The sequence below is a fragment of the Guyanagaster necrorhizus genome (genome assembly GCF_019112545.1).
Source record: "Guyanagaster necrorhizus MCA 3950 unplaced genomic scaffold BT62scaffold_52, whole genome shotgun sequence".
Taxonomy (NCBI): Eukaryota; Fungi; Basidiomycota; class Agaricomycetes; order Agaricales; family Physalacriaceae; genus Guyanagaster; species Guyanagaster necrorhizus.
This window is the reverse complement of record NW_025064931.1, coordinates 87,176-155,333: the sequence shown is the minus strand read 5'-3', so window position 1 is coordinate 155,333 and position 68,158 is coordinate 87,176. Positions and strand designations below refer to the sequence as shown.

The 68,158-nt window shown below is 44.2% G+C and overlaps 15 protein-coding genes and 2 non-coding genes across 17 annotated transcripts; 10 read left to right on the top strand and 7 right to left on the bottom strand.

Annotated features, from left to right (window-relative positions):
* Positions 1–1,987: 1,987 nt before the first annotated feature.
* BT62DRAFT_911028 (terpenoid synthase) lies at positions 1,988–3,061 on the top strand (the record flags this gene model as incomplete). Its single annotated transcript, XM_043183821.1, has 2 exons — positions 1,988–2,386; positions 2,486–3,061. The coding sequence occupies 2 exons, from the start codon at positions 1,988–1,990 to the stop codon at positions 3,059–3,061; spliced, it is 975 nt and encodes a 324-aa protein (XP_043033745.1).
* A 1,648-nt stretch (positions 3,062–4,709) lies between these two features.
* BT62DRAFT_t178 lies at positions 4,710–4,783 on the bottom strand. The gene has a single exon. It is a non-coding gene; the product is annotated as a tRNA-Val (tRNA).
* A 20,072-nt stretch (positions 4,784–24,855) lies between these two features.
* Positions 24,856–25,401, top strand: BT62DRAFT_911001 (uncharacterized protein; the record flags this gene model as incomplete). The annotated part of the gene is made up of 1 exon (XM_043183819.1): positions 24,856–25,401. The coding sequence occupies one exon, from the start codon at positions 24,856–24,858 to the stop codon at positions 25,399–25,401; it is 546 nt and encodes a 181-aa protein (XP_043033744.1).
* An 812-nt stretch (positions 25,402–26,213) lies between these two features.
* On the top strand, positions 26,214–27,762 carry BT62DRAFT_997850 (alpha/beta-hydrolase). The gene is made up of 9 exons (XM_043190686.1): positions 26,214–26,339; positions 26,394–26,457; positions 26,503–26,657; positions 26,709–26,827; positions 26,876–26,910; positions 26,960–27,030; positions 27,085–27,150; positions 27,200–27,464; positions 27,521–27,762. Exons 1-9 carry the CDS (start codon positions 26,313–26,315, stop codon positions 27,613–27,615), a joined length of 897 nt encoding a protein of 298 aa, XP_043033743.1. The 5' UTR covers positions 26,214–26,312; the 3' UTR covers positions 27,616–27,762.
* Positions 27,763–27,922: 160 nt separating this feature from the next.
* BT62DRAFT_1012894 (uncharacterized protein) lies at positions 27,923–29,431 on the bottom strand (the record flags this gene model as incomplete). Its single annotated transcript, XM_043177985.1, has 4 exons — positions 27,923–28,721; positions 28,765–28,924; positions 28,953–29,165; positions 29,224–29,431. 4 exons carry the CDS (start codon positions 29,429–29,431, stop codon positions 27,923–27,925), a joined length of 1,380 nt encoding a protein of 459 aa, XP_043033742.1.
* Positions 29,432–29,799: 368 nt separating this feature from the next.
* Positions 29,800–31,053, bottom strand: BT62DRAFT_1012893 (uncharacterized protein; the record flags this gene model as incomplete). Its single annotated transcript, XM_043177984.1, has 5 exons — positions 29,800–30,454; positions 30,507–30,605; positions 30,656–30,694; positions 30,748–30,972; positions 31,028–31,053. 5 exons carry the CDS (start codon positions 31,051–31,053, stop codon positions 29,800–29,802), a joined length of 1,044 nt encoding a protein of 347 aa, XP_043033741.1.
* Positions 31,054–31,210: 157 nt separating this feature from the next.
* Positions 31,211–32,536, top strand: BT62DRAFT_1012892 (uncharacterized protein; the record flags this gene model as incomplete). The annotated part of the gene is made up of 2 exons (XM_043177983.1): positions 31,211–31,325; positions 31,962–32,536. The coding sequence occupies 2 exons, from the start codon at positions 31,211–31,213 to the stop codon at positions 32,534–32,536; spliced, it is 690 nt and encodes a 229-aa protein (XP_043033740.1).
* Positions 32,537–32,585: 49 nt separating this feature from the next.
* On the bottom strand, positions 32,586–33,140 carry BT62DRAFT_632679 (uncharacterized protein). Its single transcript, XM_043181696.1, has 2 exons — positions 32,909–33,140; positions 32,586–32,853 (listed from the first exon to the last, which is right to left on the bottom strand). The coding sequence occupies exons 1-2, from the start codon at positions 32,969–32,971 to the stop codon at positions 32,635–32,637; spliced, it is 282 nt and encodes a 93-aa protein (XP_043033739.1). The 5' UTR covers positions 32,972–33,140; the 3' UTR covers positions 32,586–32,634.
* A 1,134-nt stretch (positions 33,141–34,274) lies between these two features.
* Positions 34,275–35,994, top strand: BT62DRAFT_1080983 (uncharacterized protein). The gene has a single exon (XM_043179627.1). The coding sequence runs from the start codon at positions 34,365–34,367 to the stop codon at positions 35,877–35,879; it is 1,515 nt and encodes a 504-aa protein (XP_043033738.1). The 5' UTR covers positions 34,275–34,364; the 3' UTR covers positions 35,880–35,994.
* Positions 35,995–36,119: 125 nt separating this feature from the next.
* BT62DRAFT_t177 lies at positions 36,120–36,202 on the bottom strand. Its single transcript has one exon. It is a non-coding gene; the product is annotated as a tRNA-Val (tRNA).
* Positions 36,203–36,273: 71 nt separating this feature from the next.
* On the top strand, positions 36,274–37,261 carry BT62DRAFT_938201 (peptide methionine sulfoxide reductase). Its single transcript, XM_043187484.1, has 3 exons — positions 36,274–36,598; positions 36,653–36,715; positions 36,772–37,261. The coding sequence occupies exons 1-3, from the start codon at positions 36,364–36,366 to the stop codon at positions 36,981–36,983; spliced, it is 510 nt and encodes a 169-aa protein (XP_043033737.1). The 5' UTR covers positions 36,274–36,363; the 3' UTR covers positions 36,984–37,261.
* Positions 37,262–37,730: 469 nt separating this feature from the next.
* On the bottom strand, positions 37,731–38,970 carry BT62DRAFT_1080981 (uncharacterized protein; the record flags this gene model as incomplete). The annotated part of the gene is made up of 9 exons (XM_043179626.1): positions 37,731–37,875; positions 37,925–37,968; positions 38,025–38,083; positions 38,133–38,152; positions 38,181–38,334; positions 38,362–38,538; positions 38,589–38,733; positions 38,791–38,832; positions 38,908–38,970. 9 exons carry the CDS (start codon positions 38,968–38,970, stop codon positions 37,785–37,787), a joined length of 795 nt encoding a protein of 264 aa, XP_043033736.1. The 3' UTR covers positions 37,731–37,784.
* Positions 38,872–39,547, bottom strand: BT62DRAFT_632559 (uncharacterized protein). Its single transcript, XM_043181694.1, has 2 exons — positions 39,463–39,547; positions 38,872–39,410 (listed from the first exon to the last, which is right to left on the bottom strand). The coding sequence occupies exon 2, from the start codon at positions 39,340–39,342 to the stop codon at positions 39,025–39,027; it is 318 nt and encodes a 105-aa protein (XP_043033735.1). The 5' UTR covers positions 39,343–39,410; positions 39,463–39,547; the 3' UTR covers positions 38,872–39,024.
* A 153-nt stretch (positions 39,548–39,700) lies between these two features.
* BT62DRAFT_997847 (uncharacterized protein) lies at positions 39,701–40,298 on the top strand (the record flags this gene model as incomplete). The annotated part of the gene is made up of 2 exons (XM_043190685.1): positions 39,701–40,145; positions 40,198–40,298. The coding sequence occupies 2 exons, from the start codon at positions 39,701–39,703 to the stop codon at positions 40,296–40,298; spliced, it is 546 nt and encodes a 181-aa protein (XP_043033734.1).
* Positions 40,299–41,392: 1,094 nt separating this feature from the next.
* Positions 41,393–42,172, top strand: BT62DRAFT_938200 (uncharacterized protein). Its single transcript, XM_043187483.1, has one exon. The coding sequence runs from the start codon at positions 41,493–41,495 to the stop codon at positions 42,090–42,092; it is 600 nt and encodes a 199-aa protein (XP_043033733.1). The 5' UTR covers positions 41,393–41,492; the 3' UTR covers positions 42,093–42,172.
* A 1,057-nt stretch (positions 42,173–43,229) lies between these two features.
* BT62DRAFT_632579 (uncharacterized protein) lies at positions 43,230–44,932 on the top strand. The gene is made up of 8 exons (XM_043181695.1): positions 43,230–43,393; positions 43,477–43,744; positions 43,797–43,955; positions 44,003–44,155; positions 44,204–44,242; positions 44,299–44,343; positions 44,400–44,689; positions 44,738–44,932. Exons 2-8 carry the CDS (start codon positions 43,565–43,567, stop codon positions 44,829–44,831), a joined length of 960 nt encoding a protein of 319 aa, XP_043033732.1. The 5' UTR covers positions 43,230–43,393; positions 43,477–43,564; the 3' UTR covers positions 44,832–44,932.
* A 499-nt stretch (positions 44,933–45,431) lies between these two features.
* Positions 45,432–46,604, top strand: BT62DRAFT_1012884 (uncharacterized protein; the record flags this gene model as incomplete). Its single annotated transcript, XM_043177982.1, has 4 exons — positions 45,432–45,816; positions 45,866–45,875; positions 45,927–46,182; positions 46,239–46,604. The coding sequence occupies 4 exons, from the start codon at positions 45,432–45,434 to the stop codon at positions 46,602–46,604; spliced, it is 1,017 nt and encodes a 338-aa protein (XP_043033731.1).
* Positions 46,605–68,158: the final 21,554 nt, after the last annotated feature.

Genomic DNA, 68,158 nt, shown 5'->3' with positions numbered 1-68,158 from the left:
AAGAATTTACTAACATGCTCTCCGACTCGATATGAACGGAACTTCCTCTATAACACCGAAGCCTGCGCATCTTATACTTTGTAAGCCGTACAAAATGTATTGACAACAGCCGGACATATCGCGAGCTATACAGTTAACTTTAGACCTTGGGAAGACTTGGTGCTGAACGGCGTGCCATTGTGGTTTTTTTGCAAAAACATGTAGAAGTCGGACTCCGAAAAGTTGGCTCGTAGACGAACACACCCATGAGAAAATCCTTTGTTCCCGACTGGAAAGGAGCATCGCCCATAAATTCGATTTGAAGGGCCTCTTTCATTGCAGAAATACTGGAAGATTGAGATCGATGACTCCGCACTGGCCGGACCAACGCATTGACACGTGACCTTATTCACGTAAGCGCCTTGAAATTCAAGTCAAATTCAAGCAAGACCTCTGCCCCTTGAATAAGACACTTGGAATTCGAAAAAACTGTCTTTGATTACGACCGTCACCAAAGGTACCGACTTGGCTAACGCGTGCAATTGGAAAATTTTCGCTACACGGCAGTTACTGAACTCCGAAAAAAAGCTGCTCGAGTCCAATACAGCTGACGCCAAGGTCAGGTTCTGCCCCGTCCGCAGGTTACCGGATGATATGCTGCGCGATGTACTAGGAAAGTAGGCAGGTCATTCACTACGTTTTTGATGAGGCCTAGCATAGCTGTGGAGCCAGATCAGTCACTTTGGATCTTTGCATGTGTATCCTAGCGTTGGCTTCATGTGTCCGTTCATACTGCAGTTATGGTCTCTCATTGAACTCCACTCCTGCTGCGAAGTGAGTGGGGATGATGCCAAAAATCGCTGGTCCAGACTCGAACTGTCTCCACGGACATGACTCATCAGGATTTCTACTGACGAAGGGATACCAGAATTTACCCTTTAGATGATGTTTCCGATAGCTCCGTATTGGAAGTGATTCTTCATTTAGCGAAGCCTTTCTCGGTCGTGAAATCCCTTCCCATTCTAGGCTATTAAAAAATGCTAGCCTCTGAAGTGAGGGGCGATGGACTGCATCATCGGCGTGAACATCAACGTGTCGGATGATCCTCACTCTGCTCTTCTGAAAATGGGTTCTTCTCCATAAGTCTCCGGCGTTCAATGGCGAGAAGCTCGCTGAAAAATGGAGCATGTTGCCTACTGGAGGCTTGGTCGTCAAACATAAGGTACGCGTCTCATTGGTAGCCCGTTTTTCGATCTAATTGGGTTTTTTCAGGTTAGCCACAGGGGGAAGACCTTAAAAGATGTTTTTCCTCATGCATCCCGACCCTTTCACCAGCCGTATGGCGGCCCGGTATGGCGGGTCGAATCGGTAGTTCAGTTTGGAACAGCAAAGTCGAAATAGCGATGAACGCAGACCAAACCAATTCTGTTATAGCTAATTACTTCCTTTGGACCAACTCCTCGTCATATACCATAAGCTAACCGAACTTAGTATTGCTCCCAGATTCAGGCGTCGGGTACCTCTCTACTATGCTAAAAGCATCCAAATTCTAATGGCAAAGTGGTGGAAGGTGACTTTGAAATAAACGTGGAACCAGGATGCGGATGCATTCACTCTGGACAACAACGTCACGTCGAATCTCACGCTGTTGGCGAACAGCTATCAATGGAAATCGGGTTATTTTAAGAATGCCGGAAATTCTAATCATCATTCTCCCTGTTCATGCAAATATTGACCTCCGGTGAGTTGGCGATTCCGCTCACATTAATTGACGACGAAACATGCGTGGAAACTCTTGTTTCGACTGAATGATGTCCTTTAAGGAAACCTTTGGGGGTATATATTAAATTATGACGCTTCAGAAGAGCTTCCTATCGTATTGGAACCCTACGTCGAAGCTAAGCAAGTCATATCCGACATAGTTACAATGACTGTTTTGCGCGAGAATCTCACTGTCCAACGTCGAGGAATCCAATCTTGGGCTTCTGTTCTGTTGACACCAGTCGGTATGCTGTCTTCATACCACAGTCTTCTCCGCACTAATACATTCCTTTTCGTGTTCTCCTCAGGACGATTACTTGGGTTTCCAAACCCCCTACCGAAGCAGACCACTGAAGATATAATACGATCTTTTCTGCACCACTTTGACACCACCAACTTGCCGTCCGTCGAGGATGCTGCACTCGAGGATCTTTGTTACAAAGAGGCCGTCCGTCGAGGATATGCCGTCGACGTGCTCAGGCCCTACCTAACGGTTGGGCTCAACATCACCGCTTCTGCGTACCACCACCTCGTCGATGACAACATCAAAGTATATATTGTCTTCTTCACCGCATTCGCGACATACTTCGACGACGTGTATCCTGATGACCCCGACGCCCTGATCGGTGTTCCTGCTTTTACAAAGGTAAATATTGTCTCCATCACCAAACTCCATTAATTTCTTCTGCACAGCACTTTGCTTCCTCGGAGAAACAGCCGACCAAAATGCTAGACGACTTTGAAGATCCTAGCAGGAACCTCTTATCTCTTTGGCGAAGTCGCTGCTGACTTTATCGTCCAAGCGGCACTCAGATTCATCACTTCTTTGATCCTCGAGATACGAAGTAAATCTGAACCGGTGAGTACCCTTATCTCTCTGACAAATGGCACACTTACTCATCGACCGAGACAGACACACAAAGTCGACAAATACGCCATATTTCTTCGCGAGCTAAGCGGGATCGCCGAAGCCTACGCCGTGTTCATGTTCCCCGCCGAGCTGCCGTATAACCTGTATGTCCAAGCTCTCCCTTTCCTACGCGAAGTCATCAATTTCACAAACGACATCACTTCGTTCTACAAAGAGGAATGTGAGGATGAGGAGCACAACCTCATATCGATTTTGGCGGAAGCCAACGGCGAACCAAAGAGCCAGGCTCTTCTTTCCGTGGTGAAAAGGTGTCTCCAATCACATGAGAGAGTTTTGGGTATCTTGTCACCGCACGAGGAAGTGCGTAGTAAATACGAAGAGTTCCTGAAAGGGTATTTGGCGTTCCATCTGGGCGCGAAGAGATATAGACTTTTTGAACTGAATTTGTAGCCTTTTCTTTTCGTTCCAGTTTTTACTTTATGTACGATATCATCTTGTAGCCTTGATCTGATTGTGTAAAGTATCGAATCTTAAGTTTAGTGCGATGAGACTGAGCAAGCTCTGATGATCACAGTCGATGGGTGGCTCCCGTTCGAAGGCCCATAAATGGTGATGGAGTCGTTTCTCTCAGAGTCTACCAGTGTGACGCAAATGATCAAAATGGCTATATATTCTCAGTGTGTCGGAAATCCACTTCCTCAGGAAACAGAATATGTAGGGCTTGTGTGGAAGGCATCTAATGGAAATCCACAGGTGGACAGGGGCAGGGATCTACGTGATGGGATCGGACCTCACAGTCTGCTTTGGTACCACAGGGTAGTAATGTATTTGTTAGACATTTAAATTTTATTCACGCGTTGCCATGGCGCATCCTCATCAACACCATCTCAAACATACCGGGAATATCAATTTCACATCGCCTCTGGCCGTCGAAATCGTGGCATCCTCCTACTATGATCATCTCCGGGCAGCAGATGATACCAGCGATTAACAAGCTCTGTCTGCAGTGACAGTGTCCAAATTATTTATCCAGAATATGATTCTAGGCCAATTCATTGAGGAGACTTAGTGCATTCCGTATGATACTAGTATAAGCTTGCAGTCCCATATTGTGTTCCTGAGAAAATATTGTGAATACGAAATGATTACCTGGAAGAAAGAGAATACTAGAAGATAGGTTCTGATGTGAACGACGTCTAGCTCTTGACCATTGTTGAGACAACTGTCTACTCTTGCTCAGCTACCGAGCATCTGGAAAGAGACCGTTTTCATGATATCAGAGGTTCGTGGTGTTATATACAATCCAGTGTCATTGCAGTCAACTCCAGCATCCAGATCTGAACATGGCAACGAATCTCCAACTTCAGTCCTATTCTATGAGTGCCGTTTCTTCAACTTTACTCTTTTGATGAGCAACGATGCTATCTTCCTCTTTACCTTTCAATTAGCGTCCTGGCCAACCTGCTACATAACGAAGGAGAGGTTCTTAGCCATCAGAGGAATAAGGCATGGTAGTCCTGAATCCTGTATGTCTTCTGCCTCATTCATTGACTCTTACTTGAGATTGACAACTGCCAATGTATAGATTCTAAAGGCAATGACCCAGCCATTTGGTAGTGATCTCATGTGTGGTTTATGATCGAATAAGTATAGGGATCACCGATCAATCTCAAGAAAAAATTGGACATAAACATTATTGGGAGAGATCTGTCATATCTTGGTTGAAGATCAGATCGCCTATGCAGATTCTCCCTGCAAAAAGTTTGATAAATATGCCTAAGAGCCAACTGGAACCATTGTAAAGCCTGGAATCCAACCAGGCACCATTATACTCAAATCTCTCACACTGTATCATAGACCTATAGAAATCTAGTATATGAAATTGGAGCACTCAGTGATTATGTATCATGGCTTTACATACCTGCAAGTAAAACTATCCATACAATGACTCGTCACTCGACTCTCAAGAACGAAGATTAGAATAAAAGTGATAGACCCAGGTCCACTGCCGTCAATGACCCAGATCCCATGCTGGGCCCCCAAATTATAGCCTCCACAAGCTGTATAATCTAGTATTCCCTCCAACAAAAAAAACTAGTGAGTTGACCCAGGTTCTAACTGAGGACCTTCTGTGTGTTAGACAGATGCGATAACCAGCTATGCCATGGGCCCCATAATATCAGAAACCAGTTTATGAATTAAATATTTAATTCGATTAAAGTCAAGAAGCTTGATGGATCTAGTGAAGCTTAGATTTCTGGTGCTTGAGATCATACAAAGTGTTAGGGTGTTCAAGATAGTAAGATGAAAGGCCATTACTAGAAGTTGCTGAAGGCTTCAGAAGGTTGTGAATTATAATAAGTATATTAAGTATGATATAGAAAAGAGTAGAAGAGAGAAGAAAATACTACAAACAACTAGAGACTTCCAGCAGTTTCTGCAGGCTTCTATCTGTAGGTAGTCAGTCACCATTGGCTGTAGAACAGGGAGTGGGATTACAAGGAAGAGAGAGATAGTCCAAATCTATGTATTATAGCTACTTATATACTAGTCATTCCAAGAGTGGCATAAAGTATATAAAACAAGTAATAATAGTAGTAAAAGTAAGACAACTAAAAACAATAAATGGTATAAATAATGTAACTGTAGGCCAAGATTCTTATATGAGATGGTTGTTGGAATCTGTGAGAGAATTCAAGCAATCTAGTATTTCAGCATGTTGAGTAAGGAAAGAATCTGAGGAAAATTAAAGGAATTAGATAGAAATTACTAGAAAAGAAGTAGTCTAGTATAAATATGAGAAGTCAATGGGAAAACTCCTCAGGAGTTTGTAATCCAAAGACTAAAGGTCTTATAAGCATGTACTCTGGATACAGTCCAAATCTCAACAATGGTGTGTGCATGCAGTGACATGAAATCCTCTACACATTAGTTTGGAAATCCATAATATCAGTGACAAGTCATTATTGGCATCAGAATCTTCTCTATTCATGTCCACCAGTTCTTCAGCTTTGGCAATCATTGGTGATACCATCATATGAGTTGGATTCTATAAGTGTGATGGTAACATTTTTTTGATAGCAGTAACAGCATAACTATTATCTGGCTGCTATTTATGATGTCATGGGTCATTTCTGTTAGTATGCTGATCAACTGAGTTATGAGTTATGGAGTATAAGTGGAGTATGTGTTTATAGTACTCATCTGCCTGCAAATGGAGTTGGTGGATTCCACTGGAATCTCAAAATCTATGTATTATCAAGGTTTATAGCTTAGAATGGCTTTGACTGTACTCGCTTCATGAGTGCTTGAGCATGTAAAGTGTTATTGATTTCTGTTGTAAAGGCAGATTCCAAAGATAGGAAGCATTTTTGCAGGTCTCTGTGTGACTCTTGAGATTGTCACAATCTCTGTAAATGCAGAGATACAGAGCTTTGCTTGTTCATAAAGAGGGATTGCCAGTGCCATCTCTATCTCAGTGCTGAGTCTCAGCTGATGTTGATTCATAAGAGACATCAGCATCAGGTATCTCTTTTTCATTCCCACTTTCATCCTGCATTCCTAGGTGAGATAAGCTCTGCTCTCTCACTATCAATCTTTCCTGACCACCAATCCCAGGCTTTGAGGCTTCACCTCCTTCTTCACTTGTCAGTAACTCCTATTGCCTGGTGAGGCTCCACCTCTTCCTCTATCTCACAATTGGCTCACTTGAGTAGTCTTAGCTTCACTGGATTTAATCAATCCTCATTTAGTATTACTAGACTATTATTGTACAAGTCATTGAGTTTTTTGTCCAGACATTTGTCCCTCAAATATATTGATCTCACTTATGACCTCCAATCCATCAATTGATGTTGAATGTGTCACTTCCTTGACTAAACCTTGTGAAGACCTTGTTGAGAAATGTATTAAAGGCACTATCAATGTTCTTGACTTTGTGGACAGACTTCACCAGTTTGACATTTCATCTGAGGCTGCCAGAGATTATATCAGACTTCTGCAGGAGTGGATTAAGCAAGCTGGCCCATAGAGCTTGACTGTTGCCCCCTCTAACACACAAGATGGTGACAATGAGGACATTGGTTTGACAGACCACAGACAGACCACACCATCAGACTTGTCTCAGGCTGAGGTTGAGGAGTTTCAATAAAAACAAGTCAAGAAATCCAAAGCTGCTGCTGAACAGTATCAAGAAGCCAGATCTTGAGCAGTTGAAGAAGCTGCTTGGGCAACACTCTATTCAAAGCTCTAATTCATTTATCAGGCATTTAGTACAAATGATCCTCAGAGCTCTATTGCTACAGTTCTCACTGGCATTTTAAGGCTCAGCAACACTGTCTCACCAAGAACAGCTTCTATTTCTCTGATGGTCCTTGCCCAAGCACCTCACCTTGCATCCATCATCACCACTGGCATCTCAGATCCTCATCTTGCTGAGTCATTCCAACTCAGACAAATTTATGTGACTGAAAAGTCACTTGACAATCTCATCATAGTTCTTCAAGCCCAGTCTCTGTCTGAACCTATTCCTTGGCCATTCTGGTGACTCATCATTCAGAACTAGTATGTTGACTTTTTGAAACTTTTTGCTTTGATGGACTGAGGATATAATCACAATGAGAAGGCAACAGAGCTTATAATAGGATATGCTATTATCAGGAAGGACATTTCATCTGCCAAAAAGTCTCTCAGGTCAGAATCTGACTAGTGCAGAGTGTACAATGCCTGGGCTAGAGGTGTTCAGGTTCTTTATCTGCACTATGAGGCTGAACTCAAAGTTTACTGGAAATATGTGGCCAAAGTTTTTTAGGCTGTGCCTCATAACTCTACAGTTGCCATTTATATTGATGAAGAGGTTCAGCTGTGATATGCTAAGTCCTCTTTTCATATGGATGTCCAGAGTGAACTACAAATCCCCATTCTTACTCAGGTCTTTCACTCTTCTTTGACTTCTTCAGGCACAAAATGACTTTCATCTGCTTTACTCTCTGCTGCAAAAAGGTCAATAGTTCCATGTAAAAACTGAAACCTGGGTTTCTGCCAAGATCCATATACTAATCACCATAGGTATAGTATCTGTAGCAAATGTGGATCAGGACATCAAGCTAGAGACACTGTTGAATGTGCCAATCTCCTCTAATCAAAAAGGAGACTTAGATTTGGAAGAGATAATGGCAAAGATAGTAGCAGCAGCAGCAGAGCCTAGATTTTTAAGACCTCAAAAGCATAAATGCAAGAACCAGAACATTAGTCTATATTTTAGATATGGCTATGTCTGGTTGAATACTTCCACACCATCCATATCTATATCTCCCACTGCTCAATCTACTGAGTCTGTTAGGAATGTGCCAATTGAGTGGGCTTGAGTGCATGCATAGAGTCCAGTGGAGTGCATGGGTGTTGATGAAGCTATTGGCAATGTCACCCTTGAGTCAGAGCCCAAGGTTCTGGATGGATAGAATGGAGTTCCATCAGAGAAGCAAACAGGAATATCCTTTAGAGCAGAATCTGATGGACAAGATAGGGAGAAGTTGAAGTGAGTGTGAAGTGTAGATAGCTTATCCAAGTTGATATTCAAACTGAGTAGTTACAGTGATATACATGGCTTTATATACTAATAGTAGCTAATTCTAAGTTGGGTTCCATTGGGTTCTGGTGTCAATATTCACTACTGAGTTTGGAGTCTAGATATTACAATGTGAAATATGGATGTGAAATGATAATGATGAAATGAAATTAGTAGGTAATAGGAAGTGGCCAGAGTCTGATGGGTAGTGTGATTGAATTCATAGTTGGTTGAGGTGACATGGAGGCCAGCAGCATGTGTGTAACAGAGTCAGCTGATCCTCTACTCTCTCCTTCTTTACATTTACTTAATGATCCATCCTTGCAGACTACACTACATGCTTTAAAGGATTTTATTGTAGTTGACACACCATTCAATTGTTAGACTCAAGTTGCATGTGATCAGAACATGTGATAAACTAGTGCTGTATTATATTCATACAGTCACACTAGAGTCCACTTGTTGTGCTCTGTTGACCAATGTGCTTCAAGGCTTTTGCAAGAAAGCTTGAGAGTGAAATGATATGAATAAACTTTAGCTTGAAGCTGGGGTTATACCAGCAAGAGCAGTCCTACTTATATACTTCTTGTCTATCAAGATAAATATACTACTGTCTATTATACTAGTCTAAGTCTTTGTGCCCATTGTCCTTAGGCATTATTACTATCTACAAAAAGATTGTTGTGCATCATTGAGGGTCATTGTTGTATTGGAAGACAATGATGGACATAGCTTGTTATAATGACTAAGCCTGTCCTATGGTCCTAAACACTGGCATAAGCACTCTGACTAAGCATGAATAGGGGTTAATCAAGAAAAGAAATAAAGAAATGGTAAAAATTGTAATATTATCCTCTCTTTAAGATCATCATTCCAATGGCTTAATTAAGAGATAATTCATATTTCTGTATAGTGTCTGCAGCATTCATTCATTTTTCATTGATCCATTGGTTGGATTTCAGGCCATAACTCTTTCAGCTGACTAAATAATTGATTATAGTTGTCATGCCACTATCTTGCATGTGAATTTTGTGGAGCTTATGATTAAAAATTTGATTGATTTCATAGTGTTTCTCATTATCAATCAGGTCAGGGGGTAGAGGCAGCAGTCATTTCTGATTGAGAAAGGCAGATGCAATGAATGAGATTAGGAGAGATTCATTGAAAATGTCATAAACCTTTCAGCTGGCTGGAAAGCACAGTTTGTATGCAGAATTGCTGACTTTTGCAACAATGAGAAATGGGCCAATACATTTGTCAGAGAGTTTTCATTTAGGTCAAGAGAGGTGTAGGTCAGAAATGTTCAGCCAGATCTTGTCATTAACATTATAAATGTGTGCAGAGTTGCAATGTTTATTATACTGCTTTTTCATGATGGTTGCTGCCTTTTTCAGAGTGGCTTGTATTTTGGTATGGATTTTGGACATCTCTCATGCAAAATCATGAGAGATGGGTGTGGAGGTGGCTGTTCATTGCATGCATGATATGTTGGGATATCATCCAAAGTTGATGAAAAATGGTATCTTCCCAGTGACAGAGTAGACTCTGTTGTTGTGCTGAAAGGTGGCAAGAGCCAGCCATTCAACCCAGTTATCCTGTCAGTAGTTGATAAACAGCCAAAGAAACTTCTTGATCTTCTGATTTGCTCTTTCCATTTATTTATCCATTTGTGGGTGATAGACTATTAAAGCATTTCATCAAATATTAAGAAGATAAGAGAGGTCATCCAGGAACTTGGATATGAATTATAGTCCTCAATCAGAGATTATGACTTGGAGCATGCTATATTTAGCATACACCTCATTGTAAAGGATCTTGGCCCAGCCCTCTGAGGTTAATTTGGTTGAGTAGGCAACTGGAATAATTGCCTTCAAGAAACAATCAATGATGATAAGTATTGCATCATATCTATTACATTCTAGCAGTCTAGTGATCATGTCCACTGAAATATGCATCTATAGTACTTGAGGGATCTCATTTGGATGGAGTGGTGCTGCATATGGTTGAGTCAATGATTTGCTCTGCTAGCAGATTTCACATTCTTTTATATATTGTTCAATATCTTATCTCAGCTTTGGCCACCAATATTCCTGTAGAACCAATTTCTTGGTTTTAACAATACTCAGATGCCCTGCAGTCATATGATCATGACATGTAGCAATGATCTCACTATAAAGCTCCTGGTCTTGTGGAATGTAGATCTATCTGTCATAGTGAATCAGCCCTTCTTTCTTTATCATGCCCCATTCATGATTGAGTGATGGGCTCACTTGCTGGTCCTATTTGCTGTTGTCTCTCATGGCACTTTTGATGCATTCATGAATCTCTTCTTCTGTTGGCATTATCATCATCTGAAAGTGCTTAGGCTTTAATAATACTATCCCTTTATTGTTGTTACTTCTCTGATCATGATCAGCTTGTTGACTGAGCAGATCTGCCTTTTTATTGGTGGTTCTGGCTTTGTGGTGGAGAGTGTACTCATACTGAGAGAGTTCAGTTACCCAGCATACTTGTTGTCAATTAAGCTTTTAGGAAAGTTGAATGTAGTGGAGGTTCTGGTGATCTGTCCAGACTTCAAAGATCTGGACTGCTCTGATTAAGTAATGCTGTCATTCTTCCAAGGCAAGTATTATGGCAAGCAATTCCTTGTCATAAATCTCATAGTTCTGCTTAGTTACTGTTAATGCCTTAAAAAGGAAGACTACTAGTCACTATTTTCTGTCCTGCTTCTGAGATAGCATGGCTCCAATAGCCTCTTCACTTGAGTCAGCCTTCACTCTGAACTTCCCTTTCTGTGTCAGGATGGCAAGAACAATATCTTTGGCAAGTCATCATTTTAGATCATTAAAAGCAGTTTGTTGCAAGTGTTTCCAGTTTCATGGAGTGTTTCCTGTCAATTGCATCATAAGGTGGACTATTTTGCTGTAGTCACAGATAAAGTATTTGTAAAAGTTGGTGAATCCCAAAAAGGATTAAAGTTTCTTCTTCTTAGTCAGTACCAGCCATTCAGTTACTCTGGCTATCTTAATAGGATTCATCCATATGCTTCTTTCACTGATTATTACCCTCAGGTACTCTGTCTCCAGTATTTCAAACTCACATTTCTCTGCTTTGAGAAAGAGTTTGTATTTTCTCATGAGCTTGAGTATCTGCCACACCAGTTTCTGATATTCTGACTAGTCCTTAGATATGATTAAGATATCATTCAAGTAGATGGTGACCTTCTCTGTGGTAATAAGATCTTTAAAATGTTGTTCATCATCTACTGAAAGATAGCAGACAAGTTGGTGAGTCTAAAGAACATCACCATGAGCTTGAATAGCCCTTGGTTAGTTCAGAATGCTGCCTTCCACTTATTGCTTTCTTTGATTTGTATATTGTTATATCTCCATCTGACATCCAGCTTGGTGTAATACTTGATGTCCCATAACTTGTCCATCAACTTGGAGATTAAAGAAAGTGAATAATGATTCTTGATCATCATTTTGTTTAGCTTTCAATAATCTTGGACCAGTTGGAGTTTGCTGTCCTTCTTCTTGATGAAGAAGAACAGTGATGCCATTAGCAATTTTGAGAGTTAGATTCATCTGCTGGAGAGATTCTCCTTCAGGAACTTGTCAAGTTCCTCCTGTTCATGGTTTCTAAAGAGATATGTTTTACAGTCAAGGTTTGCATTAGCATTAGGAATGAGTTTGATGGCATAATTTCAAGGTTTCAGTTCTAGCAGCTCATCAAAGCTCTTCTTGTTAAATAAGTCTCAGTAATCTTGGACTCAGTCTAGCACCATCTCTTTGAATATCTTCTCTCTTCTCTTTATTAGTTTTGGCAGCTAGCTCATTGGCATAGTGCACCACCCAAATGTGTAGTGCCTGCTGCATATTGATGGTAAGAATAGTCTCATCATCTTTCATCTCCTTACCCCATTGATTCTCAGAGTTTTCATCAGGCAGTTTAAAAGGAATCTTTCAGCATTTGCATTATGCAAAGGTGATTTGTCCAGTTTTCCAATTGACTAAAGGATTGAGTCAGATCAGCCAATCATGACCTAAGAACACCTCTTTCATTCTTAGATCAGTAACAGCCAAATTGATTTGTTTAGAATGATTCCTAATAGTAAGCTGAAGTTCAATGAACTCAATAATTGAGCCAGCTTGGTTTTTTGTGCTGTCAGCATTGTACACTGATATGAGAGTGGCTGTTGTCTGGATTGAAAGATTGTGCTTATTGATGAAAGCATAGTTTATCAAGCTACTAGTACAGCCACTGTCGATTAGGGCTGTGACAGCATGAGTTGACTGACTGGTGAGGGTTTCAATCTGAACTTTGATGGTCAAGTCTCATCCCAGCATTTTGGTCCTTCTGATGTATCTTCTGGGTCCTCAAAGTTTGTTGAGCCATTCCAGTGCTTGACATTATTCTGTCTTCTTCATGTCTTTGATCATCTCATCTATCATTTCTTCAGCTCTGGTCTTATGTACTCAATTCTTGAGTATAGCTTTAGCTTCTTCTTCAGTCCTGGCATCTTTGATGGCTCACTATGTCTATTTGATATTGAATGGCTTGAGCCACTTGGTGAGAGTCTCTCTTCCTGTTTAGCCTGTAGACAGTTGAGTTTGTGCTTTTGGCAATTCATGTGGGGTGTGTGTAGTGGTGAAGGGTTTGGGTATATTTGAATGTGCATATAAGTTAGGCATAGTAGTACCTACAGAAGTATGATTAGTCCATTCTATGGCTACTGGTGACACACTGTTTCATTTCTTGGCTAACCTAGTGGAATCACTCACTGGTTGGCCCTGTCTTTTACTTCTTCAATCTTTGTTTCCACACCAAGTTCTTCTTCTTCCTTTTGCAGCTCAGTGATCTGGGCCTGAATGTCTTCTCTCATGCATTTCTTCTTCAGGCAGTCCCATGACATATGGCTCTTCTGTCCACAATTGAAATATTTCCCCTTCTTCTTGAGGCAATCAATATCCATTGGCTTTCCAGCCCCAGTATATGTGGTTCCAGTGCCTGTCTTCTGAGTTCTATATGATGGAGTACTAGCTGTCAATATTATGTTGGTCTTGCTACTACTGGTTTGATTGCTGGGCTTCAAGGTTGTTAGTTGAGTTAGTTTGCAATATTCCTGTAGGTTTATTTATTCTGCCTTCTGCTGCTGTCATTCCTTGTACATCTCAACAACTCATTCCTTCCATGCATCATACCTCTTTGGGATGTTTATCCTGATATCCAATATCATTTTGATATAGAATGGTGGGGCACCTTGCTTGAGGGCCTCAACTATTCTCCCATCATTGTTGATGTCATCTCAGATCTCAACAAGCTTGGTGAGTTGTTCTAATTTGTCAAAGTATTTGGTGGCCAACTGGTTGCTCATCTTATACTTCTTGATCTTTGTCTTGTGAACTTCTTGCACTGCCAGGTCAATAAAATTGTCCATGAGCATCTGCTTAAAGACTGGCCAGGACAGCAGTCAATGGTGCTGTCTGATCATTGAATAAAAGTTTGGAGAGATTAGGATCCACCAGGTCTTGGCCTTTTCTTTGAGATATGATAAAGCAAAGATGACTTGGTTCATGTCAGTCCTGAGAAAGACAGCATAAACTTCAAAATACTGCTCACAGTCTATAAGGAAGCAATTAATGTCATCTGATGCACTCTTGAATGAGTGGAGTTTCCTAAGCAAGTCAGAGCAGCATTGTAAGACAGCAGCATTTTTAGGCAATGCCCCCATTGGATTGGGCCATTGATCAAAGAGTGGGTGATGCCACTTGGTTGGCAGTCTGAGGAATGAGTGCAGAGAGTTGTCATTGGTGACAGAGCTCCTCATTGGTCCAACTTATTTCCACAAAATTACTCTATTTTGCATAGTAAATTCCTAGGTGAATTGCCTTGGAATCATTCTTGATAGGTTTTTTGCTGCTCCCTTCAGCTTCATCTGGCAGCAGTTGTCCAGCAAGAAGTTGGCTATCTTTGTCTGTCTAGGGATTTCAGAATCTAGCAGATCTGGGAATCAGCTGCTGTTAGGATTGGGAGAGCCAGGTTGCCAAGATTCAGATGGATGGCATGGAGTACAAATATCAGCTACTCTTGGTTCAGATAGAAGAAGCCATATACATGGCTCATTTTGGGTTTGTGGATGGCATTCACAGCATCAGCTGGATGTCAAATTTTGATTTATATCTTGGCAGCTTGCTAAGCTGGTCTTCTGGGTGCCTTCTGTTGTAGAGATCAATAGCATATTTAGTGGCAGAATATTGTAAAATATCCTGCTGCTCATTATTGTCTGAATAAATATACTTCTGCCCCATGTCCAATGCCAATCACTGGGCATCTCTCCATAAGAAGGCTACCCCCCTTCTTGTATAGTTCCTCATACTCTGTTTTTCTACTTCATTGAATTTCTTTGACCAGTGCTTCTTTGTCAGTTTCTTCTTCAGGATATTCCTATTCCCTCCATCTAAGAGAGATATCCTGAATCCATTTCTCACCTTTATCTGCTCCTTTCTCCTCTTTCTCACTGTCCTCAGTGAGGTAACTGTCATGTGAGTTAGAGGTTGGAGAGTCCAGGGGTCAGATGGTTGCTGGGAAACTGGTCATTGTTGTTGTTGGTGATGCTGGGCTCAGGCCAAATAGGAGACTGCTTGATGGGTCCTGCTCCAATTTCAATATTGCCTCAGTGGCCACTCTGCATTCTGCACTCCTCCAACTCTCTGCAATATTGGCAGAAGTTTCAATAGAACCTAAGATTGAGGAATAGGGCTGTGATCCTTCTGTCCAGGAATCATCAGAGTCTATGATTGGAGACATGAGCATTGAGAGAGACTCTAAGCCTATAGGCATCAAGTATGGAGTTGGTGTGTGAGAGAATGGTATCTGTATCAGTGATGCTAGTTTCAGCTGTTCAGATAGAGGGATAAGTGTGCTGCCTGATAGCTTTTCTGAGAGTGACAGCCTTGGCTGATCCTGCCTATGGGTTGGTACTGGTGAGGGTACTAGGCTCTCTGAATGGAGAGGTGGTAGACTTGGTTTATAGCCCATACCAACTAGAACTCTCTGAGCCTCAGGTCACTGCTTTAAGTTCTTGCTGTTATCACTTAAACTGGCAGTTGTACTGCTCTTCATTATATAAGTTCTGTCATCAGGCTTGCTCAGCCTCAACCCACTCAAGATCAGCTTCTGCTGCCCAGATTTCCTCTGCTGTAAAGTCTGTCTTGTATCTTCTGATTTCATCTTTGACAGTCAATCCTCAGAACATATGTCTCTGCCCTGGCTCTATGTTCTGGATGTATAAGTCCTCATTCTTGGAAGGAGTTGGACTTGACTCTGATGTTGCATAGAGTGAGTTGTGTCTGGAGTCTGCAGATGAAACAGATCAGGGTCCTGGAGCCACCTGAGCAGCATCAATAGAGTCCTGAGCATAGTTTCTAATCCTATACTCTGATGGGGTGGTGAAAGGGTCAGAGAATGACTTATAGTCATTAAAGAAGTCATTGGAGAGGTTCTCATCTTTGTGATTCAGGACTGAAGGAAACTCCAGTGAGATCCACAGATTCCTGAAACCCATGAGTCAATCATTCTGGTTTCTGCTGCTGGGTTGGGTTGGTCTAGGAGGGTATCAGTGTCTCTCTTCTTCTTTTGGAGTGCTCTCTGAATGTGTTCTGCTAGATCTGGCTTGGAGTATGGGTCTGAGCAGAGGCTGGAAGGAGACTCAGATAGAGAAAGAAATGTCATAGAAGGGGAGGTCAGGTGTGACATTGCATAGAATTTGTTGAACCTGTTGAAAAGCTTGGTAGTGCCTGACTACCCATGCTGCTACTGATTGTCATCCATAGCAAAGCTGTATGATTGCCAATAAGCCTAGAAGCATTCTGATGATAGAAGCTAAAAGCTTAAAAAAGTTGTCAGTGAGATCAGGGGTTGTAGTAGATGCTGGTGGCATTTGGTTTTCTTTGCACTTGTTGTGCATAAGGAAAGAGAAGCAGAAGCTTCAAGCTAATTGTTAGACTCAAGTCACACATGATCAGAACATATGATAAACTAGCACTGTATTGTATTTGTACAGTCACACTAGAGTCCACTTGTTGTACTCTATTGACCAATGTGCTTCAAGGCCTTTGCAAGAAAGCTTGAGAGTGAAATGATATGAATAAACTTTAGCTCAAAGCTGGAGTTATACCAGTGAGAGCAGTTCTACTTATATACTTCTCATCTGTCAAGATAAATATACTACTGCCTATTGTACTAGTCCAAGTCTTTGTGCCCATTGTCCTTGGGCATTGTTACTATCTACAAAAAGGTTGTTGTGCATCATCAAAGGTTGTCATTGCATTGGAAGACAATGATGGACATAGCTTGTTATAATGACTAAGCCTGTTCTATGGTCCTAAACACTGGCATAAGCACTCTGACTAAGCATGAATAGGGGTTAATCAAGAAAAGAAATAAAGAAATGGTAAAAATTATAATATCAATGTCAATCACTTGGAGAATATCCTTTGGTTTCATCCAAATGAACCCTTCATCTCCTCAGTCATTCATGGTCTTCAGAATGGATTCTGGCCTCTCAATCTTGGTGAATGGGAAGACTCTCTATGATAAGACTGAGAATTATGCCACTGATTCTCAAGATATCAATGAAATACAAGCATTTCATGATCACAAAGTTGCAGCTGGTCATTAGTCACCATCTCTACTGGATGGGTTTACACTCCTGCCCAGTATGAAAGTATCATCTATAAATCTCTGCTAGTGAGGCAAAGGTCAAATATGATGATATGCATCCATTTGGTGAGACTCTTTTCAATGCCAAAATACAACATCTCAATGCTAATTTCACTCCATATAAAAGTGATGTCACTAAGACCTTTTTGAATTTACCAGCACATCCTCTATAGCAAATTCATCAAGTGGTCCTTATTGACAACTAATATCACATCATTAGGCAGCTTGTCTTTGGGAGCCAAGTTTCACCCAGGATTTGGTGCTCAGTCTCAGCCTTGTTGTGCTGGATTGAGATCCATCATCTTGATATCACTGACCTCCATGTTTATATGGATGACCTCTTTGGCTGGGATTTTGCCAATCACCAAGTTTTCTATCATGGTCAGTGGTGACTAGCATGGCAAGTACAACTTTTGATATTTTGGGAATATATCTCTTGTCTCTTTGATGATCCAAAACAGATGCATGGTTGGACTCTCAAAATCATCAGTTTCTACATTGATGTCAACCAAAGAAGTATCCCCCTTACACAGGAGTCTGTTATCAATGCCAAATCTGAGATTGACTCATTTCTTTCAACACCTGGAAGAGCATCTATTCTACAGAAATAGCAGCATTTAGGTGGATACCTGAACTGGGTATTGAATATTCTACTATGAGGCCATCCTGCTCTTCCTTCCTTGTATAGAAAGATGGCTGGAAAGACTCACTCTTTCACAAAGATCCTCATCAATGCTGCAGTTAGAGAGAATCTCTTCTGGTTTTCATCTATTCTGTTGGATTCTGTAGGTGTTCATTTTGTTGACTCAGCTTTTTGGGCTGACTCAGAAGCTGACATGATATTTTGGATGGATGCCAGCTTAAAAAATGCATTATCATTCATTTTTGCAGAAAATGGTTTTGTATATCAGCTCTATCCATCATCATCTAAAGATATGATTGACATCTTCTTTCTCAAACTTGTCACTATTCTTTTGGCCATCCATTATGCAGTATCTCTATCCAAACTCTCTCATCACCTTTTACTTTTTACCAATAGCCTTGATTCTGTTGCTGCATTTGATTCTCTATCAGTATCAGAACCTCTTCACAATAGACCCTTACTTAGAGCAGCAGGCCTGATACTGTTGTGGGATGACACAAGTATCTGATGTCAACCTTATATAAGCATAGACAGTTTTGTCCTGAGTCAACAGTCAATTGCCTTTAAGCAATTGACTATCATACTCAGATAAGTAGTAGTGATACATACCTCAGCCTTTAAGCAATTGACTGTCATACTCAGTCTGGCCTATTATCCACTGTGTGAAAGTAACCTGCCTGCAACAGGTTATGGGCCTCACACTTTAAGGCCTACTTTGTTTTTTTTTCTTTGCATATTGCTTGTGCTCTGCTATCTCTCCATCAGTCATTTCACTACTGAAACAATATCACCACATACATCATGCCATCCTTCAACACAATCAAAAAAGGCTTTGACAACCTAAATGCCTCTAATTATGGTGAGTGAGAAGAAAACATGTTGGCCCTACTCAAAACTTGCCATGAGTATCTTATCACCATTGGCTGTGACCCTGAACCAGAATTTGCAGAACCTAAGAAGCCAACATACCAGGAGAAGAAGGACTGGAAGGACTGGAAGGAGACTCAGGTATCAGCTGCTGGCACAATCTACCTCTGCCTTGATGATCCAGAGAGGATGTGGGACACATTAAAGACACATCATCAGCAAAGAAAACTAGTGACTCAATTTGTAGCCTACAACAGCTTCTTCAATCTCAAGAAGGAGACAGAAGAATCACTTCCAGACCTTGCCAGTCAGGGCACTCAAATCATGAGTTGTATCCATGCTCTGCATCCTGCTCATTTTGGCCTCCAGCAGTTAGAAGAAGAGCTTCTCATTATGGCCCTGATTTGTGCACTCTCTCAGTCTGAATTTGAAAACTTCATCACATTGCTATTCCTTCTCTCCAATAAACTCACTCTCAAAGGACTCCACACTGCATTTCACAATAAAGAAAACAATCAGAAGCTGCATGCTGGTGATCCAGCAGTCTCTATCACTCTCAAAGTCACATCTTTTTATTCAGCCATGAATCTGGCTACCAATGCTGCTGTAAAATGTGGATAGTGCCTTCACAAGAATCATGCAGAAGAAGAATGTATAACCAAGAAGCTCTCACTTAAATGAAACCATGAATGTGCTGCTGACCATACTGCTGAGAAGCATCATCACAAGAAAGCTGGAAAGAAGGATTCAGAAGCCACTAACTCTGCTGAGACAAAGGAGGAGACTGCTAGCCAAGCAAGTACTGATCTATCATCATCTGCTGTGTCTCATTGGAATACCAATACAGGTGCTTCTCATCATATGATCCCTCACCAACAATGGTTCCAACTCTATGCTCCATATATCATTCCTGTTTGTCTTGCAGACAATTCAGTCATCTATTCAGCAGGGATTGGATCAGTAGTATTGGAGCTAGAGATTCAGGGAGAGAAAGGCTCAGTGGTGGAACTTCTTGACACATTACATGTACCAGCATTGAAAAGTAATCTCTTGTCACTCTATCATCTTACACAGGAAAAGGGATTTAAGATTTCAATCGCTGGATCAGATGTCACTTTCAGCCAGGGTGAAAAGATTTGATTCACAGCAACTGTAAATGAGAGCAATATCAGCTATGTCAATGCTACCACATATTCATTCTCAAAATCAACCACTATTGTTGCAAACTCAAGCTCTACAAGTATCTGCCAGATGGACAACACACTTTGGCACAGATGTTGCTGTCATTGAAATATGAACACTATACAGCACATGCATACAAAGCAGCAAGTAACTGGAATGAAACAAGAGTCAGGTTCTCCAACTGATCCTATCTGCATACCATGCCTCACTGGCAAACAGCATCACTACAATGTTTCTTGTGGCCTCTCAGAGGAGAAGGAACATCTTCTTGAGTGAGTATACAGTGATATCAAAGGTTCAATGCATGTCACAACTCCAGAGGGCTATCATTACTGGATAACATTCATCTGCAGTGTATCTGACACTTGAGCTGTCACACCTTTGAAGTATAAAAGTGATGCTTTTAATGCCTTCAAGCAGTTCAAAGCATATGCAGAGAATATCCACCTAGGACTCAAAATCATTGAGTTTCAGAAAGACAAAGGTGGTGAATATATGGGAAAAGAGTTTGTCAACTTCTGTGCTGAGCATGAGATCAAAAGGTGACATACTGAACCCAATGAACCATACCAGAGTGGCACAGCAGAACAAGCCAACTGCACAATTGCAGAGGCCATCACTGCCATGCTAAATGAGTCACATCTTCCACTATCATTTTGGAACCTCACTCTCTGAGTATTCATTTATGTCCAAAATTGCATCCCCACAGATCCTCTTCCAAACACCACATCCTTCACAGAATGGGATCCAAATCACTGAAAACCAGATATATCCCATTTTCATGTGTTTGAATGCCTTGCATATGTGCTAATATGAAAAAAGAGATGTTGAGCATTAGAGTCACACACCCAAAAATATATCTTTGTTGGATATCCAGAGGGAGTAAAAGGTTGGCTATTCTGGAACCCCTCTATACAGCAGTTCATCACCTCCAGCCATGCTGTATTTAATGAGCATGTATTTCCTAGAAATCACAGAAATATTATAAATCCTCTTGGTGATGATACATCTCCTACAAACAGATATAACAGCATAGATACTGCTATACCCAATGCAACAATGTCTCATCAAGGGGGAGAGAACATACCTACTGATAAGCTATCTCTGCCATCTGAGCAACTCTCATCATCACCATCCTTGCCAGCTCCATCCACTCTATCAAATATGCAAACACCTCTAAGATCACCTCTTACTTCACTATCAAGTCTTCTGACATCTCCTACACCCTCTTCACCACCTTCATGTTGAAGAGGATCTGAGCATGTGCAATGTGAAAATAGATACAGCAGAGCATTATCCACTGACTGCACTCACACCAACACACACACAAAACTCTTAGTTCATAGGGGGATTATAATGTGATAAAAATAGTATTCAACAAATATAATTGTCTTCTTCAATGAGATCACAGTGCACAAATGGTAATAGCGCACTTACAACAGTCTGAGGTCTCTCTAAGCCTCAAAGCTTTTCATTTTATCAAAACAAGAGATGACAACTGGTGTTGCTGGGCCTCAAGGCAAAGGGTACTGCAGCTCAATACAATACATCGAAACACTCTCATAAAACTCTCCAAATCGTCCTAAGCACAGCTCAGATCACCCCAAAATCTCTAATACACACAATACATGACTCAAAGCTTCATGCTCTAAGCAAAAACTAAGCACAAACACATCCACAAGTGCCAAAGAGCACAGATCTCTGTTCACAAGCTTTTAAACTGATCATAGACCCACAGGATTCAAACCTATGTGATCCAGAGACACAAAACACAATAAAACCCCATCTGACAGACCAAAGGGTCTGAACCTCTGCCAATCTGTGGAAATAACACAAAAGCACACACTAATCAAGCCAAAGGGTTTGAACCTCTGCCACCTGTAGCACCATGCATCACAAATACCTCAAAAACTCAAGATGATGCCCTTCAGACACCACTCTTATTCTCAGATTAGAGCACAATCCAAAACCTCTTGTCAAACTGGGCTTAAGTTCTTTGTGAGCTTCAATGCCTTGCTTAGTTCTCACAGCTCTCTCAAGGATATTCAATAATAATTTTATTCTCTTGCCCAAAGTTACAAACACAAATCCAGAACTAGAGTGCAAGGCCTTCTGTGCCCAATACACCACAACTGTGGGGGTTGGAAACTTGTCCTCTACTCATACAATACCATATTTAAATACTCTACTAGGATACTTACTAATACAATCCTACTATGGTATCTTCAAAGTGTAGGACTCTATGTTGGATTCCATGGTTATTATGCATATGCATATTGCAGTCACCACACTTATTCTCTTCTGAGTGAGGACTGTGCCCACTGTTTCTTCACTAGCTGACATTGGCTAGCTGGCCTCATCAGGTCTGCTCACTTTCTTATTTATCTGGTGACATCTTTGACAGTAGTAAACTGTTTCAGACCCCTGAGGTTATCTCTTGTGCCAGGAGTCAGCCACAATGGCTATGTTTTGCTTCTCTATGTCCAGCCAGTCATTCCATCTGACTCACCAAAGGTGCCATTTCTCAGTATAATGTGGAGTCCCTCACTGTGTTATGTGTGCTAAGGCACCATAAGTATGCACACAAGGCTCAGGGTGATATGCATGCTATTCATTTCTGGGGTAATATTCCTCTACTTATTACTTTGTTATCATCATTCTATTTCTCTGTTCAATACCCATTTACTCAGATACTTTTCTTTGGTTTTTAGTTCTCTGTTCTAAAGCATGTCCCATCAGTGCATCAATGGCTGTGTATCTTTGATCAATGTGATCAGAATTGCTGATCATAGTCTTTTTATTTTTAGCATGTTCTTTCATAATAGTATTGGCACATTTAGGGCCAAGTGCTGGGACCTCACATGCAGCCTAACCCCTCTGGTATTAGTCTGTTACTAGGCCATGCACTCTGCTTATTGTTACTTCAGTTTAGCATTATGATAGCTAGGTTTCTGTGCACTCTAGTTCTATTTTCTGTTACATGCTTACTGGACTGGAATGCAGCCCATGTATTCACAATTTTCACAATTTTACATGCCTGAACATGGAGAGGGCATGTCAACATCTTCAGGCATGCTTTGAGCCACAATATGACTCCAAAGGTCTTGTAATTCCATCTCCAAACACTGGACATGGTTTTTGCTATAAACATTCTGACATCAATGCAATGAACTCACCAGACTCAGATGAACCCATTGATGAACCCATTGATGAAACCACTGTTGAGCCAGAGCTTACTGAGACAGATGTTGTCACAGGAATAACCTTTGTATTGTATGATAATAACTATATCACATATACAGAAGCTCTTGAGCTTGCATTTCAGACAGCAGTAGAGATGGCAAACCAAGCATCTGCACCCAATGATGAACCAAAGACACTTGCAGAGGCAATGACTCAGCCAGGAGAGGAAAGTGAAAAATGGTATGAGGCAGCTCAGCAGAAATTGAATACACTGCAGGAGAGTGGCACCTTTGAGCTTGTGAAGCTCTCCCCAGGGCAAAAGGCTATAGATGGAAAATGGGTCTTCAAAGTGAAGCATAACTCTGATGGATCCATTGAACACTACAAGGCATGCTATGTTGCAAAAAGGTACTCACAGTGGCCAGGTTTTGACTACACTGAAATCTTCTCTCCTACTCCAAAATAAGCAGCCATCCAAACAGTCCTCACTCTTGCTGCACTTGAGGACCTAGAGCTCTGGAGTGTGGACATCTCATCAGTGTTTCTGAATGGTGATCTAAAAGAGAAGGTATACCTTCAACAACTAGAGGGATTTGAGACAAAGGACAAGAGCTGAGTGCTTTGTCTCTTCAAGTCCATCTATGGACTGAAGCAGGCTGAGCATGAATGGCACAAAAAGCTCCACAGCACTATGACCAAGATAGGCTTTGGCAGAGTATGCTGTGAACACAGTGTATGAGTGTACAAGAGAGATGATGCTCAGATTATTGTTCCAGTGTTTGTTGATGATGTAACAATTGCTGCAAAGTCCATGGAGTCTGCATGACATATTGTTGATGATCTCAAGAAGCACTTCAAACTTCACAATCTAGATCCAACTTCATTCCTCCTTGATGTCAAAATACACAGAGACCATCTAAACTGAACACTCACACTCTCTCAATCACAGTACATCTAAAAAATCCTAAAACATACTGAAATGTCTGACTGTAACAGTGTCAGTACTCTTCTTGATCCACACACTAAGCTATCCAACTCAATGTCCCCTGCTACTCCAGAAGAATGGGAAACCATGTGGCACATCCCATATCTCCAGATCCTTGGCTCTGTAGCATACCTGGCCATCACCACTCATCCTGACATAGCTTTTGCAGTCAGTGTCCTATCATGTTTCAGCAAAAACCCTGGATTGAGACATTGGGAGGCCCTGAAATGCCTCCTCAGATACATAAAGGGAATAATCAACCTAAAATTGACATATTCACCTGATGCTACAAACCCAGACCTGTTCAAAACATACACAGATGCAGATCATGGTGGAAACCCAGACAATGGGCACTCAACCTCAGAATATGTTGTCAAGATGGGCACAGATGCAGTCAGCTGGATGAGCTGGCTAAAATCTATAGTAATCTTATCAACCACAGAGGCTGAATATGTGGCTGCAAAATCTGTTCACAGAATTTAACTTCCATCATCTATCACTATCTCCACTGCTGATTGACAACCAGTCTGCTCTCTCTGTCACTCTCAATCCTGATCATCATGATTGTGTCAAACATCTTGATCTCTGCTTCTACTGGTTATGAGATGAGGTTGAGTGGGAGCACATACATATTAAACATCTTCACAAAGGCTTTAGAAAAGGAGAAGATGACTCACATGATCAGGCTGTTGGGTCTTGAACTCTGAGAAGTATTGTGTCAAGGGGGAGTGTTGCAGGATGACACAAGTACCTGATGTCAACCTTATATAAGCATAGACAGTTTTGTCCTGAGTCAACAGTTAATTGCCTTTAAGCAATTGACTGTCATACTCAGGTAAGTAGTAGTCATATGTATCTCAGCCTTTAAGCAATTGACCATCATACTCAGTCTGGCCTATTATCCACTGCATGAAAGTAACCTGCCTGCAACAGATACTCCAATCAGGAATTGATGTTTGTGTTTGACATATTGATAGAAAAGATAATATTCAGACTGATATGCTTTTCCAACTCATATTGAATGAATATCATCATAAATTCCCTGCTGACCACATACACACTTTCACTCCACTAAGAGACCTACTGCCAGTGCTATGGAGACAATCCTTCTAACTGCACTGGACAAGCATGCCCCTTGCATTGCTTGCCCAGCTTTCTCTCTTTCTCTTCTCAATGAACATGTTCTGTTTCTCCAAGCCCATGCAATCAAGCTCAGAGCAGCAAAGAGTTATGCAACAGAAGTGCATGACTACATACAGTTTTGCATTACTCATGCATTGCTGCTTGAACCAACACCACTTACTCTCAGCAGGTATATCACCTATACATCTCAGTTCATCTCATCTGGCCCAAAATACTTGACTGGAGTCCATCACTTTCTAAAAGACCTCTATCCTGACTTTGATGCCAGTCAGAAACATCTTATGGTACAAGCTACTATCCATGGTTCAAGAAAGACAAGAGGTGATCCCACATCCCAAAAACTACCTCTTCAATTATCCCACTTGATCACCTTTTGTCTTCTTGCTAACATCTCAAATTCTTGTGATGACCTCTTATTTGCCACCATCCTTGCTTGCTGCTTTTATGGCTGCCACTGGTCAGATGAGCTCATTTGGAAAAATGACAAACAACTTTAAGACTTTCACAAAATAATCAAACATTCTTTCTTCATTCTCTGAAAGAATGATGTACAATACCATCTTCCTTACAATGAATCTGACCTCTTCTACCATGGCACCAACATCCTACTCACATGACAGGAGCTCACAGACCCTGTCATGCTCCTATCACAATATATAAAATGCCAAGATCTTCTTCCTGGCCCATGTGCTCCACTCTTTCTCCATGAAAATGGTGATATTCCATTGTGAAATTGGTTCAACAAGAAGTTTTTTGCAATTCTAGGCAGAGACTTTGGTGGTCACTCTGCTAGGGCTGGAGGAGCTATATTTTATGCATCACTCAGACTTTCAGAATCCATCATACAAGCTCTTGGTTGGTGATCATCTAAAACATAGACCACTTACATTTGGGAACACTCTGCCCTACAGGCACAGCTGCAGTTAGCATATTTATGCACTCATCATCCCCTCCCCTAACCATCTCTCCTGCAACCCATTCAACCTTCTCAAACCACCACCACCCCCACCTCTCACCAACCAAAAGCACATAATAGCCATTCACACATTGAAATTGATTTGAGGGCAGTTTCTGAGACCCTCAGTATAGCCGGTTACATCCCACTCCTCGAGCAAGCAGCAGAGGTTGAATAACACAGCCTGATGTATGACATAATTCAAATATCCAGATCACATCATAGCAACAAGCGGAATCCTACCTCGAGGCTGACGAGCTGTAGTAGCATGATAACGGCACTTTCGGAATATCCTTTCCAAATGGAGGCATGCCGGGCTTTAATCCTGTCCTCGTATTTAAAGGCACTGTTGTAAGGCCGTAGGATGATGCATTATCGTAAGCACGCCGAAAATGCGTGTCTATCATTCATGGTATATCTACCTGACCGTAGTCGACCCCTCGCCTACCGTCAATGTCTTTCCTTCATATCTTAAAAACCGTATGTCCTAACCTTCCCTTCCATCATCTCCCCATCTGCTAATCCGCGAACCAGATCCTCCTGCATGGCCAACACGCCTGCGTCTACCCAGCAGCTTTTGAACCCAAGCGCGATCGAAGTATGCTCTGTCCTCTTAGTATACCTCTCCTTACACTGTGGACAGGTCGACGCTACGACTTCTTCCGGACCTGGGTGGTGCGGAGCACGGACAGGCTAACGCTTGTGGAGGTGACAACTTCCGACAAGGTGGCTTTGAGATGTGCAATATATTTACATGGCTCGGATTCGGATTCGGAATCACACTCAGACTCGATTTTGGTGGGACATTCCTTCCATGTTCGGGAATCTTGCTTACCTTCAACTACTCAGCCTCCCCTCGCCACGCTCATTCTCTTTCATGGAAATGCCTGTCATTGGTGGGACATTACAGATCTTGCTGAGCAATTCTACGCAAGACGCTGTAACGTTCTTCTGGTTTCTTACCGAGGGTAAATATCATTCTCTTTTTCCAAGTGTCCCATCTTCATTCTTTAAAGATACGGAACTTCCGGTGGCTTTCCTTCTGAGAAAGGTGAAACTTTCCTTGTTTCCGTTTCCGTTGACTGAAGGTGATTATCTAGGTCTGAGGGAGGATGCGCAGGCTGTGCTTGAGTACGTGTTAGCTGATCAGCAGCTCTCCCAGGTGCCAATTGTATGTGTCTTTCACTTGCGAACATAGCACTCATACTTATAGCTTACTTTAAAGATTGTATACGGCCACTCATTAGGCGGGGCCGTAGCCATCGACCTCGTCAGCCGAAATCCCACCAAGGTACATGCCAAAAGTCCTGGCCCGCTCTCCAACTAAATTCGTACAACAGGTGTCCGCTCTCATAGTGGAGAACACGTTCCTTTCCATACGCAGCATCGTCCGAGGCTGGAGCGTCCTCCGCCTTTTTGCTTTCATCGTCCACCAGAAATGGGATTCCGAGTCCAAAATCTCGTCCATACCAGGGACGCTGCCGCTCCTCATGCTCAGCGGAGAGGCAGACCCCGTTGTTCCCGAAGCGCATATGAGGAAATTGTGGGAACTACGTTCGCCCGGCGATTTGGATATATTCAGGTCTTTCCCTCGCGGTGGACATGGTAGGAGATCTCTTTGCCTTTAACGTGCAGAGTATGCGCTGATGATCTGGATACAGAACCTAGCTTGACCAAACCGGAGTATTGGGACACGATAGATACATTCTTTAGTGCTGTCCTTCAGAGGCAGGAATCTGCTACCTCTTCTTCATGAGCAGGCCTTGTGAGAGAGCATATGATCTCAATATTTTTCCATTTTCTTTATATGTATAGTAACTGACGCTCCTGTTCCCTAATATTATGCGGAATACGCAGTACAGCATATGACGCATAATATGAATCCGTACGAAATTGCATTAACAACCTATGGTGTGCGCGAGAATACACCGAAACAGTCCCACTCTCTGTTGATCCCCTATCGCTGCTATGAATTGATAATGTCATTTCTAGTTCTTTGCCTTGAAAGCAGCACACCATTCAATCAGGGTTATCCGGGGTGATCTAGCAGTACAAGGCGAACCTCAAAAATCGACTGAAAAGTCATAGCGATCCGCAGGCGGCAAGGCCTCCAACACACAACCATCGGATTCATCCAATCCACCCTTCCTAATCTGGTCCAAATAGGATGACTGCTTACTTGAGATATGCACCATATCTAATTTTTTGACACCCAGAGCCACACTCGTTGCTTCATCCAACCTTCCCCTGATGAAATTAACGAGCGTCACGACATGGTCTTCATGGAGATGAACTTCATCTTGGTCCCAAAATCTGATCCGCAGTCTCCGCAAATTAGGAATGAATTCATACCTATTCCAAGGGTAGAAAACTGCGGCCAACCAGCAAGATAATTTGATAGTCACTGTAAAATCCTCAACCGTCTGCGCATAATATGAATGGATGAACTGCTTTAGGACCGCTATCTCGGTCATGGATAGGCTGCGCAGATGAGACGAGGATCTGTCCACGAAAGCCGACATCGCTTCGGTGCAGGCACTCATAGGTGCTCCCCATTGTTCGTCAATCTCTAGGTGCTCCAATGAGGGCAACGTTAGAACGTTCAAAATGCGTGTGATATTCACGACCAAATATTTGATGCGGTCGTTCTGGATGGGTGATAATGGAAAGACACTATCCTTGCCATTATACTGCAAGCGGCACTCGAAAAGAGCGGGAAACTCGAAGATAGTCTTGATATCGTCCAGATGATCGAGCTCTCCTGCAAAATGAGTGACATGGTTCCCAGTCAACATCGGTTCGGAAAACGTTAGTCCGTGAAGGCCTATTTTTCGTAGAGATGGGACATTGGAAAACAAGTCTCTGTACTCGTCATTGTCATCAGGGATAGATCGGTAATGGGTACACAGCTGGATTCGAGCCTCCTCCAAAAGGAGAATTTTTCCCACATTGAGCAGAAAGATGCGTGAGGAATTCCATTGGCATCACGAAATGCACAAATTTCCACCGTGGCGAGATCTTCATTAGCACCTCGAAGAACGGCTCGCGGAGATCGGGACTCCACTCTGCTCGTTGAGAAAACATTGCACTCACTGATATGCAGCGGACAATCTCGTGAACGGCGAAGATACTCGGCGAGGACTTGGAGCGACTGAGAGGTGTATACGCCCTTCAACGTGGGTCTGGACCATACCAAAGGCGTGTCAAGAACGAGGTCGCGCCATAGAGCACACACCTGTCCTAAAGTCCACGGGCCACTGCTGAGATCGAGACTATCATGATCAACAGTCACGTGGGAGAAGATCTCTATGAGGACATCCGGCGGGAGGTGCCACACAGGTACAGGAGCAGGTCTGCGCCTTACTGGGAAGAGTGCGAGTCGGGTCCCTCTGTGAGACTAAGAAAGCACTCTGCTCATCGAAGTATCTGACTTGACGCTCGAGGGGGGGAATCTCTTTGTCGAAGCGCGCCTTGTCGAGGTCGGTGAGAAGGATACCAGTAGGATGACGGAAAAAGGAGGATATGGGCGTGACATCGATCGAATTGTCGGAGATCTCGAATGAGGTCGACATGCTTTACGAGCTCTGCAAATATTTATCAGTCGATCAGAAAAGTTGGACTCGAACAAGTGACACCTCCCTCACCTGACAGAAATACGCGTATTTTGCAACTTTCAAATCAATAGCACTTTGACAAAGGAGCAGACAAGGGGTATTCTGTTTGTGTTTTGGAAGAGCCGAGAGATAAGGCAGGAGAGTCGTCGTAGAGTTTCAACCAAGTGGTATTGGTGGTACCGGCATAAGGACCCAATCTGGCTAGGCCGGAAAGACACCGAAAAAGCCCGAGCCTTGAATCATATTTTTGTTCACTTTATTATATGCAGAGTAACCAAAGTTCCTGTTCCCTAACACAATATATACACAGTATATATGAAAACCTATCACGAAATTACATTAGAAACCTGCGGCGCACGAGAATACACCGAAACAGTCCCACTCTCCGCTGACCTCCTACCAGACGACGGCGTAATCTGACCGAACCCCAACGCCCAGGTCAAGTCCAGCTCGGCCGTCAGATACGCAATCTCACTTCGCATCCCGGCAATCTGTTTTCGCAGACGCTCCTCGCCAGCACCCTGACCTTCCTCCAAGCTGATCTTTGCGGATCGCAACGAGACCTCGCGTCTCAGATGTGCAGCAAATTGCTGTAATTCCGACTGTCTAATGGTCGGTGGAAGAGGGAAGGAGAGGAAAGTCACATTTTCGCTGGTGGTTGCGGAATACAGAGACGGGTCGGATGTCCGCACACTCTGTACGGCAGCGGGAACGTCCGGCGTTCCTCTGGATACAAAGGAGAAATTCCCGACTCCTCTTGCTGGTTCCAACGATTTAGGCGACACGAGGGCGAGATGCTGATCAGAGGGTAATATGATTGCTGGTGATTCTGGATCAGCAATGGAAAGTGGTTTCCTACTTAGTCTATTCCGTCGCGGGACCCGCGTGCGCTGGAGGAATAGATATAGAATGATTCCTAGGACCCCGAGGAACGATGTTGCCCCCAAGGCGAGGTTGACCATCTGCACCATGAGCATCACGCTGCATTCTGGCCATTCAAATCAGGATCACCGGCTGGACTGAAAGGACTTACCGATCAGCAGGTGTACTGGTTGAAGAAGGCTGTGAATCGGAGTTATTTCCCAGAAGATCAAAAGGTTCGCTCTCAGTGACGAGGGTGTCTGCTTGAGACCTAAACACCGCTTCAGTGATATCGACAAAGAGTAGAAGCAAAGGGCATACTCAGAGTCGGAACGAAGGAGCGCATGAATGATACAGTTCCTATATCGGATTCTATGTCAGAGAAAGCAGGCACAAAAGATTCCGGGACTCACCCAAACGAAACAACAGATATATCTTCAGTCGTATCGGACGTAAAATTGGCGACGTTGGAAACAGAATCATCCGTCTGCCCCTCATTCGTGCAATACATGGATAGGTAGAAATTGGCTGGATCACCATCCGAGTAGGTCAGCACTACGGAGATGGTTTCGCCTATCCGCACATAGCCAGGCACAGAGACGGTGATATTGAGTCCGAATGACCTTTTTGCAATGGATCTGCATGGGAGTTACACGGTGGGAATGTCTTCTGTAACTATGCTGAACGACGCACAATATGAGCAAGAGCAAGCCATACATGAGCCTCCGATTAAAACGGAAAAGAACAGTGTGTCGAGCGGATGTGAGAGGGAACGACAGAATGGCGATCTATTGAAAGATGGTCGTGTCGTGCTTATGTATGGAAGCAGGATGGGAATATCAGAGAGATGGTTGAGAGGACAGTGATCATCTTGCCATGTTCCGTGTGACTGTCAGAATATTCCAGTCGCTCCGAACAGACATGTTCACCGTGTCTTCTCCAGGCAAGATCGCAAAAGAAGCCAGCCCGGTAGTAACTATGGGCAGCACAGGTAAAGGTCATGTAATAATTTAGACGCTGTCGTCGAGGCAGAAGAAATTGAGCTCTTTGATCATACAATTTAATCCAGTGTACAAGCATCAGTGATGAAATTCACTCACTAAACCATCGCTCGGGGAGCTATCATGTTCCCCTGATATATTCCCACACATCATCGCGGTTTATAATATTCAAACGTTTAAGTACGTGTGGCGAATCAGAGTGGTGCACATCCCTTTGAGGAGGCGCTCCCGCCAGGCAAAGATGACACTGTGATGATTGCACAAGTCTGATGGTTCAGAGTTGCCAACTAGAGAATGAGAGGGGGGAAATATTTATGTCTTCTTGTTGAGAGACCAGATTGAGAATGCTACAGTGTATTGGTGGATATCGCCGCGAACAAATTCATACACAGATACACCCCAGGATATTGCCCAAGTCCTCGCTCATTGGGCCTGACTATCAGTTGTTTGTTCTGATATCAAAGAGGTGTAGTTTGGATGAGGACAGGACCTGTGTCATCGACTCTGAGTCTGCTGTCAGGTCGATTCAAAGCTCCCGGGCCGGACTCTTCCGACTGCGTCCTCGGACTTAACTTTTAAGCGACCGTATCATTGAACCTCGCACTCTCGCCTCCTGCTCCCTCGAGACGACAAGGATGTGAGGATGATGAACAACCTCACCGATGACCTCGTACAGAAGACAGCGCGTGATAAAAAATGGGTAGCGCACGATCCTTCCCTGTCTACTATCCTTGCCCCGTTACTGAACCTAACATCTCTAGGCATATACACCCTCTGCTGGAGGAACCCTTCGCGCATACACCAGTGCATACTGTCATTCGAGCACACAATTACGCCTCAGATAACTTCTCCATATCTGGACTACGTGCACTTTGGCACCCTCCCAGGACTCTTGGGTATTTTGGTGATGCTTCGAGGGCTGAAGAGGTTGCCATTTGGTGTCATTATGGCACCGCCGTATCTAGCGGTACTTCTGAGGCAGATGATGGTCCGAGGAGCTAGGCATGGAGAGAAGCGCAAGAGTAGTAGAGCTGCTGATGGGGAGTCCGTGGGTAATGGCGTTTGGAAAGTTGAAGAAGCTGAGGGTGAAGAGGTGCTACAGGGTACAGACGAAGCCGGTCAGGTCGCTGGTAAATCTGTCGAAAGAGTCGCAGGAGGAGTTGGAGTTCGAAGGATGGAACATCGAAGATCCAGGATATGATGCTAAGAGTAGAACACCGTAGTGTCATCGACGTTTCCTGGATAGGGAGTCAATGGAGTGTTCTGAACCTGATGTTGCAGCGTAATGAAATGGGCACATTAAAGTGCATAGACGTCATAATGGAAGGATAGCAAAAGTCGGAGGAAGTCGCGAAGGATATTGGGAACACAGTTCAAGAATCGTGCGCCTCCTGAATGACCAGCGATATTATTCATGTCTTCGAAGGGGACATTTTGATATACCGGGACCAAGTCGCTCAATGTAGCGACACAGAGGTTACTCTTGCTAGTCTTCCCAGCGCTAGTGGTATCTGCAATCTATGGAACATGCATGGATCAGACCCTGTTTACACCCTGAGATATGACTACGCACCGAGGATCTTGGCAATGATGAGACCAAACACCAAGTTGTCCGAGAATTCGAGCAGGATCCCATAGTTCCAACATCGACGTTTGTGCTCGATCACGGCTGGTCGTACAAGGAGCGGCAAGCCTGCCGCACAGGGCGCACAAAGCCTCCTTCTACCATTCCCTTCATCCCCAATGCTGGCCAGGTATAAACACCAAAAGCATTCCTCTTCCTCGTTTCATGCAGCCCGTTCCCATACCCGACGGCATCGTCGCACGATGGAGTGGCAAACTGCAAGAACACGAAGCTGAGTTGATTGTCAGATTCCCACCTTCGTCAAGCCAAACTAACGTTGACGTGTACGAACTAATTGAAGGGCGGGAGAAGCCGTAGGTAGTTTCGAGGCGGTCACACTGACTATTGTCTTATTGGTCAGAGGATGGCGGGGAAGCAGAAGTACGATGGGTGGTGTTAGTGGATGGGGACCAGCTGATGGCTGTAGAGCACGATGTAAAGATTGAACAGTGGCTATTATTGTCGGATACGTATCGCAGATATTGAAGGAGCAAATCAAGCAAACGAATCTGAATATGAATGAGTACGAGACTCGGAAGGAGGTAAGAGATTAGCAGACCAAAATAACATGGTGTCCAGCCAACAATAAGTGATAAGCGTCGGATAATGGCCGCTATTTCGCGCACATACACATAGGAATGGGCGTACTCGAGAAAACTCGGGTCTTTCAACTTCAGCTTCAACCTCGCATCGTAGCGCACCGGGGAGATACCGGCGCTAATATGGCCAAAGTCAAGGTTCATGTCGTCCTACCAGACGGTGAGAATGGCGTCGGTAATGGACGGGAGGAAAGAAGAAGGATGACGTGGGAATCCATAACGCCCTTCCCAAATCTGATTCCGCGGCAGTACTGTAATGACGGGGCACATGGATTCGACCGTAGAGGCAGTCACACTGGCGACCGACTCATAGGCCAGAGGATGGCAAGGGAAGCAGAAGTACCATGGGCAGAGAAGAGCCATGGATAGTGAGGATATGTAGAGTGCGATATAAATAAGATTGAACTTTGTCTTTTCTTGTCGGATACATATCGTGGATCTTGAAGGAGCAAATCAAACGAACAAATCTAAATACGAATGAATACGAGACTCGGAAAGAGGTAAAAGATTAGCAGACCAAAATGATATTACTTCCAGCTAATAGGCCGCCATTTCTTCCATTCTTCCTATGCAGAGATATTGAACGTAGCAAATGAGAGTCGAGACGGACCCTACATAGCAAAGATGTGGCATCCAGGACTCGCTGCCGAAAAGCGACATTCAGACTCCGATCCGATTTAAACCTCCCGGGCCGGACATCCTACCACAACTCTTGGCTTATCAAAAACACAAATCAAACGCCTTTGTTAGTGTCCTCACCAAAGCCGGTATTAACCTGAGGAATAGAGACCTTGTTGTAAATCCCTATGTCAACTCCATCCGACAATTCCGTCGACGACACGCCCATATCCTCCTTCTTCCGTCATCCCACTGGTATCCTTCTCACCGACCTCGACAAGGCGCGCTTCGACAAAGAGATACCCCTTCTCGAGCATCAAGTCAGATACTTCGATGAGCAGAGTGCTCTCTTAGTCTCACGGAGGGACCAAGTCACACTCTCCCTAGCAATGCGCAGATCTGCTCTTGCACCTGTGTGGCACCTCCCGCCGGATGTCCTCAGAGAGATCTTCTCTCAAGTGGCTGCTGATCATGATAGTATCGATCTCAGCGGTGGCCCGTGGACTTTAGGACAAGTGTGTGCTCCATGGCGCGACCTCGTTCTTGACACGCCTTTGGTATGGTCCAGACCCACGTTGAAGGGCGTATATACCTCTCAGTCGCTCCATGTCCTCGCCGAGTATCTTCGCCGTTCACGAGATTGTCCGCTGCATATCAGAGCAATGTTTTTTGTACATCATCCACAGTCTGCCATTCTCGACCTCCACGAGGCGGTCTTCAAGGTGCTAATAACGAGCTCGTCACGGTGGAAATTTGTGTGTTTCGTGATACCAATGGAATTCCTTAAGCATATTTCTGCTCTATGTGGGAAAATGCCCCTTTTGGAGGAGGCTCGAATCCATTTGTGTACCTATTACCGCCATAACCCTGATGGTGTCGAGTGGAGACACTTGTTTTCCAATGTCCCATCTCTACGAAAAATATCCCTTGACGGACCATTGTTTTCCGAACACATGTTGACTGGGAACCATATCACTCATTTCGCGGGATATGTCGATCGCCCAGGCGCTCTGAGGACTATCTTTAAGTTTCCCGCCCTTGTCGAGTGCCACTTGTGGTATCGTGGCTCGGGTACTGGCTCTCTACAATCACCCATCCGGCACGACCGCATCAAATATTTGGCTGTGAATACCACGCGCGTGTTGGCCGTTCTCACGTTGCCCTCACTGAAGCACCTGGAAATTGACGAGCAATATGAACGAAACGAGTGTGTCTGTGCCGAAGCGATGTCGGCTTTCATGGACAGATCTTCGTTTCATCTGCGCAGCCTATCCATGACCTGCAGGTCATTCAGAACACAGCTCATACAACCCTATTATATGCAGATGGTTGAGGATTTTGCCATAACTATCCACACCTCTGCGACATTAGTCGCAATGTTCTCCCCGACTAGGTGTGACCTCTTTCCTAAATTGCGGAGACTCCATATCAGGCTTTCCAGCAAAGTTTATCTCTCGAAAGATCATGTTCTGCTGCTCGTTAATTTCATCAGGGAGAGGTTGGATGAAGCAAAGAGTGTGGCTCTGGATGTCGAAAAATTGGATAAGGTGCAGATCTCGAGCTCGGTGCCATCCTATTTAGATGAATTTAGGAAGTGTGGGTTCGATGAATTTGAGATTGGTGTGTTGACGGTCGACCCGCAACTCCACTACTTAGAACTTCGGAACCCGCCTTGGTTTGACCATGCAATAGTAGCAGATTGACCTGGATATGTACATGATAGATGCACGCTTCTCTGCCATCTGTCTGTCTCTAGACAGTATTCATGACTTAAGCCCCATATTCACTGTTCATAGTCAGATTTAGCTTTCCATCCAGTGCCTGCCATTTGGCATTAGCAACTTGGCAATGAACAACTTTTAAGTTTAGTGCTTCGCGACATTAGCAGCAAACGCCGAGGAAAGGAAAAACAAGAACTATAATCCAGCCAAGAGCTAATCCAGTGAGTCGACCCAGGATCGAACTGAGGACCTTCCGTGACAGAGAAATGTGAGACGGATGCGATAACCAGCTTCGCCACCGACTCGACATGCTCTCAAGCTGCCGTTGCATCCTCAATTTGGAAGACCGCAAACCTTGAAATGGGCACGTGGAAGTATTTCTCATTCCTGCCATACATGACGCGACCTTGCAGTGATTATTTACCCATCTCGTCTACGCTTGAGATGTATCTAGCGTCCACCAGCCATGCCCACCGAAATCGCCACCTTTGCTTCAGGATGCTTCTGGGGTGTCCAGCACATCTTCCTCAAGCACTACCCTGAGGGCAAAGGAATACTCAACACCACCGTGGGCTACACCGGCGGCAAGGAAGACTCGACGAACCCTAATTACGAGACTGTCTGTACAGGCTCGACGGACCACGCGGAGGCGATAAAGGTCGAGTTTGACCCAGCTGTGGTGGGGTACGATGAGCTCCTCGGCGCGTCACCTTCCTTCTTGATATCAACCATGAGCCTAATGCCAACCTCGATAGAGTTCTTCTACCGCACGCACGACCCAACGACTCTGAACAGCCAAGGTAAGGATACCGGCACACGTACGTCTCCCCCACCATTCACTTTATCCCCATTTCGTCTTCTCATATCCCAGCAGAATACCGCTCTGCGATATTCACCAACTCGCCTGAACAAGCGGTGGTTGCCCGACGCGTGACGGAGGAGGTGCAGGAGAAGCATTTCACAAGGAAGATCGTCACGGAGATCGTCGAGGCTGGGCCTTGGTGGGACGCGGAGGAGTACCACCAGCTGTATCTGTTCAAGAATCCGGATGGGTACCTGTGTCCGACTCATCGTTTACATTGGTAGAAAGTGCGAAGGATTTCTTTGCTCGAAGGTTTATATGACCGTCGTGTTTCTATGTCTCCATCTATGCTGCGCTTAGCCCTTACGCTAAGCCAAAGTGTGAAGCTAGGGCTTCAAGGTTCGTGACTTCAAGGCTTGGAGTCCAAGAAAAGTTAGTGCTAGATTCCCAGCACGAAGGAGGGTAATAACCCGCCCGAGGAGCTGTTCCAGGGTGCTCAGCCGGCAAGAGTTAGATTAGAATACAACGGAGGGCGCTAGCCCACACGTTCAGAGAGAAACGCGAGTCAGATAATGATAAACATGATTGATTGTTCGAAAGATGTAAAAACTAACTAATTACCTGAAACTTACTATAAGCTTACCGTAGCCTCGATATGCTCTTATCCTGTCACACAAAGACATCGTACCGCGGGTTACATCCTCAAAAAAAAAAATCTGCGATTATGTATGTCCATCTCGTAACTTGAAAGCCATACAAGATGATAGAACGGAGGCTCGCAGCGATGAGTGGTTACAGTACGAAACCGAGTTCGAGTCCCAATGCGCAAGATTCGTTGGAATGTTTTTTTCCCTTTCTTTATCGATTCGTCTCAGACGAGTCCTCGTGCATCATCAGCTCTCTCTTGAATATTACAGGTCTCGATTTGTATGCTTTCAATGCAGACGTAGGACAATGCACATAACGTGAGATCCACGTCGATCGAGGTTACAGCAAAAATGGCATTGATGGCCAGCATCAACTAGGTAATCCTCGTATCCAAAGAAGAAGGGAAGGTACACATGCAGAAGACATTTTCCATGCGGTTATTGACTAGTACACAGCGTCTCTCCGATGCTGCATCGGCTTCTAAAACCTTCATGATTGCATCCGAAGGCGTTCAAAACGCATTCCAAGCTATACACAATCGATTAGTGTAGGATGTGATAAGCAAGGGTTCACTCACCAAGTGGAATAGACGCGTCGCCTCGCCTCGCCTAATGGCGGCGACTACTTCACTTATAGGTGAGCCTACCCTATGCATAGTTGAAGGCCCATTGAGCCACCTCTTTGTCTTCGTAATCCCTGAAAACGGGGTCTACCAGTTCGCTCCTTCTATTCCGGCCTATGATAGATGTAAGTGGGGGTACATACTCATCGAGAAACATACCCACCAGGGCCAGGTCTGCCGCCGCTAAAAAAAACGTACGTAGCAAACGAACCGATCGGTGCAGCCGCGCTGGTCCTTCAAATTATTATGACTGTGAGCACTGCGATCCTTCCACGCAGTATCTGCGGCTTCCGACCTCATATGGTGTACCTTTTGGCACGACCACCGAGGAGAGGTTTTCCAGCTCTCAACACCCGGGTCGCCGTCTTAAGCGATTATGGTCGAAGGCGCACTCTTGATAGTGGGTGGAAGCACGTTTGATGGAGGTGGTGCGAGTTTCCCATGGTACCTGCTGGGAACTCGAGGATCAGAGGTAGGCGGAAGAATCCATGCAAGAAACACTCCAAAGTCTCGGCAATTGAAGACGGCTATGTCCTCACGATACGGAAGGAGAACCGAACATCGTGTATCTGCACAGCGTCGTCGTAGGAGCGGGTAGTCAGGGTGACCCCAAGCCAACGCTTCCCACTCCACAACTTTCCAAATGTATAAAGAATCTTGTCACCCAGCAGCGTCCCAGCTAAGTATCTCTGCTGGTCAGATAGAAAGTCCAAACCACCAATGCGCATAACAATCTTTGCCCCCATCATATCAGCGCTCTCCGTCTCAGCAAGCGCAGTCAGGAGGGGAAATGCTCAATCTCCGACTGGAATTCCAGCCACCCCCGACATCGCCACCACAGCGACCTCTTCTTCTTCGTCTAGCTACGCGTCGCCGACAACGATAGGAAACACGTTGGGTTTAGAAGGGGGAACAGGCGGGCAGGAGTACACCTGTACATGCACACCCACGAGTACTTTCACTCTCAGGACACGTATTGGTATACCCGTCAGGACGGGCATGTGAAAGAGACAACGAAGAGCCGTGATTGATAGTTAGTCGCGTGTAGTGCAAAATTAGATCGATATGATGCTTAGTGTTCGGGCGATGACGTCATATGGAAACCCGTGGAGTAAATAAGCTCGACAACTCAGGATTTGAGTAGTCAGCCCGCATAAAAAGACGTCAGGATGTGACATGCGGCCTTTCTCCCATATAGCATGGTTAAACAATGCCTCTAACCTCATGAACAATGTCATCGAGCGGGCTGATTGTATTCTTGAAATGTAGTTCACTTGTAGACTTGACAACAGGTGATGAGATGGCAAAGTGATGCATTGCGAAAATATGACTAGAAAGCCAAGCAATGATCTTATGGATGGCGCTGAAGCCATGGACGGTCCAAGAGGCGCGAAATCGAGAGAAAAGAGGTGTTTGTATTTAAAGAAGTTTAGTATCTCATCTGCGGATGTATCATGGGTGACGAGGAATTGAGCATAAAAGGGCGGACTGACCGCATACCAGCACAGATATATCCACTTTTCATCAAAAAGACGATCTCGATGCCTGTACACCCATCACAATGGCAACATAACGGCTTGGCGCTCTCCGCACCGCCGCCACCTATTCCCATAGGATCCATGTAAAAAGCCCTTCTAAACAGCACAATACCCCAACTTGACGTTCACCTCTTCCCTGCCGGCCGGGGATAAACAAAAAACCCACTCCTCTTTATCACAACCTTTCTCTACCATGCAGCCCATTTCGATTTCATTCCTTCTCATCGCGCTGAGCTTCGCAGCCGCCAAGGCTATACCCGCTGTGGAGAACGCCGACGGCATTCTTGCACACAGTGCCACTTCCACCAAGACTGGCAGCCTTAGCAGTAGCACCGGTGCTGCTGAACACACCGACACTGGTGTTGGTGGAGACCAGGAGACCATGTCGAATCCGTCCTCATCGTCGTCAAGCCAAATGACTCTGACTTGTACCTGCAAACCTGCAATGGGCAAGGAGAGCACCAAGGAATTGTCTCATACGCATACGGATTCATCGACATCAAAGCCGATGAGACGTGGTAACATCAAGAGTAACATTTCAGGATGGGGAAAACGCCTAACTGGTGGTGGAAGTAAAAGTGGAGCAGAGGGGGAGGAAAAGTACACCTGCGATTGCAAGCCCAAGCATGGTAACGAACGTACCGAGTCAAACTCATCTCCTGGTGACGTGTCGGTTTCGTCTGACCCAAGCTCAAGATGAGGAGACGGAGAAGAGGATTCCGTCCTCAGATAGTCATCTGGATGATACGGAATCAAACGGCGACGATGAATTGGGTGATGACAAGACGTAGGGAATGAGAAGAAAAAAAGGACCGGACGTCAAATTTTAGAACATATATGGGCGGGGTCCATGCCCGTCCTTTCTGTTTGCTATTCGTTAATCCTAGCCCATGTTTTGGAAAGAGAAGAGACCGACCTATGGTACTGAGGACCGCTGCGACGGCAACGAATGGAGCAAGTAAATAACAGCTCTGAGAAGTCGATGAGTCTTATCTTCGTTTCGAGTGGCCACAGTGCAAGCTCACGCAAGGGCTGTCTAAGCTGTACAACAGGCGACTGCTGCCTTCCAAGATGTTTTTTCACAGCTCCAAGGCCAGAACGACAGCGCGATATTCTATTGAAAATGAGTATACAATCCACGAAGAAAGAAAAGAGACGCACAAGATCCCGACAATTATTAAGCATTAGTCTACAGGCGGGGAAGAGTACACCTGTACATGCACACCCAAGTCGAATAGTGCGCCCTCAAGACACACATTAGGATACCTGTCAAGACGGGGATGTGAAAGAGAGGAACCGAGAATGATAGTTTAGTCGTGTGTATCGCGAAATCAGAACGATTTGGTGCCTAGCGTTGGTGTGATACTGTCGATACGGAAACCCAAGAAGGGAATAGATCGACGAGTCAGGATTTGAGTTGTCAGTTCCCATAAAAAGACGTAAGGATGTGACATGCGGCTTTCTTTCCAGTATGACATAATTAAACAATACTTCTGACCTCATGAACAATATCAGAGCTGGCTGATCATATTCTTAAGTCGTAGTTCACTTGTAGACTTGACACCAGGCAATGAGATAGCAGAAATGATGGATTGAGATTAAACTAGAGAGCTGAGCAAAGATCGCCATGGTTGTTATGGACACCGTTGAAAGCCATGACAGAATAGCGAAATCAAGAGAAAGGTGTTTGCTTTTTGAAGATGTTTACTACCTCGTCTGCAGATGTATCATGAGTAATGAGTAATTGAGCGACACTAACGGAAAAAAAAACTGACCACAAATCTCCCGGTTTCATCAAAGACGATCTGGATGCTGTACAGCCATCACGATAACAGCCTGGTCACTATGGCGCTCTCCGGACCGCCGTCCCCTACTCTCATCCCACCAGAATCCTATAAAAAGCCCTTCTGAACGACACGATACCCCAACTTGAGGTTCATCTCTTCCCTGCCGGCCAGGGATAGAGGAAAAGCGCTCTCTCTATCATGCAGCCCATATCGCTCTCTTTCATCCTCATCGCGTTCAGCCTCGCAGCCGCCAATGCTATGCCCATGAAGGATGCCAATGGCATCGTTGCGCGGAGTGCCATTTCCAACGGGCGTGGCAGCAGCAGTACCGGTATTTCCGGCAACACAGACGGAGACTCGGACACCACAACGGATTCGTCCTCACTGTCATCAAGTCAGACCACTCTGACGTGTACTTGCAAGCCAACGATGGCCATGACGAGCACCGAGGGATTGGGTCCATCGACGTCGGACTCTATGAGACGTCGGAATAGTCTGAATAGTGGTGGTGGTGGAAGTGCAGACGCAGCAGGGGGTGAGCAAAAGTACACCTGCAGCTGCATATCGAGCAGCGGGCTTGATTCAGACTCGTCCCTGGGTGATGAACTAGGTTCGTCTGACCCAAGCTCGGTAGGAGATGATGGAGACGACGGAGACGATGGAGGCGATGGAGGAGATGGGGATGAAGGAGACGATGGAGACGATGGAGACGATGGGGATGGAGATGGGGATTCATCCTCAGATAATTCTGATTCAGCATCTACGGACGATACAGAATCAGATGGTGACGACGAATGAAGCGATGATAATATGTAGAGAACGCGAAGAGAAGAAAGGCGGATGTCGGATTTTAGAAGGTGTATGAGCGGGGTCCACGCCCATCTGTTTTGTATGCTGCTCGTTAGTCCTAGCTCGTACTTTGGAAATAAACTGACCTATGATAATAAATGCCGCCGCAACGGCAATATCTGGAGTGACGGAAATAACAACTTCTGGAGTCGACGAGTTTTGTCTTCGCCTTGATTGGCTACAACACCGTCGAACAAGCGAGAGCCGTCTAAGCAGCACAACAGACGATGGCTACCATACAAGATTTTTTTTCATAGCCGCAATGCTGGAGCAATAGCACGATATTCTATCGAAAACTTGAATTAATATACAATCCACGAAGAAAGAAAACAGATGCACGAGATCCCGACAATTATCAACCACTATTCTGACTCCATACTGTATCCAGAGCGTTTCAAAGATAGAACTTCCTGGAACAACTTTTGCAGGGTGCTTAAATTTGAAAGAGGAGGCGGCATTGCTGGGATGTAGCAGCATTTGGTGTCTTGAGACTGAACCGATGAAAGGGAGACGCATAGCGTGGGAATAATTGACTAGGGCATGCGGAACATCGGGCCGTCCCGTTCTTGTGTCAACCGAGCTGGGCTTTGGATGGGTCCGGGGTACACGTTTTTGATCCTCAAACTGAGAAAGTCACACCTTTGCCATAACAGATGGCAAAATACTGTAAAGTGCCTGCCGGCAACATCCATATTTTATTATCTTTGTCATCTTCAGTGTTCAACGTTCAGCCTTTAGCAAGTGGTACGTTACGCCATGTGAGTCTTCCTCTCTGGAGCATCAGAGGAATTACTCGTTTACTTGCTTCAGGAATCCTCAAGGACAACGCCCTGAAGTATTCCGGGGACTCGATCAGAACCACGAAAATTTTCAATGAACATACTTACCGACATGATTCGCAAATGGGCTTCGATTCTCCACCATAATTTTGATCTTCGAACATAGGAAAATATGTTCTCGATGGAAATCAAACACGTCAGTCATTGCATTAGATCCCCGTTTTCCAAGGCACGATTTTTTTGTGCCTCAGGTTTAAAACCACCGGCTCTGCATGTTCGTTTTCCGGTAAGTACAATTCCTGTCAGTCTGTCTTAAAGCAATAATGGCATTCATTACCGTTGCAGAAACACTCCGCCTCCCTATACCAAAGGTGCTAACTGGTAGCTGCCATCGTCTCCTCGGAATCTGATCAAACGCGCTGAATCGTTTTTCGCTTCTCCTCAAGACCGTGGTTTCCAATATTGATGCCGGTGAGAACATTGCAAGTCTCGTAAACTTTGCATTCGTTTCCTGTGTCACCGCATAACATTGTAGTACTAATACGCGTTTATAGAAACGAAGATCACCTCGGCTCAGCATGATTTTTCCCTCCTTCACATAAACCCCCAAACGGCGAGCTATCCTCCCCCTCCCGCTCCACCATGTACCTCTATCGACCACATCGCAGCCAAGGTTTTCCTTGCAAAATCTGCACCTTCAAATCCCGCGAACGCACCTTCAAGTCCCAAACAGACCTCGAAGAGCACTACCGCGGCTCGCCGAACCACCCAAACTGTTCGATATGTGGTCGAGGATTCCGAGACCAGGTCCTATGTGATACTGTCAGTTTCGTCATCCCTGGCTCGGAGAATTCAACTTATATATCTCTCTCAGCACCATGATGACGCCCACCCCCGCGTCGTATGCTCCATCTGCAAGATCACACTGTACGAACACAAGCTCCCCCAGCACTTCAAGGACTCCCCTCGCCACCCGACCTGTGATTTCTGTCCTGATGCCCCGGGTTTCGAGAACGACGCGGCATTCGCTTTAGTATACCATTTACTTCGTTTAATTCACGTCGTTTATCCTTCGTATAGCATTGCGAAGCTATGCACACTGAATTCTATTGTGTCAAGTGCCGCCGCGTATTTGACAACATCGAAGGACATTACTTGAATTCGGTTGTACACCCAACGTGTGAGCGGTGCGAGGAGCCTGTGGGTTTCGTTGGGGAAAAGGAATACACCGAGGTAAGGTTTTTTCCACTCGTTCTTACAGACACTGATTGACAATTCCAGCATGTCAAGACCACGCATCTCCGTGTATTGAAACCTGCGGTGCGTCTTCCCGTTCTGTCGACTTGATTGTAAGTCCTGAAAGGATGTCAACCCAGTTGAAATTTACAGCCTCTCCTACGCATCTTTCGTATCCTGACACGGTGCATAATCTCGTAACTTATATACTAGCCAAAATCTGACAGTCGAGTCCTGACAGAACGAGCAAGACGAGATCAACGAGGCGATGGTCCGCAAGCTCGTCGACTCAGAGGAATTACCCCCCACTGTGCGGCCCCAATTCGTATTCAACCCCTTCGATGACGACTACAAGAATGCATTCTCGGATCCACATAGATCTCATAACAATCTGATCAGCAGCAGAGACGCGCCGTCGCTCCTGGGATGTCAGCCTCCTAGCAGGAACCTATCCGTTCACTGCCGCTCTTGCCTAGCAAATCCGTGCCACGAGACGACCGCAACTACTTGCGGACACATCTTCTGCAAGAGGTGAGTAATTCTAACAGCGTGGCGGAACTCACGCTAAGAGTCTCATAGATGCATAACCGAGAACATAGCATCAACGTCACGCTGCCCAGTATGTGGCGAAATGACTCTGTTGTATATGTTGTTTAAATTGTATCTCGACTAATATGGATGTCCTTTAGAAAAGATGTAGTATAAACAGCGCCTTCTTGTCTCGACCTATACAATGAACACTTTTGAACTTTCTTGTCCCAGATGTAAGGAAGAAGATCCATACTGAAAATCATTGTATTTTCACCTAATTATAGGATATATTGGTTACATCGGAAGCACAGCAGGAAGGGAAAAGATAAAGGCAAAAGAGAAGGAGACTAAGCTGATATAGATATGAGTCCATCTCGTTTCGAGCCGCAAATTCGAACAGATCGGAAGCTACATTTGTTATGACAGTGAAATCTATGGACCGTAGTAAGTAAGATAATATAATATGATAGTAATAAGGGTATACGCACCTCAGTCAGTCACACGGTGATGGTAGTGAACGACTGAGGTGCGGCAAAGTAGCTCGGCCGTGGTTAAGGGCCCGAGTTAGGAGTAACGATCTAAAGATAGATATCAAGAAACGAACGATCAAGAAAAAATAGCAGGCATAGGCTGAACCTAAAGAGTAGCGCGTCCTGGTAGTTTGGAGCGGGCCGGGGCGGTCCAAGCAGCCGTGAATTGACGAAAGAATCAAATTTTCGTCCGGAACTTCCGTTTCGGGTCCATGCTCCGATTTGCTTCCCGCCCCATCGTCCTTCATCTACGCTCCTTCGCCACCACCTCCGTCGCCATGGGCAAGAACAATAAGAAGAAGAGCTCCCGTCCTCATCATGATCTGATGACCTCCGATTTCCCTCAGCACGCGTCGACTTCCCAGTCTACGATAATCGATACCCATACGCATCTTCTCTCCACGTTTGCGCTGTACCGTTCCAAGTACCCTGAAGGGCAGTATGAGACAGCATTTGACTTTGTCAAAGGCGTGTACGCGGGTAAGGGGGTGGAGACGATAGTCGATGTGTGGTGCGAGCCGGAAGTGTTCATGCGAGGGACATGGAAGGAGCTGGCAGATGGGAAATGGGAGAGCATCAAGTATCGATTCGTTATCGGTACGTACTATTTCTCTTTCCAACTACTTTTCTCATCTGCACCCAACAGGCGTTCACCCGTATGTCCTGCAACTTCAAACCTGGCTCTCGTCGCAATGATTTTCATCCAGACACGAAGCAAAATCCTTCACCCCTGCTGTGGAGTCCGAGATTCTCACTGCACTATCGCATCCGTCCTGTGTTGGCCTTGGTGAGATCGGGCTGGATTACCACTACACGCTCTCGCCGCCAGACGTCCAGCAACGGGTGTTTGCCCATCAGTTACGGATAGCCGTGGATCGCGGTATTCCTATCACGGTGCATACACGGGAAGCAGAAGAAGACACAGAGAGAATCATGAAGGACATTGTACCAAAGGACCACCGGGTACGTCTTTTTCTCTACCTGACTGCTGACAGTACTGATTATATGTGTAACGACAGGTCCACATCCACTGCTTCACCGACACCGCCGCCTTTGGCCTCCGCCTCCTCGACCACTTTCCGAACCTCCATATCGGCGTGACAGGCGTCGTCTGCTACGCATCGAACGTCAACACAGTCGAGCTCCTCAAGCAAATGGCGGCCACTGGTAACAAGCGGATCCTGCTGGAGACCGACGCGCCGTATATGGTCCCGGCGAACGTGTACAGCGCACTGGAGCCCAAGCAGTCGAGATTGCCGTTCTCCCACTCGCTGATGATTCCCTGGACGGCAGAGTTTGTGGCAGACGTTATGGGCGAGGGGTGGGATACGGAGCAGGTGTTGGATGTGGCGAGGGAGGGTGCTAGGAGGGTTTATGGTGTCTGAAATTTGAGAGCCGTAGCGGACGAGAGTGGCTCCATGGCCATCTCATGATGAGGATATTAGTGGGCACATCGCTGAAGAGGAAGCGGTGGCTCAAACTCTGAGATGGTATGCATGACCACTTCCGTTTTGTCTCGCTTCCTTCCAATCTCAGCTTTGCAGGGGCAGATCATGGTGTTAGAAAACATTCTGTTGTATATTCTATCACGTTCTTGCATGCTGAGATTCAAATCGACGTTACCTTCCCACAGCCAACCACACGTGTCCAGCAATATGACGAGGAGTTCAAGCCAAGGAGCATATTCTCCTACTAGAAAGCAGAGATGAAAGAGACATTCTCTGTGTCATGACGAATTCCGAGTTCCTACCAACCCTTCTGAGCTTCGCTCTCTGTCTCTCGCTTGGGGAGATATCATTTGTGAGGTCAACATTCAAGTCTGACTGCAGGATGTGCACTAGCATGGAGAGCAGATCCCTCAATAATGAGCAACCCTGTTATTAGTCATTTCACATCAAAGATTCTTAAGTACACTTGTAGCTTCTACTTGCTAGAGACTAGCAGAAATTTATTCCTTTTTCTTATACTGAAAAAGTTGGTCCTCATCTATGTACAATGTTTTCCTTTAAATATTAAAAACCTCTAGGTTTGCATTCACATCCACTGCAGCTCCTGATTACTTCTCCTCTAACACTTGATCTGATCCATATCAGCATGATACCACTAACTTGCCATGTGGATCTGCTCTCCTTGGTTAGATTAGCTACATCTTCTATATTTGGTGCCATTCCAATAGCTTTATGAGGCTATCCACTGCCACTGATCAATCCACCCCTGGCAGGGCAAACATTCATCTATGTGTATCCCTCTGATCAAGAATGACATGATACACACCTAGGTAGCAGACAGCAGATGCCCATCTGCCTCATATCACAGACTGTTGATCACACAGGGATGAGCAGTTCCCCAGGTGGATTGTGCAGAGGTTCTGTTCTTAAGTGTTGATGGAGCAATAGTTCTTTGCATTTCAAAAGTGAGTTACTTGCTATACAGTTGTCTTGGTGTTGTGATAGACCTAGAGCTAGAAAAGCCAAAATTTGGTGCCCACAAAACTGTGGTGTAGCACAGTGAGTTGGGCACAAGTTTATTATTGCACTGTTGCATAATCCTATTGTGTGACCATCATGCCATTACTAGCTGGGTGTCATGAGATGATAAGTCAGACACAGCATAGTATCATCATGCATGTGTCATTCATAGTTCTATATAGCTCTGGTGAGGTTTCTCTAAATTTCATTGGCTTTCCTAAGCATCAGCAGGTCATGATCAGAGATTAAAATCATGACAAATTATAGATAAAAATAATTGCTTGTCAAGATAGAAAATAGGTTTAACAATAGCATTTATTAGATTGGCAACAGCTATTTGCTCAGAGTTCTGTCAGTGCTATTCTTTGATGCAATTTTTGAATCAGATCTTTTGAATATTTATAGAGACTCAACCATCTATAGAAAGAACTGTTTTATCTTTAAATTATGCTTGGATTTTCCATCTTTTATCATCTCTTCAACTTTTATGATAATAAACAGCATTGTTGAATAATATATAAATCTATGAATTCTGAGTATACAGAGCCTAGAGGCTCATCAGCAGGTGAAAGGTATGCATCTATTGAATAGAGATAAATATTAGCTGAAAGACAAAGTAAACTTCATGAGATAAGAGTCTGAAAAATATAACTACAAGTCTCAATAACTCTACTCCTATAGCAAATCCACAAGTCATGAATATTGTCTCTAGGATAATCATTACATTATGTGGTATCTATAATTAGTGACTGCAATAAGAAATTTTATTATACCAGATTAGTATAATCTACAATCAGTGTCTCTGCTAGTATTGTCATGATTTTAGCCTCTAAATCATATCCACCCAAGGCTTGGTTTGAGGCACTGAGACAATGGCTTAGTTGAGATCACTAAGACTTTTCTATACAGTATTTAAGTCAGTAATATACAGTGATATACTCTAGTCTTAAGCTAAGGTCAGTATACTAATCAAACTCCTAAACTCTTGATTTGACTACCACTTTAGTACCAACACTGGCAGTCATAGTCTATCAACCTCTAAATTCCTGTCTCTTATCATCATCCTAAACATCCTCATTCTCATTCTTCTGCTTTATCTTCAGTTAGTGTCAGACTCTGGCTGTTGCAGTGCATTGCATTTGTGATTATTTGATTGTCATCTGACATTTAGCTTGAGACTTCTCATGCTCTGGTCTAAAGATCTTTGACTCAGGAAAATTTTCAAAAATATATCAAAAGGAAACTCTATCACTTTCACTCTCACAGGCATGTGCCTGACAATTTTAGTAATCAATTTTATTTTTTATAATGTCATATGGACTCTATAGAGAAGAGAGTGATGAAGAAGAGAACTGGAAGAGTGAAGAATCCAGCAGCAAATAGCCATAACTTATAATGCTATTTGACCAGCCTTCTACACACTCTCAAGTCAGGAGGAGATCTACATCTGATCATCCAACCTAATTTCCAGCACTATTTTCTTTAGGAGAATGGCTAGAAATCTCAGCCCTCCAATTGTCAAGTAGGATATCACTGATGAGCTCATCCATTGGCTTGATACATATAGCACCAAGAGGATGGAGCTCCATTTCTTCAAAATGATGGGTGACAACCTCTGAAAAGGATACAAGTACATCACAGAATAGCAACAAGAAGTGGCTGAAGGATCTGAGAGCACACTACTGGCAGCTGAGGCATACTCAGATGGCTGATATACAGTGGGTAGTCTCAGAGGAAGGAGAAAGATATATCAGTATAGCTCAATCAAATCAAAAGTTTATTGATGAGATGTGGGTATATCACATATACAAGAGGTTGTTAAAGCTAAGAAAGAAGGACAGCACTCTAAAGTGGCAGATCCTTACACATCACCATTCTGAATACCACACCAGCTACCATTGACTATGGAGAGCCAATATAGCTGCAGTAGCCAAAACCCTTTTTATGAGTATTCTGAGTCATTACTGCCATTTCTGAGTGGCTTATTTGCTGACACTGGACAAGAAGATGCATTAGCAGGACCACCAGCTGGGTTAGCAGAATCTATTACACCCACAGCATTAGCCCAATCAGTAGCACTATTGCCATAGAGACTGCATTATGATAGACAATTACAATCATTCCTCTGATCTCAGAATCCAGTTTTGCCACTATCTCTAAGTGAGCTACTATCTGACACTCTACCTTTTTGGCAGCCTGAGAGCATAGATCCATGGAGCAATCTCAAACCCACAATTGTGAGAGAACCATTAGCATTTGAGAGCAAGAGCTCAGACAAAAATCAGTTTTTTAACCAGTATAAAGCATACTTTGAGATTTATAGCATGTATTTTGTAATGAGTGCCAGTGGGTTCAGTCCACATTGGGTCATCTTCTGCTCATCAAGGTTTGAAGGCAAGACATATGAGTGGTGGGACCATCAGGAATCCCATCTTCATAATTGACTCATTGAACATTGGTGGTATCCATCATACTCTGATTTCAGGCATGCAGTGACTAGCTGATTCAAAGAGGATGCAGAAATAAAACTATGACAAATCAAGTGGAGGGCATTAAGACAGATCAACTACAAGAATGCTAAAGTGTTTTTTCAGAAGTTTGAGGAACTGGCATACTAGGCAGAAAAGTTGGAAGACAGGTCTATCATGCTAGAGCAGGTGGAGAATGCAATCTGCATCAATATCAAGAACAAAATTGTATCAGAGGATAATGACATTCCAATCATATATGATGAATGGAAGCATCAAGTCCTGCAGATAGACTATAACTACTGTATTAATGTTGCAGAAGAAAATAGCTATACTGCAGAGGTGAGAAGTACTAAGACAAGTGCAGCTGGATCATTCCAGAAGGGATCTGCACTGACAGGAGATGACAAGAAGATCTCAACTGGTGTAACATATAAAGGCACAGGACAGCCAGTAGATATAGATGCCCTTCACAAAGAGGAAAGATGTTTCAATTGTGAAGAGAAGGGACACATGCTTTGTGCATACTCAAAACTCCACCATCCATATATCCTACCTATCATACAAGACACTTCAAAAGCAAATGATGCAGTAGCATCTCAAAGAATTTGAGAGATGAATTTTTCTGATGAAGAATGGTTGGAACTCAGTAAAATGTACTGAGAAGAGCAAGCTGCCAAAAGGGCATATGATAAATTGAATCAAGTAAAGATGGCTGAACCTCAAGAGGGTTTTGGAAAGTAGTCTCTTGATGCATATATGAGTAGTATACTAACATTTTCTTAAATATGCAAGCAGACAACACTAATATAGTGCATTCACATCCAGACACTGTACTTACTGCTACTAAACAAGTTTCTGTAGGTTCCAATAATAATTACTCACTGCTCACTATTGAAAAAACCAGTATGCAAATAGAGACCTTATCTGATAAAGAGATAGTCTGTTAGACCTCTATTAAACACTCACAAATATCTAACACTGCTTCCACTGGGGTCTGATTCTAGGTTCTGAGTCTGGGTCTGGTTTTGATATAAAAGTATAATAAGGATGATAAGATAGGCAATAAGGATTTCATAGATAGGGATGAAGAGTTGTGGCTGGTAAATATAGTCTGCTGTTGTGGCAAGAGTATTTGCACCAGGTAGTCAGAGAGTTTAGCAGGTGTATTAAATCTTAGCTCAAGACTGGGGTACATCAGTGTGTATTACTGTCTTATATACTGTCTAGAGAATCCTATGCTCTACAGATGACTATTGTCTGCCTTCCATGCCCTCTGCTCATTGTCTGAAATAACAATGACTGTGCTCTTGCTTTTGTTCATTATTGTTACTCTGCTATACTGTCACTATGGTGAGTTTTCCATATACTACAGTTCCTATTGTGTTCAAGATGTGGAATGGCAATAGTTACCATATTGTTTCTTGTCATCTTATTGTGCATTGATGAATAAGGTGTAGTCATAGTGTCATCATGTCTTCATCATCTTTTGTAAGGTCAGCCTGGAGTTGGGATTAGTAAGCATTGGCAGGTCATGATTTAGGGGAAAAAATTATGACATTACTCTCTTCTTAAGGCAATCATCCTCAATTGCTCAGAGCAGCCCAGAGAAAAGAGATTATGCTTATTATGATTTTTCCACCTTTTCTTTTCTTTTATTTGATTAACCTCTATTTATGCTTAGTCAGAATGCCTAGATGAGTGCTTAGGACTATGGGACAGGCTTAATCACTGTAATAGACTGAGTCTGCTATTGTTCTCTGATGTGACAATGACTCTCAATGACAGACAATACTCTTTTGTAGGTAGTAACAATGCTTAAGGACAAAGAGCACTATAGTATAGAAATGCACAATTAGTAGGAATATATTTAACATGGACTCAAACAGTATATAAGTAGTGTAGCTCTCACTGTATATCCTCAGCTTTGAGCTAAAGTTTATTCTTCTACTATTTTATCTCAAGCCAATCTGTAATGACCTTGAGATACAACATCACATAACACACATAGTGAACTTAGGCATGACTGTACAAATATGATACAGCACCTATTTATTATGTGTTCAGATCACATGTCACTTAGGCTTAACAATTAGCTCAAAGCTAATGCTTCCCTTTCCTTATGCACACTAGTGCAAAGGAAACTGAATCATCATCCCCCAATCTCACAGATGACTTCTTTAAATTATTGGCTTCCATCATTGAAATGCTTCTAGGTTTACTCATAATCATTCAACTTTGCTGAGGATGACAATCAGTCACTGCTTGGATAGTCAGACACTATCAAGCTTTTCAACAGGTACAACAGATTTTATGCAATGTCACTCTTGACCTCCCCTTCTATAACATCCCCATCTCTGCCTGAACATCCTTCCAGCCCACCTTCAGAACCATATCTGAAGTCTAGTCTGGTGGCTCAAATTCAAGGAGCAATATGAAGAAAGAAAGACACTGATACCCCTCTCAACTCCGGCAAACAGACAGAAGAAATGGCAACCCTCAGCTTATTGGGTTCAGGAATCCATGGGTTTCAGTGCACTTCTCTCCAGTCCTGAACTATAAGGACAAGGATCTCTCTGATGACTTCTTTGATGATGAGCCATTCTCTAATCCTTCTACTGCCCCACTAGAGCATGGAATTGAAGACTGTGCTCAGGACTTTCTTGATGCCACTTGGATGGCTCCAGGCTCCTGATACACATCTCCAGACTTCAGACATGATTCTCTCTATGCAACTCTGGCAGGAAGCCTGGCCTCCTCTATCCACACTGACTACAGTAGTCATGGGGCCACCAATCTCTGGTTGAATGATGAAGATCCACCAGAGAGGTGGGAAATGAGACTCCATGCCTGAGTTGGCTCAGATAGAAGACTTGGTGTATGACTTAGCCCTGACAGGAGCACATGAGGTGACATCACAAATAATGATGCCCAAAGAGATGTCAAACATATACAACCTGAAGGTTACTCTGCTGCTACTTGAGCAGAGTGAGCCAGGCAAGAAGCAGAAGAGTGAGCCCAGGATATTGCCAAGTACACAGCAGCTCAAGCTCAGAACAAGTATAAGGAGGCTCAGTACAACAGGCAGTACTGTTGCTGCCAGTGTGAACTTGAGGTGGCCACTTGGGGATTCACATCTCCTATCTGGTACAGCCTCTGAACTGACACTTTGAGTTCTCCCTTCAGAGAATCCAGTACACCAATAGAAACTGACCCATGGACTAGATCCACAGAAGCTGTCACTCTGAGCAAGGTCACTCAGAGAGACACTTATCCCCCTTCCCTCAGAACTTCCAGTATTGCTAATACAGATACCATTCTCTCAAACTCTAAGTCCATCCTTGATGTCTACAGACTTTGAGTATCTCTCAATGTTACAATTTTTTCATCTTTTCTTTGCTTTAACCTCTATTTATGCTTAGTCAAGACACCTACATTAGCACTTAGGACTGTGGGACTGACTTAGTCATCACAACAAGCTGAGTCTATCATTGTCTTTCAACACAATGACAACACTTGATGACACACAACAAACCTTTTGTAGACAGTAGTGATGCTCAAAGATAACAAGCACAATGATCTGGACAGACACAATAAGTAGTAGTATTAATGTTGCATAGGATAAACAGCAGTATATAAGTAGAGTAGCTCTCACTGTATAACTCCAGCTTTGAGCTAAAGTTTGCATTTTACCATTCTACCTTGAGCCAACTTGTATTGGCCTTGAGATACAATATCATATAGACACATATAGTGAACTCAGACATGACTGTATGAAGACAATACAGTGTCTGTTTATCATGTGTTTAGGTCATATGTTGCTTGGGCTTAACAATTAGCTTGAAGCTTCTGCTTTCCTTTTCTTACATATAATAAGTGCAAAGAAAACCAAATGCCACCATCAAATGCATCTTCTCCAAATCCTCTTACTGACAACTTCTTTAAGCTAGTAGCAGCTATCATCAGAATGCTTCTAGGCTTGCTTGCAATCATTCAACTTTGTTGAGGATGACAATCAGTAACAGCTTGGATAGTCAGGCACTACTAGGCATTCCAACAAATCCAACACATTCTGTGCAATATCACATCCAACCTCTCCTTCTATAACATCCCTCTCCCTGCCCAAGTCTCCTTTCAGCCCCAGATCAGAACCATACCAGAAACTCAGTCTAGCAGCTCAGGTATGAGGCATGATCAAAAAGAAGAAAGACACACCTATCCTCCTTAAAGAACAATGAGCCAAAATAGCAACAATCAACCTATGAGTTCTGTCAGGATTCTCTCCAGTCCTGAACCATGAAGACAAGGATCTCTCTTATAACTTCTTTGATGATGAACCCTCCTCTGACTCTTCCACCACTCTGATTGAGCATGGGATTAGAGACTATGCTCAGAACTCCCTTGATGCCACTAGGATGGCTTCAGGACCCCAATGCATATCTCTGGACACAGACCATGACTCTCTCTACACAACACCAGAGAGAACTCCAACCCTCTTCAAGAGTGGAAACTCCTATTTCTGAGATATAGAGCTGAGAGGAGAACACAAGTTTGAAGGGCCTACAATTGCTGATGAGCTTAGAAGGTATAAAGCAGATTTCACTGAAGAAGAAATATGCGCTGCAGAGAAAGAGCATGACAGAGAGGTCAGACAGCATCTCACACAGGATGATTGGCCTGAGTGGGCCAAAGCTGAGTATGCCTGACAAGAGGGCAAGTATGAAGAAGCCTGATATAACATCCAGTATCAGTGATGACAGTGTGAACTCAAGGCAGCCATATGGGGATCTGGTTCTCTCATCTAGTATGGCCTCAGGACTGAGGACTTCTCTTTCAGAGAGCTCAGCACATCTGCCACAACTGACCTGTAGGCAGGATCAGCAGAGGCCATCATCCCTAGTGAGGCTATTTGATGAACCATATATCTCTCTCCCTCTGAAACCTCTAGTATTGCCAATACCAAGCAAATTCCATCTCATGCTGAGTCCATACTCAGTTCAATCCCTTTGACACTGAGTTGATACTTGGTGCCTATAGGCTCCAAGTTTCTCTCAATGCCCACATCTGTTATGATTTTTCCTATTTTCTTTTCTTATTTTCTTTTCTTTTCCTTGGAAATGACCCCTATCTTTACTTAGTCAGGGCACTTAGGCTAGCACTTAGGACCATGGGAATGCTTAGCTCAGCAACCCAGTTGGTCACTCTCCTATCATGATGCTATATGCTGTAAAGGGAGAGACGATGCTCCTTTTGTTCTATCTTGCACTGCCAAGATAACGAGTACAACAGCAAGACAACAGCTTTTGTAGAGAGCCTGGCAACAGCAGAGGTAACAGCTCTACAGCAGACAATATCTTTTGTGAACAGATATTAATAGCCAGATAACAGAACAGTATTTAAGTAGCTTAGTTCTCGCTGTAATACCTCAGTCTCAAACTAAAGTTTATTCTCTACCATTCTATCTTGAGCAACTTGCAATTGCCTTGACTACACAACTCTATTGACACATCAGTGAACTCAGTCAGTCTAACCTGAAGTGCGAGGTTCTGAACTGTTTATCATGTGTTGATAGTCATATGGAGCTTGGGCTTAACAATTAGTTTGAGACTTCTTGTTTCCTTCCTCAAGCCCAATTGTGCTGAGGAACCAAATGCCCTCTGCCCTTAATCCTTCCGATCCAAACTTTACCCACGAGTTCTTCAAACTCTTGGCTTCTATTATAGGAATCTTGATCGGTCTATTGGTGATCATACAGCTGTGCCGAGGACACCAATTGATCGTAGCTTGGACAATCAGGCACTATCACGAATTCCAATGCATTCAAACTATTCTCAGAAATGTCACACCAGACCTCCCCCTCCATGACATTCCTGCCTCTGCCTGACAGTCCTTCTGAGCCGCAGAAGGAACAGACTCCGAAAATGTCTCTGAGAGCTCGGCTCAAGGGCATTCTAGGAAAGAAGAAGAGGAGCAGCATCAGCAGCAGCACACATACCCCCCGTGACCCCCAACAGCAGTCATCAGAAACCCTGGAAACCCTTGGGCTGCAGGGTTTCAATGACCCAGATCTGACACCCCTATTCCATCCCCCCAGCACAGTATTGCAGCAACCAGGCCAACAACCCCCATCTCTAGCACCGGCCTTGGGTGCCATGCTAGAGACTCCCTGAATGCCCCATAGATGGCTCGAGGAACCAGAAGTCCCAAGGGCTAAGGGCCTCAACACACCCTGTCAGTACGAAGCAGAAGTACCAACAATGGAGATGACTCCTATTGGAATGATGACAGCAATGAGCACCACTGGTGGTGAGCCACTGCCGCCGAGGCTGACAGGATGGAGCGCCACCCAGTTGGCAGTAATACTAGCAGAACAGAGAGTGTACAAGCGGTACCAGGCAGAACACGACCAACCAGCCCTGTTGTCCTGGGTCCCTTGAGAGAGAACCTGGTACGATGTGCCCGAGACCTTCCTCAGTACTGGCAGGACCAGGCATGTATTGACAATGAGATTATGAGGGAGAATGCTCTCTTCAGGAGGTACCTCTGGGTATGAGCAGCAGAGGAGCACAGGAGAGGCGAGAGAGATAGTCAGACTACCACTTATGTCTGAACCGCCACCCCTGACTCACCCTTCAGGGAACCTGCCACTCCTGCCACTGAGTCTGACCCCTGGGCCAACTACCACGAGGAAGAGACTCAGCCCCACCTCGATGACAACCGCCTATTATCTTATGGGACCAATACCATTGCAGAGACAGAGGACATTCCAGTCTGGAGAGATGGAATCCCAGCTGAGAGAGGCACCATCGGAGGAGACGATGAGGGTATCGACCCCACCAGTGATCTCAAGAAGTTTCTTGATGGGGCCTTTGTGGCCCTTTTCCTCAACCTGAAGTTTTACAGAAACTTCTGCCGGTATCGCAGAGCAATGGTGCTAGGAACAACAACAAGCATTGAGGAGCTGCCAGAGCAGCCCGAACGACAGCCTGCTCCTCACTCTGGACCCAGTGACACCAGACCAAGCATGCAGCCCCAGTCCGACTGAGCCGGTAATCTACAACCTGCCCAGCAGTTCTCTCCCTGAGGATGAGGAGAGAACTGATGCAGACAACAAGGCCAAGGAGGTGGACCCCCATCAGGAGGGTGGGGATCTGCTCTCTAGCTGGAAAGAAAAGTTCAAACTGATGACAGACGAAGAATTACGATGGGAAGCGCACAAGACAAGGGAGAAGGAGTTTACTTGGTTGTACCAAGAGCAGGTAGCCAAGTTATGGAAGGACGATCTTTAGTTAAGATCGTCCTTGGGACAAAGGTATACTTTCGCAGATTTTATTGAAAAAGAGGAGATTTTACAGTATGCAGCCACTGAGTGGGCCATTTTTAACTTTAATCAAAGATATCCACATTACCAGATAGGACCATTACCACTATACAAGTCAAAATATAGTGGAAGAATGGCACCAAGGATATGGACGCTGAGTGTAATGCTGACTAAAATGGCAGACATGACATCCTCAATTCAAACAGCATCTTCTCAATACTCGTTTGCCATGCCAGCCATCTGCAGCATGGCATCTCGGTTCACCAGGAGCCGACCACAGGCAGCCTGGCAACATCTCAGCTTGTGGAGACTGCCACCCTTTCTGTGACCCTTTGCCAGACAGCCGCCTCCAGATGAAGCTGAAGGCAGTGGGGAACCAGTGCCTGAGCCACCTCCCCCAACCAAAGATGACCCTGAAGCACTTGTGCAGGGCTGGACCATTAGGAATGGAAAGATTGTGTGAAAGGAAGTCTCCAAGCCGGGAAGCCCCATCACTGATGATGGATCTTTTTACTCATTTCCAGGGCCTCCAAAGAGATGGGTGCAACCGCCTCATGGTGGACTCCTGAACCCGATGCCCACTCTTGATGCTGCCACTCAAATTCTTCAGGTCAAACCAATTCTCTGTGCTGAACCCCACCTTTTCCAAGGGGCATCCGACGACATCAACTGCTTCCTAGTTGACTGTGACCAGTATTTCCAAGTGTTCGCCCTGTACTTCCTTGCCAACATATACAAAGTAACGTTTGCCATCATCCATATGGCAGATAAAGCTAAAGTGTGGTGGGTCTTAATCGCCCTCACTTTCTGGTCCACTACCAGAGACCATCATCGATACTCCACATGGCTGGTCTTCAAACAAATGATCAGGGACAAGTTCATGGACCCTGTAGTCCAGGAAGTCCACAAACAGAAGATGAAGGAGTTCAAGATGGCCGGAAAGCCGGCCACAGACTACTTCAATGAATTGGAATGACTTGACACACTCACCAGAGTCCAAGAAGACATTGCTGACATGAGATGAATGGTCAAATATATGAAAATGGAATTACCATTCCATTACCTCATAACCATCTCGGATATTGGCCGAGACATTCCCATTAGCTATGATGAATGGAAGAGCCAGATCATCACCATGTACAAAGAATAGCAATGACAAAAAGTGGAAGCAACTACCCTGGCCTATGGCCATCGAAGTCAGGGACAGAGACAGGGCCCAAGGCCTTCCACTTCTGGCACAACCACATCTGCCAAGCCTGGCAGCTCGACCCCAACTTCTTATGGAATGAAGCAAATCAGTATGGGCACAACATATACTGGAACAGGTCAGCCGATGGATGTGGACTGCCTCAAGAAAGGGGGAAAATGTTTCAATTGTGGCCAGAAAGGCCACATAGCATGAAACTGCTCTCAGAAAAAGAACAAGCACATACGAGAAGAGATCTGGGCACAAATCAACGAATTGATGAAAGAAGACAAAGACCTCAGGCATGATGACAAGCCTGAGGAGGTAAAAGACCAGGCTGAACAGTGAGCAATTCCACTGTCTCGGCCAGAGAAACGAGTAATGGGTCACATTCTGCTGGACAGACTGACATTTCATCTTCTGTAGTATTATCCCCTATGTCTAAATTATGCATGCATTCGAATATACCCAACCCTATTACTCAGACCCTAGAATCACCTAAGGAACTGACTTTAACAACTCAAGTGCTGACGAAGGGCCGAAGAGGGGCAGAGAGCCCTAAAGGTGCATCATCACTATCAGTTTATCAAGCTAAAAATATAAAACAGACTCAACCACCTTTGGGCCGAACAGGGGCAGAGGGCCCCACCACATGGCTCAAGCTATTCGATACTGAATGGACCTGGAGAGCCATCAAGGATGCTAAGGACAAAGCAGCAGCAAAGGCTGTACTAAAAAACTGGGTACACAAGACCTGAGCCAAAGAAGTGATCGACAACATGATCACTGGAATGAAGACTGCAGAATGGTGTCAAGCCCTGGAATGGCTGGATGAACTACATGGACCATGAAAATTCATCTGGCACACCAAATCCTCAGGACACGACCTGCTGACCAAGGCCCAGATCGAAATGTTAACATCCCGATCGACCCATGCAGTCATCACTTTGATTGACAGCAGCTGCACAGGAAGCAGCATTAACTGAGCCTTTGTCAACAAGCACAAATTGCCTACACAGGCAACAGCAGCACCTATTCCTGTCTACAATGCAGATAGAACCAAGAACCAAGCTGGTTCGATCACTGAATATGTCAAGCTTAGGCTCACCATTGGTGATCATTTGGAATGGATTGACCTGGCAGTAACCGACCTAGGAACCAAAGAGATATTCCTCAGATATGATTGGCTCATCAGACATAATCCACTAATCAATTGGAAGACCAGATGTATCACCTTCACTCAATGCCGATGTCGGGGAATCCCATTTGAATTACCAGATAATGACCCCGAAGATTGATGGGACAAAGAAATGGAAGAAGGAGAAACGATCCTTGCTGTCGACCCCCAAAAGGCCATTAACATAAAAGCAACACACCATGCTAATGACCTAGCAGCAAGGGCAAATGCAAGAAAGGAGGAGAATACATTTAAGGAAATGGTACCCACATGGGCCCAAGATTTTCAGGACTTGTTCGAAAAAGAAAGTTTCGATGAACTACCCGATGTAAAGCCCTGGGACCATGCTATCAAACTAATCCCCAACTCCAATGCAAATCTGGATTGCAAGTGCTACCCACTAAGCACTAATGAACAACAGGAACTAGACAAGTTCCTCAAAGAGAACTTGTCCAGTGGAAGGATCCGACCATCAAAATCCCCAATGGCATCACCCTTCTTTTTCATAAAAAAGAAGGATGGGAAACTTCGACCAGTACAGGACTACCAGAAGCTAAATGAGATGACGATCAAGAACTGTTATCCACTTCTCTTGATCATGGAGTTGATGGACAAACTCCGAGGTGCCAAATATTACACCAAATTGAACATCCGATGGAGATACAATAATGTGCACATCAAAGAAGGCGATGAATGGAAGGCCACTTTTCAGACCAACCATGGTCTATTTGAACCAATGGTAATGTTCTTTGGACTCACCAATTCACCAGCCACTTTCCAGTGGATGATGAATGACATCTTCAAAGACCTCATTGCCATGGGAAAAGTGATGATCTACTTGGATGACATCCTCATCATGACCAAAACCAAGGAGGAACACCGAAGGATAGTATGACAAGTACTATCCTTAATGAGGAAACATCGGTTGTTCCTTAAAGCTGAGAAGTGTGAATTCAAGGTATTAGAAACTGAATACCTTGGAGTCATTATCAGTGAAGGAAGCATTCGGATGGATCCCATCAAAATAGCAGGAGTAACCGAATGGCCAGAACCAACCAAGAAGAAGGAATTGCAATCCTTCTTAGGATTCACCAACTTCTACCGACGGTTCATTCGGGACTACAGTAAAATAGTCTGATCAATAATGCAATTAACTGGAAATTCCCTGTGGACTTGGGGAATTTCCCAATGGGTAGCATTCGACGACCTCAAACGTCAACTAGCTGAAGACATCATTCTGGCAATCCCTAGCCAAGATGGGAAGTTCCGAGTGGAGGCCAACTCAAGTGAAGGAGCAATCAGAGCAGTACTCTCCCAGGAATGGGACGGCAAATGGTGACCCGTTGCATTCATGTCAAAAGCATTAACAGTCACAGAATGCAATTACGAGATATATGATAAGGAACTCCTCACCATAATGCTCACCCTTGCTGAATAGTGGCATTATCTCATAGGAGCCAATCACACCTTCGAGATTTGGACTGATCATCAAAATCTTTGATACTTCCAACAGCTGCAAAAACTTAACCACAGACAAGCCAGATGGGTCATGGAACTATCACAGTATGAGTATACACTCCATCACAAAGCTGGAGTAGCGAACAAGAAAGCCGACTTCCTCAGCTGCAGGGCAGATCATAACCAAGAAGGAGACAACAACAAAGAGGTCATTTTATTACAGCTGGAACACTTCCAGGCAATGATCATGCCCACGGAAGAAGAGATGCATGAATGCATCAAAAGCACTACTCGGAATCCCCATAAATAGGATCAAAGAATTGCCCCATCACTCAACCATGAGTGAGGGCTAAAGAAAGAAGGGGGACTGATCCGTTACGATGAATGAATCTACATCCCAAGAGACCAACAACTGTGGGGTGATATCATTGCCATCTGTCACAATCATGTGACCGCCAGACACCCCAGGATCGCTAAAACCAAGGAATTAGTCTTGAGGGAATATTGGTGGCCAAAAATAGATCATGATATCACCCAATATGTCAAGGCTTGCGAGGTTTGCCAATGAGGCAAGACTTCAACACAATCCAGAGCAGCCCCACTAAACCCGAATGAGGTCCCTTCATCACTATGGACCCACATCTCAGTGGATATGATAACCGGGCTTCCCAAAAGTGATGGCTATGATGCCATCATCATCATAGTCAATCGCTTCTCGAAGGCGATCATTCTGATCGCCTGCTCCACAGAACTGACATCCGAGGGATGGGCAAAGATACTACAAGATGAGGTCTATGCAAAGTATGGCATACCTCAGGTAGTGATTTCAGACAGAGAACCACAATTTGTCTCCAAATTCTTGGATGATTTATACCAACTCCTCAATATCAAAAAGAATGCTTCCACAGCATATCACCCACAGACAGATGGCCAAACAGAATGGGCCAATCAGGAAATAAAAAAGTACTTGTGACTTTTCATCAATTATTGACAAGACGACTGGATGGAATGGCTAGCACTTGCAGCATTCCAACATAACAACAGAATTCACTCCGCAACAGGTAAAACACCATTCTTTGTGAATTATGGATGTAACCCACCTGTAGCGGAAACAGGATGGGTCCGCACAATGATGCCAGCTTCAATGGACTTTGCAACAACAATGACAAAGATCCATGAAGAAATGAAGATGGCCCTCAAAAAAGCTGCTTCAACAATGAAGAAGCAGTATGACAAGCACCGACGGACAGCACATGAATATTCAATCAATGATAGAGTCTGGTTGAATACTATGAACCTTCATCTATCATGGCCAAAACAAAAACTGGCAGACAAATGAACAGGTCCATTCAAAGTCATTGCCAAAATTGGCAAATCCACGTATAAATTGCAACTTCCAACAACTGGAAGATCCATAATGTTTTCAATGAAACATTATTGACACCATATGTTGCACCAGCCTTTCCAAACCAAGAGAAACCACCTCCTCCACCAGCGGAACTCATCGACAATGAGGAACACTATGAAATCGATGAAGTACTAAACCACAAAACTTGAAAGGTTAAAGCACAAGGTGGAGGTATGAAAACAACTGTTGACTACCTAGTCAGCTGGAAAGGATATGGACTGGAATCAAACCAATGGGTCAATGAAAAATATATGAAAGCGGACGATGCCATTCATGACTACAAACACAGAATCAATAAATTGGATGCAAAGGGGGTCATGTTCAATATTATATCTGCAGAAACAAATGCGGCGACAATGGGAAGGAAGATGATGTCTAGCCAGATATACATCAACCAACCTTGTGACAGCAGAGGACATGTTACAGAGGATGATAAAGATGATCCTGCGACAGGCGAACTAGAAATGGTGGGGACATACAGTGAAGAGCAATCTTCCACACCTTCAACTCATTTGAAGCCTGCTGTTGAAGTGGCAAGAGGTCCAGCAGATCAGCCACCTCCTTTTGGCAGGGATGACTTACCTTAACTTAACCATTGGGATGATGGTCTTAAGGAGGGGGTAATGTTATGATTTTTCCTATTTTCTTTTCTTATTTTCTTTTCTTTTCCTCAGAAATGACCCCTATTTTTGCTTAGTCAGGGCACTTAGGCCAGTGCTTAGAACCATGGGAATGCTTAGCTCAGCAACCCAGTTGGTCACTCTCCTATCACAATGCTATGTGCTGTAAAGAGAGAGATGATGCTCCTTTTGTTCTATCTTGCACTGCCAAGATAACGAGTACAACAGCAAGACAACAGCTTTTATAGAGAGCCTGGCAACAGCAGAGGTAACAGCTCTACAGCAGACAATATCTTTTGTGAACAGATATTAATAGCCAGATAACAGAACAGTATTTAAGTAGCTTAGTTCTCGCTGTAATACCTCAGTCTCAAACTAAAGTTTATTCTCTACCATTCTATCTTGAGCAACTTGCAATTGCCTTGACTACACAACTCTATTGACACATCAGTGAACTCAGTCAGTCTAACCTGAAGTGCGAGGTTCTGAACTGTTTATCATGTGTTGATAGTCATGTGGAGCTTGGGCTTAACAACATCTCTGATCACAGTCTCAGGAGGTTCCTGGGAGGAAGAGTTGCAGCACTCTTCCTCAATCTTTGATACTATCAAAACTTCTGCTGACATGCTCTCTCTATGTTCAAGCATGTAAAATTGCAAAAATTGCGAATACATGGACTGCATCTCAGTCCAATAAGCATGTAACTGAGAATAGGATAAGAGCACACAGAAATCTAGCCATCATAAGGCTAAACTGAAGTAACAATGAGCAGAGTGCATGACCTAGTAGCAGACTAATACCAGAGGGGTTAGACTGCATGTGAGGTCTCAGCACTTGGCCCTAAACATGCCCATACTATTACAAGAGGACATGCTAAAAATAAAAAGAATATGATTGAAATATGATCAGCAATTCTGATCACATTGATCAAGAATGCACAGCCATTGATGCACTGATAGGACATGCTTTAGAACAGAGAACTGAGACCCAAAGAAAGATATCTGAATAACAGAGTGTTGAACAGAGAAATAAAATGATAGCAACAAGGGAATAGATAGAGAAATACTACCCTTAGGGATGAATAACATGCATACTGCTCAGAGACTTGTATGTGTATCTATAGTGCCTTAGCATGCATAACATAGCAAGGAATCCCATATTATACCAAGGTATGACACATACCTATTGGATGAGCTAATTGATGCATGTCAGGCCAGAAGCAGTGCATTTTGTGAGCTGGATGGAATGTTGAGACACTGAAAAAGAGAATATAACTATTGTAACTGACTCCAGACATAGGAGATAATCTCAGGAGTCTAGAACAGTTTACTGCTGTCAGGGATATATCACTAGAGAAATAAAAAAGTGAGCAGACCTGGTTAGGCCAGCTAGCCAATATCAGCTAGTGAGAAAACAGCAGGCACTCCTGGCCTGAAAGATAATAAGTGTGACAACTGTGATATGCATGTGAATAATACCTGTGGAATCCAGCATAGAGTCCCATGCTTTGAAGATACCATAGTAGGATTGTATTAGTAAGTACTACAGTAGAGTATTTAAATACTGCATTGTATGAGTAGGACAGAAGTTTCTGACCCTCACAGTTGTGGTGTATTAGATACAGAAAGCCTTGCACTCTAGCTCTGGGTTTGTGTTTGTAACTTCAGATGAGAGAATAAACTTATTATTGAATATCATTGAGAGAGGTTTAAGAACTGAGTGAGGCATTGAAGCTCATAAAGGACTTGAACTCAGTTTGATAAGAGGTTTTGGATTGCACTCTAATTTGAGAATAAGAGAGCAGTGTCTGAAGGACATCATCTCGAGTTTTTGAGATATTTGTGATGTGTGGTGCTACAGGTGGCAGAGATTCAAATCCTTTGGCTTGATTAGTGTGTGCTCTTTGGTTGTTTCTGCAGATTAGCAGAGGTTCAAACCCTTTGGTCTGTTGGATGGTGTTTTATTGTGTTTTGTGTCTCTGGATTGCATTGGTTTGAATCCTGTGGGTCTACAATTGGTTTGGAAACTTGTGAACAGAGATCTGTGCTCTTTAGCACTTGTGGATGTGTTTGTGATTGGTTTCTGCTTAGAGTGTGAAGCTTTGTGTTAGACTCAAGCATCATATGAGCAGATACATGTGATAAATAGAAGTCATCTCACACTTTGAGTGATCAACTGAGTCCACTGATGCATATTCTGATCAATATGTCACAAGGCCTTTTAGAGTTGGCTTGAGTGTAGAATGATGTGGTTATAAACTTTAGCTTGAAGCTAGGGTTTTCAGCAAGAGTGAGCTGTCTTAAATACTGTACAGGTTGTAACTAATAATACTACTGCCTATTGTGTATTGCTAAGTCTTTTGAGCTCATTGTTCTTGAGTGTCATTGTCATACATAAAAGGTTAATTATGCATCATCAGGCAATGCTGTTCCATCGAGAGACAATAATGGACTTGGCTAGTTGTGATGACTAAGCCTTATCCCACAGTCTTAAGTACTTGGTTTTGGTACTCTGACTAAGCATAAATAAAGGTTAAATCAAGGGATAAGGTGGAAAATCATAACATTACCCTCTCCTTAAGACCATCATCTCAATGGCTTAATTTAGGGATAATTCATAGTCATGAATGGCCCTGTTGGCATTTACTAGTTTTTTGTTGACCCACTGGTTGGATTCTGGTCCATATCTCTTCCAGCTGATTAAATAATCCACTGTTGTTGTTGTCCCACCCTCTTTTGCTCTGATTTTTTGCAATTTGTGATTTAGGACTTGGTTGACTTTATAGTGTTTCTCATTGTCAATGAGATCTGAGGGTGGAGATGGAGGGTGTTCTTGGTTAGGGAATGCAGGTGTGATATAAGATGTCAGGAGGGATTCATTGAAGATATTGTGAATTTTCTAGATAGTGGATAGCCAGAGTTTATACACAGATTTGCTGACTGTTTTGAGAATAGAGAATGGTCCTGTCCTTTTGTCAGATAGCTTTTGCTTTGGCTGAGGAAGGTGGAGGTTGGTAGTATCCAACCAGACTTTGTCATTAATAGTGTAAGTATGTGCTGCCTGCCAATGTTTGTTGTATTGTGCCTTCATTGCAGAGGCTGCCTTTTCCAGTGCCAATTTGGTTTCAGCATAGATCTTTGCTATTGTAGAGGCAAAGTCCAAGGATGCAGGGGTCATGGTGTGCTGTTGATCTGTTTTGGTGATATTAGAATGTCACCTGTAGTTGATGAAGAATGGTGTTTTACTGGTTGCCAAATGAACATGGTTATTGTGTTGGAAGGTGGTGAGAGCCAGCCATTCTACTCAGTCATCCTGTTAATAATTAATGAATAATTGGAGGTATTTTTTGACCTTGTTAGGAACGTGCCAATCGAGTGGGCTTGAGTGCACACGTGGAGTCCAGCGGAGTGCGTGGGCATTGACGAAGCTATTGGCAATGTCACCCTTGAGTCGGAGCCCAAGGATCTGGATGGACAGAACAGAGTTCTGTCAGAGAAGTGAACAGGAGTATCCTTCAGAGCGGAATCCGATGGATGAAATAGGGGGGAGTGAGTACGAAGTGTAGATGGCTTATCCAAGTTGATATTCGAACTGAGTAGTTATGGTGATATACATGGCTTTATATACTAATGGTAGCTAATTCCGAGTCGGGTTCCATTGGGTTCTGGTTTGAATATTCACTACTGAGTTCGGGGTCTAGGTATTACAATGTGAAATACAGATGTGAAATGATAATGGTGAAATGAAATTAGTAGTTAATGGGAAGCGGCCAGAGTCCGATGGGTAGCGTGATAGAATTCGTGGTTGGTTGAGGTGACATGGAGGCCGGCGGCATGCACGTAACAGTATCCCCCCTTTAGCATTCTTGCCCTCAAGAGCGCTGATCCCAATGGCCAGTGGGGCCACATGGAGGATTGTTGGTGGCCATGGGAGTTTTGTATCTTGATCTGAAACCACCATCATCATCTATGTCGTCGCTCACACACTCCCGAGCCTCTGGTGAGGGGATCCACCCCCGATGGCCCTGAAGAGGCCAAGGAATTGTTTTGTCTAGAATGGGAGGCCACGGAGGAAGAATACGTGGAGGCCGTGGAGAGTCATTTGGAATGGCAAAGGGAGCAAGAGCGGGAGGAAAAGGTCCGGGCGGACCATGTGGCCTGGGAGGCACGGAAAAAGGAGCAGAAGGAGGAATTGGAGAGGAAGAGGGAGGAGGTTCGGCAAGCCGTGGAGAGGCAGGCTAAGGAGGCAGAGGAGGCATTGAGAGAGGCAGCTCGGAGGGCGGCTGAGGAGAGGGAGGCCGCAGAGAGGGAGGCCGCGGAGGCAGCAGCGAGGGCTGAAGCTGAGGAGGTAGAGCCAGAGGGGATGGTTATGGAGGATGGGTTGCTGATGACCCCCATGGAGGCCACTGATTTTCGGCTGCGTCAAGTTTTGGTGGAACAGTATGGTCCTGGCCTCGGTCTTTGCTTCAAGAAGGTGACTCACCATATGCCTCCGGAGTCCGATGATGAGCAGGCGAAGGGGACTGAGGGGGACGATGAGTCCGAGGAATCTGAGGGGACCCTGGAGAGGAGGAAGAGGGTGCAGGAGGGGAAGAGAAGGGCAGCGGTTCCGGCGGAGAAGGGACGTAAACGCAAGTTCAGGTCGAGGGGCGTAGTGGATGACAGTGAGACAGAGGCGATCGTTAGCCCCAAAAAGTGGGCGAAGTTGGAAGTGGCGGGGCCGGCGGAGGGCGAAGAATTGTTGGATGATGAAAGTAAGTGTCTTGGTTTTCTTCCATGGCTTAACTTAGCTTTTGTTTTCAGGGAGTTGTGTGCATTGTTGTCAAGATGGCGC

Bases quoted from the DNA above. Each gene is read 5' to 3' on its own strand.
- BT62DRAFT_938201 (XM_043187484.1), top strand. From the start codon at position 36,364: ATGCCCACCGAAATCGCCACCTTTGCTTCAGGATGCTTCTGGGGTGTC. The intron at 36,599-36,652 runs GCGCGTCACCTT...CAACCTCGATAG, and splicing joins GGGGTACGATGAGCTCCTCG to AGTTCTTCTACCGCACGCAC. The intron at 36,716-36,771 runs GTACGTCTCCCC...ATATCCCAGCAG, and splicing joins AGGTAAGGATACCGGCACAC to AATACCGCTCTGCGATATTC.
- BT62DRAFT_632559 (XM_043181694.1), bottom strand. From the start codon at position 39,342: ATGGCTTCAGCGCCATCCATAAGATCATTGCTTGGCTTTCTAGTCATA.
- BT62DRAFT_632679 (XM_043181696.1), bottom strand. From the start codon at position 32,971: ATGGGATCCTGCTCGAATTCTCGGACAACTTGGTGTTTGGTCTCATCA. The intron at 32,854-32,908 runs GTGCGTAGTCAT...CATGTTCCATAG, and splicing joins CATCATTGCCAAGATCCTCG to ATTGCAGATACCACTAGCGC.
- BT62DRAFT_632579 (XM_043181695.1), top strand. From the start codon at position 43,565: ATGTACCTCTATCGACCACATCGCAGCCAAGGTTTTCCTTGCAAAATC. The intron at 44,243-44,298 runs GTGCGTCTTCCC...ATGTCAACCCAG, and splicing joins TCCGTGTATTGAAACCTGCG to TTGAAATTTACAGCCTCTCC. The intron at 44,690-44,737 runs GTGAGTAATTCT...AGAGTCTCATAG, and splicing joins GGACACATCTTCTGCAAGAG to ATGCATAACCGAGAACATAG.
- BT62DRAFT_1080983 (XM_043179627.1), top strand. From the start codon at position 34,365: ATGTCAACTCCATCCGACAATTCCGTCGACGACACGCCCATATCCTCC.
- BT62DRAFT_997850 (XM_043190686.1), top strand. From the start codon at position 26,313: ATGTCTTTCCTTCATATCTTAAAAACC. The intron at 26,828-26,875 runs GTAAATATCATT...CATTCTTTAAAG, and splicing joins CTTCTGGTTTCTTACCGAGG to ATACGGAACTTCCGGTGGCT. The intron at 26,911-26,959 runs GTGAAACTTTCC...GTGATTATCTAG, and splicing joins TGGCTTTCCTTCTGAGAAAG to GTCTGAGGGAGGATGCGCAG.
- BT62DRAFT_938200 (XM_043187483.1), top strand. From the start codon at position 41,493: ATGCAGCCCATATCGCTCTCTTTCATCCTCATCGCGTTCAGCCTCGCA.